The sequence below is a fragment of the Hyperolius riggenbachi genome, chromosome 4 (assembly GCF_040937935.1).
Source record: "Hyperolius riggenbachi isolate aHypRig1 chromosome 4, aHypRig1.pri, whole genome shotgun sequence".
Taxonomy (NCBI): Eukaryota; Metazoa; Chordata; class Amphibia; order Anura; family Hyperoliidae; genus Hyperolius; species Hyperolius riggenbachi.
In genome coordinates, this window is record NC_090649.1 from 145,512,089 (window position 1) to 145,584,177 (window position 72,089).

Here is a 72,089-nt window from a genome sequence, read left to right on the forward strand (position 1 = left end):
CCCCGCATTCTCAGATCAACTGGTTCTAATAATCTAGTCATACCCAGAGTACACCTGGAAACTTTTGGTCCCAGAGCCTTCTGTCATGCTGCCCCTACGTTTTGGAACTCCTTACCTCAACAGATCAGGACAGCTCCATCCCTGGACGTGTTTAAATCCAGACTGAAAACCCACCTGTTCAGTTTGGCATTTGCAGAAATATAACTTTTGTTGTGTGAATACTTCATCCTACTAATTACTGAATCTGAGAGAGCCTAAGCGCTTTGAGTCCTATGGGAGAAAAGCGCTATAGAAATGTTATTGTATTGTATTGTATTAATACTGGGGGCACATCTGCCTATCTATACTGTGGAGGGGGATATCTAATACAGGGGAAGGGGAGGGAAGGAGAACTGTAGTGAGAGGTAAATGGAGGCTTCCATATTTATTTCCTTTTAAGCAATACCAGTTGCCTGGAAGCCCTGCTGATCTTTTTGGCTGAATCACACCAGAAACAAGTATGCAGCTAATCTTGTCATATCTGTCAAAATTGTCAGAAAAACCTGATCTGCTGCATGCTTGTTCTGGGTGGTCTACGGCTGAAAGTATTAGAGGCAGAGGATCAGCAGGATAGCCAGGTAACTGGTATTGCTTAAATGGAAATACATATGGCAGCCTCCATATACCTCTCACTACAGTTCTCCTTTAATACTGCGGCACATCCTTCTATCTATGCTGGGGAGGGTCCTACCTAATGCTGGAGGTGCATCTGATTATCTAACCTAAGAAGGGGAGATGCCTAAAACTAGGGGCACATCTGGTTGCCTATACTGGGATGGGGTGCCAACCTAATACTGGGGGCTCATATTGATATCTGTACTGAGGAGGAGGCTGCCTGGGGGATCATATGGCTATCCATACTGGGGAGAGGGCTGCCTAATGGGGCCATCTAAACTATTGAGGTGGTCTACCTTATTCCAGAGACACACCTGATGCTGTCTATACTGAGGAGAGAGCCTTCCTAATACTGGAGGCACATCTGCCTACCTATATGGGGGGATTTACCTAATACTGGAGGCACATCTGGCTACCTATATGGGGGGATTTACCTAATACTGGAGGCACATCTGGCTACCTATATGGGGGGATTTATCTAATACTGGAGGCACATCTGGCTACCTATATGGGGGGATTTACCTAATACTGGAGGCACATCTGGCTACCTATATGGGGGATTTACCTAATACTGGAGGCACATCTGGCTACCTATATTGGGGGATTTACCTAATACTGGAGGCACATCTGGCTACCTATATGGGGGGATTTACCTAATACTGGAGGCACATCTGGCTACCTATATGGGGGGATTTACCTAATACTGGAGGCACATCTGGCTACCTATATGGGGGGATTTATCTAATACTGGAGGCACATCTGGCTACCTATATGGGGGGATTTACCTAATACTGGAGGCACATCTGGCTACCTATATGGGGGGATTTACCTAATACTGGAGGCACATCTGGCTACCTATATAGCGCGATTTACCTCATACTGGAGGCACATCTGGCTACCTATATGGGGGGGGGGATTTACCTAATACTGAAGGCACATCTGGCTACCTATATAGGGCGATTTACCTCATACTGGAGGCACATCTGGCTATCTATATGGGGCATTTACCTCATACTGGAGGCACATCTGGCTACCTATATGGGGAAGGGGGGGATTTATCTAATACTGGAGGCACATTTGGCCCTCTAAACTCCTCTTCAGGATGAAGTAGGAACCTTTCAGATACCTCTCCGATGGTATTGTAAGATGGAGAAAAATCTGCCTCTAGGTCACAGCAATGAGCATACCATTACTTTACACCAAATACCCAGTGACAGATATTAATCAGCTTTCAATTGTAAAGACAACTGATGGAGAAAATGTTTAGTTCAGCTGAAAACCACTGAAAAGAGCTCTGTTCCATCTCAGATCATTGGAAAGCCCCAAGACAATGGTTGAAGTCTTTGCCATGATAATTGCATGGGTTACAGGTTACAGGATAGTTTCACCATGGTTTAGCATGTCTTTTATCACATATCTGCAGCCACTCTGGTTTAATATACTATGGCCTTGATTCACTAACCGACACTAAGCCTGTTAGTGTGCCTTATCACTTAGTGGGCACAAACTACAGCGCTAACCTTATCTGAGGTTAGTGTGCCTTATCTGAGGTTAGTGTGCCTTATCTGAGGTTAGTGTGCCTTATCTGAGTTAGTGTGTGTAACGATTGGTGTCAGCACGCAGAGAGAATCTGATTATTGGTGATCTGCAGTATCACCAAGAATGCAGATATATACCTGATTATTGATGATCTGCAGAATCCCCGATAATACAGATATATTGTTAACCTCTGGGCACCTATAGGTATGTGAGTGTTTGGTGTAACAGTGGTACTTTGAGTAATGCACCTGCTGAGCAGGTGATCATGGGCAGTAAAGGAATACTGCTCTTGAGGGCACAGGAACCTTCCAGTAGCCTGAGACTCTCCAAGGGGTGGAGTCAGGCTGGAGATAGGAAGGACCAGAGAGTGAGTGACACCTGAAGTGGATGTCACTATCTGGTCTGGAGACTATCTCTTAAGAGGAGAGATAGCTCTCGAGGTCGGGCACGCTTGGTTGGCAACACACGAACAGATAAAGTACAAAGACAGAAGGCTGATTCGGTATCCAAGGCAAGCAGGGTCTGGCAACGGAATATCAGATATTCGAGGCACCGAATCAGAGATCAAAGGGATAGTCAGGAAAGCAGTAAATCATAACAGATATCAACAATGCCTAGTCTGGGTGTGAGGTCCTTGGTCTCTACACCCTGGAACTAGTCTGAAGTATAACAGATAGATAACGCAAGTTCCCTAGTCTGGGTGTGAGGTCCGTGGTCTCTACACCCTGGAACTAGTCTGAAGTATAACAGATGGATAACACAAGTTCCCTAGTCTGGGTGTGAGGTCCGTGGTCTCTACACCCTGGAACTAGTCTGAAGTATAACAGATAGATAACACAAGTTCCCTAGTCTGGGTGTGAGGTCCGTGGTCTCTACACCCTGGAACTAGTCTAAGCATAAACAGAATAACAGTACAAGTAATCTGGCTCAGTGTGAATTCCCAGGTCCTCCTGGTTCAAACACACTGTTGGATCTGACTAAGGTCTGAGTGCTTCCACGTAGTGTTTGCAACGGCAGACAATTTGCAACTGGCCAGCAGTAACTATATATGGAGTAGTGCTCTCCAGCACCACCCCTAATTGATCAACCAATAGTATCCTGCTCTGGAGTCAGCTGATCGTCGTGATCAGCTGACTCTCTCTGCCCAATATAAGAATTCTGCCTCTCAGCGTGCGCGCACGTATTCCTAAGCCTGTGTGCACTAACAGACTCAGACACACGCTGCCGCGTGCAAACCACCGCGCTGGACGCGGATCCAGCCGCCTTACTGTTGTTGCATGCGGCGGCTTTTCCGCGTTCTGCCCTGCTACCAGACACACGCTTCCGCGTGCAAACCACCGCATTGGACGCGGAATCAGCCGCCTCCTCAATAGCACACGCGGCGGCTTTTCCGCGTTCTCTCACAGTGTGCCTTATCTGAGTTAGTGTGCCTTATCTGAGTTAGTGTGCCTTATCTTAGGTTAGTGTGCCTTATCTGAGGTTAGTGTGCCTTATCTGAGGTTAGTGTGCCTTATCTGAACTTAGTGCCCCTTAAGTAGCTTTGTGCACACTAAAAGATGCACAAAGCTACATTGCGCACTGCGTCGATCTTTGCTCGTGTGCGACGATAACGTCGCACCCGCTATACTGTATATGATGTGACCATAAGGTTGCATAGGATGCAACGATAACGGTGCACTAATGCGCTGTTTAGGTCGAATCATGTACAGTATAGAGGGTACGATGTAGCTTTGTGCATCTTTTAGTGTGCACAAAGCTACTTAAGGGGCACTAAGTTCAGATAAGGCACACTAACTCAGATAAGGCACACTAACTCAGATAAGGCACACTAACTCAGATAAGGCACACTAACCTCAGATAAGGCACACTAACTCAGATAAGGCACACTAACTTAGATAAGGCACACTAACCTCAGATAAGGCATGCTAACTCAGATAAGGCACACTAACCTCAGATAAGGCACACTTAGCGCCGGTTAGTGAATCAAGCCCTATGTCTCTGGTTACTCTTGCTTTCTATAACAGGCCTGCGCACATACAGTCATTGCCGAAATTGTTGGCATTCCAGCCATTTTTCCAGTAAATCAAGTATTTCTCACAGAAAAGTATTGCAGTAACAGGCTGTGCTATAACAGGTGTGTGTAATTTAAAAATCACACCTTAAAGCAGATAAAAAGGAGAAAAGTTGACTTAGTCTTTGCATTGCGTGTCTGTGTGTGCCACACTAAGCATGGACAACAGAAAGAGGAGAAGAGAACTGTTTGAGGACTCGAAAACCAAAAATTGGAGAAAAATACCAACAATCTCAAGGTTATAAATTCATCTCCAGAGATCTAGACTTGCCTTTGTCCACAGTGCGCAACATTATCAAGACATTATACATCTGCAATGGAGGGGATTCGAAGACACCGGAGCTGTGGCGAGGGACAGATAGGCTGCCAGGGGCTGGAGGAATCCCCTGGTAAGTAAATCTTTTTTTTTTTTTCCCCCTTTGACCTGTCCTTTAAAATTGCTGTTGAGAAAAGGTGCCCTTCCAATCAGAAAGACCTAAAGCAGTTTGCAAAGGGCGAGTGGTCCAAATCTCCGGGTGAGAAGTGTAAGAAGCTTATTGATGGTTATAGGGAGTGACTGATTTCAGTTATTTTTTCCAAAGGCCACTTCATAACCTTTTATTGAATGGTGGGGGAGGGGGGCCTTCAGAGGTAATCAAAGTGTCACGCTCGGTGGTATATTCTCCACAGTCAGCATGTAATGCATATCCTGACATGAAGGAGACACACACGCAAGCACAAGTAACCAGGATATACCCAGTTATAGTGCGAACACACTAGTGGAGGAGAGGACTGACTCCAGTAGGAGATGTGGCGCACAGAGCAGGCATAGATCCGAGCAACCACAAACAATACTTAACAATAGTGGCTCAGTGCAAGGTAGCGCTGAGTGCATTAACCAGAAGTCCGAAATATCAGGACAGGTAGACAGAATGAACGCTTGCTAAACTAGTCACTGACTCAGTAACAGCAAGCGCCCATAAACAGGACAGACTGAAACGAGGTAGCCAATTGTGAACATAGCGATGGCCTACGTCGCAGAAACAGGACTGAACTACCTAAGCACTACCTAGCATAAAGGGAGAGCATGCCCCGAGCGCGGGGGGGGGGGGGGGGGGACGGAAATGCCCCCCACCCCTCCCCGCTAAGCTCTCCCTTCTGCTGGACCCTATAAAATTAAATCTAAGTCCCCCGAAGGTACCTTGCAGGCTGGCAGGAGGAGGGCCAGCCTGCAAGGTACCATTTGTAAGTCACGTCAAGAGACGCGACTTACAAAAGTAAACAGGAAGTGCATCAGAGAGAGGGCGGAAGTACCAGATGGTACTAGCGCCTATGCTCTCCGGCTGCCCGCTTCCTGCCCTCCTCCTGCCAGCCTGCAAGGTACCTTCAGGGGACTTAGATTTAATTTTATAGGGTCCAGCAGAAGGGAGAGCTTATCGGGGAGGGGTGGGGGGCATTTCCGACCCCCCCGCGCTCGGGGCATTCTCTCCCTTTATGCTGGGACCCTATAGGGGGCTATGTTCGGCCGGACACGGCTGTGTTCGGCCGAACAAAGAAGGCCTGTTTGGGTTCGGGCAGCGTGGCCGAGCACCATCCCAAACACCATCAGGTGTTCGGGGGGTGCCGAACCGAACCCGAACAGGCCAAAATCCGGGCGAACCCGAACAGTGGCGAACACTGTTCGCCCATCACTACTAAGCACGGGTGATCACAATAAGCGCAACCTACCGAAACGTGCTGGAACTGACTGACTGAACACAGGATATAAACAGTTTGAGTACATATATATCAGTGACACTGATGTATTAACGTAACACGAATACAAGGAAAATAACAAACACGCTAGTATGCGTATATATTGGCGATGAACCAATAGATGATGCAAGTACTAGCAAAATAACAAACGTGTGCTGTAAGTCCTAACTATTGTGTACGAGTCCCTGGAGTCCTGCCAGTTCAAGCATACAAGGAAAACTAACTAAGATAAACATAGACTGACAGATGGAACGCTTGCTAATCGGTCACAATACCAAAGCGACAGCTAGCGTCCATACAAGACAAGACAGACAGGTGAGGTAACCAGTAGAAACCGCTGCTATGGTTTACACTCCAGGAACACAGGCCAGAAAGATCCACCGCCTCTAACGCTAGGGCGAATGCGATCCACAAGAAACTTGACTAGAAGGACTCACTGACTCCTACGCAGGAATCAGTGCAGTCCACACAGGATAACACGAGAACCAGGAACAAGAACTGGGGCCCAGAGCAACAGACTGAACTGAAACTATGATAGCCCATGGAGCACTGCAGGAAGTAGCTCTTTATACTGAGGTCATCCAATGGGAGCAGACATGCAGATTCCCACACAGGGGAATGATAATCAGTCACAAGCTGGTAGCAGGAAAAGGCAGACAAAACTATGCAACCTGTATGAAAGGGATTGCAGCTCCACTGCAACAGACAATGTTTGATTTCACAAGAGCATCCCAAACTGCCATGAACTGCAGAAAAACTGCAGATGGAATCAACACTTTGTGTGAGTGCCAGCAAAACTATGCGAGCAAATGCATGTAAAGAAATCAAAAACTGCTTGGCTACAGTACAACTGCAGTCAGCAGTACATGCTGCAGAAGTGATCATAACACAAAGCCTCTGACTAGCCGACTGTGCCAACAACAACCAAGGGGTTTGTTTCAGGGGCATAATTAGAAATCACTGTTTCCTCTTCCTGCACTTTGCCCTCTCCTGCCTCTAAAATGGCCATGGAGGGCCCTAGAGCCAGCCCCCCCCCCCCCTCAGGCTTCTCCCCCTAAGGACCTCCTGTGGCTGCATCCCTTACGCCCCTGTTTTTTTAAATATAAAGTCACACCCCTACTGATAGAGCTGGCACAGCTAGTGTCACCTTAGCAATCTGTGAGTAGTCCTTACTGAACCATTAGTTTATAGGTAGTTATAAGGTGAAAAGAGGGTCTTTGCCTCCAGGGATGGTTTTGATTTTCCATGGCTGAGCTAGCCAGGCAGTCAGAGGCTTTGTTAACATCTGAAGATGATTTACATTTAAAATGTATGCTTGTCTGTGACAGGGACACTCGAATACGGATGAGCGTCTGAATTCTGCTGACTTCCGTTCTCTGAGTTTCTAATTGGAAACTGGCTTTCCGCTGCAAAAACGGTGTGCAGAAAACAGAATTTCGAATTAGTGATGACAGAAAAATACCAACATTCTTTTTGCATTCATTTTCCAAAAAATAATGTTAAATTCGACTTTCAAGCGAAAATGCCATCAAAAATCAGTTTGTAAGTTTGCAAAAATTACTGGTGAAAATTCATGAGCAACACTGATTGGGATATCGTGGATTTTTTAGATCAATCACAAGAATCTAAAGTATTAGCCCAATCAGAAAATGCAGATCTATACTGTAGTTGCCAATAAAAATTGCAGATTACACTTAATAGCGTACATCCACAAAAAAAAAAAAAAAATGTTCCACAAAAAAGAAAAAAAATGTATTTTTTACAATTACCTAATTTACAATTAACTAACTTTATTCATAAAAATGGGTGTGGGTCTGGTGCACAGTGGTCTCAGGAACATGTGCACGCACCTGTTATCTAACGGGCTAAAAAGAATACTAGTTAATAAATTGAGATTGACATTTGACATTTTTTTATTTTGTTTTACATATTTTTATTATCATTTAACCTTATTATTATTATTTACCCATTTTTCAAAAGAAAAAAAAAGATTTTTATCCAGGAAGCCTGTTGCTGCAATCATGGTGAGCTCTTCTCAAAGATTCCCTGTAACTTATTCAATATACTCAGTAAAATGCTATAGATAAAGTGCTGGCACCATAAAAATGTGGGGGAAAAAATGACAACGAAAGCAATAATGATAACAATTGTACAGATAACACTGGTAGATGTTACTGCGGAGCTTTTTGAATGTATTACTTAAAAAAAGAAACTCTGCTATTTACTCAGTAGCCCAAACTGTTGCTTTCAGAGTCTTTTGGTGCTAAGGTTTTTCAACACATAAACACTCTCACACACTTTCATGCCTTTCTCAAACAAGTGTTTTCTTTTCTTACATGACAATGACTATTATAACACTTTCCACTAATGAAGACAGTTTGCTTTTAGATGTCTTTGTTTCATCTTCTTTTCAAGAAGAAGATGTAGAATGGCAAAAGTATTGATGTGATAAATGATGCATTAGCTGCTTGTTAGAACCAAGTTTAACTCAAGTGTTAAAATGACACCTGAAGTCATTCAAACTCATCATCACACTTAAGGTTGCACATGTGTGCTAATAGCAATGACATGCTTGTTGAAAACTTGGCACCACATTAAATAAGCTCCACCTAAACCAACAATCATTTCACACCAAACTTCAGAGGTGAAGCTAGTCTTTGAATTCTACTTTTTAGCTGGTGTGGAATGTAGTTTGTGTCACAGTGGTTTACAAATATAATTATTTTGCTGCAATCCACATACTACTTTTTTTCATTTGCTATGTATTCTTTTTTTATTTTAAAGAATACATAGCCTCCCCTGCCTTAGATACTCACCTAAGGCAGGGGAGGCTCAGGAGTGCATAGAGCCTTCCCATTCCACTGTTGGTGGTTACAATCCAGCACTGACACTCCTGTTGTAGGTATTCAACATACTGGTCGAATACGCCTTCGGGAGGCTTTGGAAGCACTTGTGTCCTAAGTGCTTCCAAAGAACATTCTAATGCACAGTCACACCCACCGATGCGCATTACGGAGCCATCCATCTTTGGAAGTACAAGTGCTTGCAAAGCCTTCTGAGAAGTGAGGACTCCCAGAGGTGGCAAGTTTGTACGGGGGGGCAGCGCTGGAATAAGGACATCAGCAGAGTATTGGGAAGGCTCTATGAGATCCAGAGCCTTCCCTCATGTAGGTGACTATCTGTCATTTAAAAAAAAGTCACTTCAGTATTGCTTTAGTATTAGATCAGATCTTTGCCTCTCCCAACCACAGCCAGAAGTTTGGCACCGATTGCTGCAGTCCAAAGCTATGGAGGCTCACTCTCACGTTGCTCTTGCTTGTATTCCCCGGCCCTGGCATTGTCCATTTGTATTTTTTGTGCCCCTAGGCGAGTATGCTGTGGCTCCCTTTTCATGTGAAGTGGCGCCCCTCCCATTCCATGTGCAACACCCGCTTTTATGTGTATCATCCATGTACCATAGCCTTTCTCTTTCATGAACAGCTCCCTTGAGCATCAGTTTCCCTTTTTCATGTGTTGCTCACCATTTTCTTCCACCTCTCTCATATGTAGCAGCCTCTCTTTCATGTACAGACGCCCCCCCTTGGACTGCAGCTGCCCTAGGCATGGGCCTTTGTGGCCTTTCCAGAAATTTGGCCCTGAGTATACCTTATTACAATGTACAAAATCGTCAGTGATAATTTTTTAAAAGGAAATTCCACTTTCGATAAGAAACACTTAGTGCTTTAAGTTCACCTCTGTAGTTTGCAAAGATTACTGGTAAACATTATTTCAGCTTGTTTGCCTTTGTTTTTATGTGCATATAAAACACAACTAAATTGCAGTGCTTTGAACACAATTGGCAGATGGGAGAGCCAAAGTTTTCTGCCAGTTAATGAATTGTATATATTCCCAAACTTCAGCGCTGCATAGTCTCTTATGTTATGAATCCATCATTCACCAACACCACTCACAGTGCAGCTTCTTATAAGACCCAAGTTATAAGGTCTATGCGTATATTCAATATCCCCAACGACCATAAGCTTCCTCGTTTTCAGATTCCAAATATCAATCCTCAGATGGTATTCTCGGCATATAAAGATATAATATAACAAACAAAATCTAAGTGCTCTCTGTTTTCATTTACAAGCAAGCACTTTATTCATATCAAACTATGACAAATACTCACATGAGGGCCCTTGTTACAGGGACCCTCAGTAGAAACAGTGTGTAAAAAATGTCAGCAGGGTGCCACTCTCCCATCTGCCATCCGTTTCGCCCGACCTAGGTTTCGCTAATGCGTCCTCAGGGGTTTCTATACAGAATGGCATACCGAATGGCTGTTTAAATAGTAGCTTGCTGCAGTCACGAACGCCGCCAGCACGTCCGGCTGTGAGTTCCGACCTGCGTGACGTCACCTCCGCTACGTCACATCCAGACCTCCGCCGAATGGAACGCACGGAAGGTAATGTATAATACTGCCTGCATCTATCTTTCATGATACGCTTGGAGCGCACGGAGGGTATGTATTAAAAATGCCCTCCTCATCTGGAATCTAGTCATTCCAAACTAGTTCCAGAAGGCTTTTTAACCACTTCCCTACCGCCTAACGCACAGAGGCGGCCGGGAAGTGGAGCCCTGAAGGACCGGCTCACCCACAGAGGCGGCGGTCCTTCTAAGGGCATGGGCGGAGCGATCGCGTCATCCGTGACGCGATCCTCCGCCGGCGCCTGTCACCGCTCGCCCGCCGCAACATCCCGCCGGCTATACGGAAGCGCCGGCGGGATGTTAACCCCGCGATCGCCGCATACAAAGTGTATAATACACTTTGTAATGTTTACAAAGTGTATTATACAGGCTGCCTCCTGCCCTGGTGGTCCCAGTGTCCGAGGGACCACCAGGGCAGGCTGCAGCCACCCTAGTCTGCACCCAAGCACACTGATTTCTCCCCCCCCTGCCCCAGATCGCCCACAGCACCCCTCAGACCCCCCCTGCCCACCCCCCAGACCCCTGTTTGCACCCAATCACCCCCCTAATCACCCATCAATCACTCCCTGTCACTATCTGTCAACGCTATTTTTTTTATCTCCCCCCCCTGCCCACTGCCCCCTCCTGATCACCCTCCCACCCCTCAGATTCTCCCCAGACCCCCCCCCAGACCCCCCCCCCTCCCCCTGTGTACTGTATGCATCTATCCCCCCTGATTACCTGTCAATCACCTGTCAATCACCTGTCAATCACCCATTAATCACCCCCTGTCACTGCCACCCATCAATCAGCCCCTAACCTGCCCCTTGCAGGCAATCTTATCACCCACCCACACCAATAGATCGCCCGCAGATCCGACATCAGATCACCTCCCAAGTGCAGTGTTTACATCTATTCTCTCCTCTAAACACCCACTAATTACCCATCAATCACCCATCAATCACCCCCTATCACCACCTGTCACTGTTACCCATCAGATCAGACCCTAATCTGCCCCTTGCGGGCACCCAATCACCCGCCCACACGCTCAGATTGCCCTCAGACCCCCCCTTATCAATTCGCCAGTGCAATATTTACATCTGTTATTCCCTGTAATAATCCACTGATCACCTGTCAATCACCTATCAATCACCCCCTGTCACTGCCACCCATCAATCACCCCACCCACACCAATAGATCGCCCGCAAATCCGACGTCAGATCACCTCCCAAGGGCAGTGTTTATATATGTTCTCTACCCTAAACACCCACTAATTACCCATCAATCACCCCCTGTCACTGCTACCTATCAGATTAGACCCCTATCTGCCCCTAGGGCACTCAATCACCCGCTCACACCCTCAGAATGCCCTCAGGCCCCAGCCCTAAACACCTCGCCAGTGCATTGCTTGCATCTATTCCCCCCTCTAATCACACCTTGAGACACCCATCAATCACCTCCTGTCACCCCCTAGCACACCTACCCATCAGATCAGGCCCTAATTTGCCCCGTGTGGGCTCCTGATCACTCGGCCAAACCCTCGGATCCCCCTCAGACCCCCTTCCAATCACCTCCCCAGTGCATTGATTGCATCTATTTTCCCCTCTAACCACCCCCTAAGACACACATCAATCACCTCCTGTCACCCCCATAGCACTCCTATCCATCAGATCAGGCCCAATACAACCTGTCATCTAAAAGGCCACCCTGCTTATGACCGGTTCCACAAAATTCGCCTCCTCATACACCACCTGTCATCAAAATTTGCAGATGCTTATACCCCTGAACAGTCATTTTGAGACATTTGGTTTCCAGACTACTCACGGTTTTGGGCCCGTAAAATGCCAGGGCGGGATAGGAACCCCAGAAACGGACCTCATTTTAGAAAAAAGACACCCCAATGTATTCTGTTAGGTGTATGACGAGTTCATAGAAGATTTTATTTTTTGTCAAAAGTTAGCGGAAATTGATTTTTGTTTTTTTTTCACAAAGTGTCATTTTTCACTAACTTGTGACAAAAAATAAAATCTTCTATGAACTCGCCATACACCTAACGGAATACCTTGGGGTGTCTTATTTCTAAAATGGGGTCACTTGTGGGGTTCCTATACTGCCCTGGCATTTTAGGGGCCCTAAACCGTGAGGAGTAGTCTAGAAAACAAATGCCTCAAAATGACCTGTGATTAGGACGTTGGGCCCCTTAGCGCACCTAGGCTGCCAAAAAGTGTCACACATGTGGTATCGCCGTACTCAGGAGAAGTAGTATAATGTGTTTTGGGGTGTATTTTTACACATACCCATGCTGGGTGGGAGAAATCTCTCTGTAAATGGACAATTGTGTGTAAAAAAAATCAAACAATTGTCATTTACAGAGGTATTTCTCCCACCCAGCATGGGTATGTGTAAAAATACACCCCAAAACACATTATACTACATCTCCCGAGTACGGTGATACCACATGATTGGCACTTTTTTGCAGCCTAACTGCGCTAAAGGGCCCAAAGTCCAATGAGTACCTTTAGGATTTCACAGGTCATTTTTGTTTCAAGACTACTCCTCACGGTTTAGGGCCCCTAAAATGCCAGGGCAGTATAGGAACCACACAAATGACCCCATTCTAGAAAGAAGACACCCAAACGTATTCCGTTAGGAGTATGGTGAGTTCATAGAAGATTTTATTTTTTGTCACAAGTTAGCGGAAAATGACACTTTGTGAAAAAAAACAATTAAAATCAATTTCCGCTAACTTGTGACAAAAAAATAAAAACTTCTATGAACTCACCATACTCCTAACGGAATACCTTGGGGTGTCTTCTTTCTAAAATGGGGTCATTAGTGGGGTTCCTATACTGCCCTGGCATTTTAGGGGCCCTAAACCGTGAGGAGTAGTCTTGAAACAAAAATGACCTGTGAAATCCTAAAGGTACTCATTGGACTTTGGGCCCTTTAGCGCAGTTAGGGTGCAAAAAAGTGCCACACATGTAGTATCGCCGTACTCGGGAGAAGTAGTACAATGTGTTTTGGGGTGTATTTTTACACATACCCATGCTGGGTGAGAGAAATACCGCTGTAAATGGACAATTGTGTGTAAAAAAATCAAAAGATTGTCATTTACAGAGGTTTCTCCCACCCAGCATGGGTATGTGTAAAAATACACCCCAAAACACATTGTACTACTTCTCCCAAGTACGGTTATACCACATGTGTGGCACTTTTTTGCACCCTAACTGCGCTAAAGGGCCCAAAGTCCAATGAGTACCTTTAGGATTTCACAGGTCATTTTGAGAAATTTCGTTTCAAGACTACTCCTCACGGTTTAGGGCCCCTAAAATGCCAGGGCAGTTTAGGAACCCCACAAATGACCCCATTTTAGAAAGAAGACACCCCAAGGTATTCCGTTAGTAGTATGGCGAGTTCATAGAAGATTTTATTTTTTGTCACAAGTTAGCGGAAATTGATTTTAATTGTGTTTTTTCACAAAGTGTCATTTTCCGCTGAACTCACCATACTCCTAACGGAATACCTTGGGGTGTCTTCTTTCTAAAATTGGGTCATTTGTGGGGTTCCTATACTGCCCTGGCATTTTAGGGGCCCTAAACCGTGAGGAGTAGTCTTGAAACGAAATTTCTCAAAATGACCTGTGAAATCCTAAAGGTACTCATTGGACTTTGGGCCCTTTAGCGCAGTTAGGGTGCAAAAAAGTGCCACACATGTGGTATCGCCGTACTCAGGAGAAGTAGTATAATGTGTTTTGGGGTGTATTTTTACACATACCCATGCTGAGTGGGAGAAAGATCTCTGTAAATAGACAATTGTGTGTAAAAAAAATTAACAAATTGTCATTTACAGAGATCTTTCTCCCACCCAGCATGGGTATGTGTAAAAATACACCCGAAAACACATTATACTACTTCTCCTGAGTACGGCAATACCACATGTGTGGCACTTTTTTGCAGCCTAACTGCGCTAAGGGGTCCAAAGTCCAATGAGCACCTTTAGGCTTTACAGAGGTGCTTACAATTTAGCACCCCCCAAAATGTCAGGACAGTAAACACAACCCACAAATGACCCCATTTTGGAAAGTAGACCCTTCAAGGTATTCAGAGAGGGGCATGGTGAGTCCGTGGCAGATTTCATTTATTTTGTCGCAAGTTAGAAGTAATGGAAACTTTTTTTTTTTTTTTTCACAAAGTGTCATTTTCTGCTTACTTGTGACAAAAAATAATATCTTCTATGAACTCACTATGCCTCTCAGTGAATACTTTGGGATGTCTTCTTTACAAAATGGGGTCATTTGGGGGGTATTTATACAATCCTGGAATTCTAGCCCCTCATGAAACATGACAGGGGGTCAGAAAAGTCATAGATGCTTGAAAATGGGAAAATTTACTTTTTGCACCATAGTTTGTAAACGCTATAACTTTTACCCAAACCAATAAATATACACTGAATGGGTTTTTTTTAATCAAAAACATGTTTGTCCACATTTTTCGCGCTGCATGTATACAGAAATTTTACTTTATTTGAAAAATGTCAGCACAGAAAGTTAAAAAAATCATTTTTTTGCCAAAATTCATGTCTTTTTTGATGAATATAATAAAAAGTAAAAATTGCAGGAGCAATCAAATAGCACCAAAAGAAAGCTTTATTAGTGACAAGAAAAGGAGCCAAAATTAATTTAGGTGGTAGGTTGTATGAGCGAGCAATAAACCGTGAAAGCTGCAGTGGTCTGAATGGAAAAAAAGTGGCCGGTCCTTAAGGGGTAGAAAGCCCTAGGTCCTCAAGTGGTTAAACCAGGATGCGCAGATGTTAAAGCGGCACCCCGCCGAAAAACATTCTCAAACTCATAATACAATAAAATCATAATACAATAAAAACATTGACGCGTGACGCGTACCCTCGTATGCGTCATCACGTAGAGGACGTGAGGTCAGAGAAAGGGCGGAAGTACCACAAGGGTACTACCGCTGAACCGCCCGCTGCCCGGCCTCAACGCGTCCTACTCGGACTCCTCCTCCTAGTCCTCACTCACACCACTGCCAGCCAGCCACTGCAGCAGCCACCACCGGTACTATTTAACTTTACGCAAACTTTTTTATGGGGAAGCGGGCAGAGGGGGGAGCGCTAGCGGAGGGGGGGGTGGAATTTTCGACCCCCCCACGATCAGGGCATGCTCCCCCCTTATGCCTGCGACCCCATAGGGGGGCCGTATTGCGGCATGTTCGGGTCCCCATTGACTTGCATTGAGTTCGGGGTTCGGGCCGAACATGCCGAACATCTGGCCCATGTTCGGCCTGAACCTGAACATCCAGGTGTTCGCCCAACACTAGCAACTACCTATCTAACTTATACTGGGGGCACCTACTTATCTAACCAGTATTGGGGGCACCTACCCACCTAGCTAACCTATACTGGTGACAACTATGCTGGCTACCTATATTGGAGGCACCTACCTAACTAACCTATACTGGGGGCACCTACCTATATAACCTATGCTGGGGGCAACTATACTGGCTACCTATATTAGAGACACCCACCTAGCTAACCTGTACTGGGGGTACCTACCTATCTAACCTATGCTGGGGGCAACTATTCTGGCTACCTATATTAGAGACACCCACCTAGCTAACCTGTACTGGGGGTACCTACCTATCTAACGTATACCGGGGCATCTGCCTATCTAACCTATACTGGGGGCAACTATACTGGCTACCTATACTGGAGGCACCTACCTGGCTAACCTATACTGGGGGAAACTATACTGGGGCACCTATGCCTGGCTACCTATACGGGGGACCTATAGCTGGCTACCTATACTGGGGTTCCTATGCCTGGCTACCTATACTGGGGGGACCTATAGCTGGCTACCTATACTGAGTGCAACTAGACCTGGCTAACCTATACTGCAGGCACCTATACCTGGGGAATTTTTACACCCTCGCCCTGGGTGCATTTTAGCCTAGAAACTGCCCTGGCAGTGAAAATGGGACAGAGGGGATCCTAAAGTCAGCAGGATGCTTTTTTGCAGCATGACAAAGAGCATGGTTGCTGCCAGGGGCATAACTAGGCCCCACCGGGCCCCCCTGCAGAATTTCAGAGCGGGCCCCCCTCCCCTGGGGCCCGCTCATGGCCATTTTGTGGGGGCTGGAGGGGTGGCAGCATGAGGGGAAAGCCTTGGCCACAGTCGCGGGGAGAGGGGAAGTGCCGTCAGCTGCTAGAGCGAGAAGTCTGCGATGGAACGCACGGAAGAAGGTATGTATCTACCCGCCGCTGCCCGCTGCCCAGACACTATAACTAGCTGGAGGGGAGCGCAGAGGGGAGAGCCCCGAGGTGAGGGAGAGGGGGGGAACTTTCCCTCTCCCCGCCGACTGTGGCCAAGGCTTTCCCCTCATGCTGCCACCCCTCCAGCCCCCACAAAATGGCCCCGAGCGGGCCCCAGTAGTAAAAAGAAATGTTTAACCGGTTCTGCACCGCAGTGTGGGAAATCTCATGCATCCGAGCAACGTTCACCTCCCATTCATTCACCTATAACTTTATTGCTACTTCTCACAATGAATTGATCTATATCTTGTTTTTTCCGCCACCAATTAGGCTTTCTTTGGGGGCGGGGGGGGTACATTTTGCTAAGAGCCACTTTACTGCAAATGCATTTTAACAGGAAGAATAAGAAAAAAACTGAAAAAATTCATTATTTCTCAGTTTTTGGCCATTATAGTTTGAAATTAATATACCCTACCGTAATTAAAATGCATATATTTTATTTGCCCATCTGTCCCGGTTATTACACCATTTAAACGATGTCCCTATCACAATTTATGGTGCCGATATTTCATTTAGAAATAAAGGTGATTTTTTTCAATTTGCGTCCATCACTATTTATAAGCTTATAATTTTAAATAATATAATAACGTATTCTCTTGACATGCATATTTAAAAAGTTCAGACCCTTGGGTAACTATTTATGTTGTTGTTTTTTTTTAATTGTATTTTTTTTTTTATAAAAAAAAGTGTATGTGGGTAATTTTTGGTGTGGGAGGGAAACTGCTAATTTTAAATGTAAAATAATATTTTTTTTTTATTAAAAATGTATGTGGGTGCAGTTTACTATTACACTGTATACTATACAGTGAAAAAAGTCCTGGATACGAACGATCTCGCATCCAGGAACTAAAATGCTGGGGAGAAGTTTCCTGGGGGCAGAAATACCGCGCTCTCTGGAGAGAAAGCGTCAGTATTTCTGCGGGGAAGTTAGATTGGTGAATGGGAATTATATTCCCATTCACTGATCGGGGGGCTAGCGGCAGGCAGCGGGAGCACGCGCGGGGGCATGCCCGATCTTGCACACGAGCCGGCGGCAGCAGCAGTGCCTATCTGGACGAGGAAGCTCGTCCAGATAGGCCAAACTGGTTAAAAATATAAATGACCTGCTGCAGCACTTGATTGCTGCTGCTCTCCACTCTCATCTTTACTGTTCACTTGCCTTACAGGGAACCAAAAATGAGAGGGGTATGTTATTGTATCACTTGTTGCATTTTTTGAAAATGCAAGTTGCTGGGCAGTCATGCATAGCTATATCTGTTTTTGAGCCACACACCTGCAACATGTATGAAGCAGTGCAGGCTGAGAGGACAGAACACCTCATCGGAAAACTCATTCTCAGCCATCTATTCAGAAAGCCTCAAAAGTAGAGGGTCAGTACACAGGCTGTGAAACTCATCTGCGTTGAAAGGAGAAGACAGTGAAGCCCCCATCATCCCTTTCCCTTCAGGTCTCTTTTTAAAAGACATAAACAGTTGTGTAATTTTTATTTTATTACTGTAATAGTAGTTGAAAAAAGTAAATAAATGAAGAACCAAAAATGAGCTTGACTTGGCTGGGCAGTAAATCAATGCTTTTAAATTCTTTTCATGCCTTCTCCAGGGAATTGTGCCGTATCTCTGTTGCTGAAGTAAAAGTTGGATTTGACAGCTGACTCTGTAAGTTTCGAAAGACCAGAGTGATGCTACTTGACATTCTGAGCTCTGACATATAAGTGCCATCACTGGTCTAAGCAGCAGTCTCATGATGACAGTGAGGTGTCAACAGCACACACTGCCTAAGTGATTGTCTACTACAAAAGCCAAATTACTCTATTACACCACTTGACTTACAATACATGTACGCAATTCTGACATGCCATCATCTTACCTAGTTCAATGCTTCCGAAGCAAAGCAGAGGAGAAGAGACATGCAGATTTACATTATAAAAGCGATTTGTCTAGCTCAGTACTTCAGTCATAAAGAAAAAAGTATATATATATATATATATATATATATATATATATATATATATATATATATATATATATATATATATAGTCCCTTACTTACAGATTGGTTCCATTCCAGTGGGTTGTTTGTATGGTGAATTTGTGTCAAGTCGAGTGATAAATAATTTACTTTCAGACAACTCAAGATTTGGACATATAGTAAAAACAGTAGTTTTGTTGTTGCTGTTTTCAATATGTTTTTAATGCACTTTGCTAACACCAACGTATACAATACTGTAGCATGTAACAACAAAAAATATGCATAAAAACAAAATAACATTAGCACTACTACTATATATTTTGTACCTGAAGTCAACTTTTGTTTGTATGTATGAAACATTGTAACTTGAGTTGTGTGTAAGAAGGGAACTGTCTGTATAGAATTTTTCACTACTTTCCAGATCATCTTTGTGGCTTTTACTCTGTAACATTCACCTTCTCATACCGTGCGTTACCATAGCAATGTGTATGTTACTGTGGTAATGCCTGTTGGTGACTATGTGGGAGGTTAGAGGGGATGGTGGGAATAGGGGCATTTTTAGATTAGGAAGACAGGAGGAATTAGGCAGAAAAAATGTGTGGAATTGGACTTTAAGTTACCATCGCAGTTGTAGCAGGTGTATAACTCAAAGTACTAAAGAGAAGAGATCAGCAGGAAGGTCCTGTATTTGGAATTTTGAACTCAAATTCAGCTTTCATGATTTGGCGATGGACTAGAGATGTCGCGAACCTCCGATTTTCGGTTCGCGAACCACGTTCGCGAACCTTCGTGGAAGGTTCGGTTCGCGGAAAAGTTTGCGAACCGCAATAGACTTCAATGGGGATGCGAACTTTGAAAAATAGAAAAAATTATGCTGGCCACAAAAGTGATGGAAAAGATGTTTCAAGGGATCTAACACCTGGAGGGGGGCATGGCGGAGTGGGATACATGCCCAAAGTCCCGGGGAAAAATCTGGATTTGACGCAAAGCAGCGTTTTAAGGGCAGAAATCACATTGAAGGCTAAATTGCAGACCTAAAGTGTTTTCAAACATCTTGCATGGGTATACATCAATCAGGGAGTGTAATTAGAGTACTGCTTCACACTGACACACCAAACTCACCGTGTAACGCACCGCAAACAGCTGTTTGCGTAGTGACGGCCGTGCTGGACTGGTGCGAACCGTGGCCAGAGTGTAGGCCGTGGTGTTTTTCAAGCCCATATGGTCGCCGGGCTGTGGTAGCTCAATGATAGAACAACAGTGACTGTCCAGCTGATCAAATTTGGTCTGACCACAATGAAGCAATGACCTTATTATCTTTTGTGTGCCACCCCCACCCGAGACACTCAAATAGCCGGCGGTCATTGCTTCATTGTGATACGCAAGCCCCTTCACCGCGGCAAGGTAATGATCACGAAGGGGGATGGGCACATGTACATGCATTTTGTTTATTTGTTGCAGCCGCCCGCAGTGCAGCCAGAAAAAATAGGCAGGCATGTACACGCACCAGAAAAATTAGTGTAGTGGCCGCTGCTAGCAGCGGCCTTAAAAATTCAGGAATCCGCCTAGAGTCTGACCCTGTTGGTGGTGGCGGAGAAGGCAAGCAGCCTGCAGGCAGAGATGCTGTGTGTGGGGACTGACTTAGTCTTCGGTCGTGCAGTAGCCCTCCGTCATCCATTCCTCATTCATTTTGATAAAGGTCAGGTACTGAACACTGTCATGACTTAGGCGATTTCTCTTCTCTGTAACTATGCCTCCAGCTGCACTGAAGGTCCTTTCTGACAGGACGCTTGCGGCAGGGCAAGAGAGAAGTTGTATGGCAAATTGGGACAGCTCTGGATACAGGTCAAGCCTGCGCAACCAGTAGTTCAAGGGTTCATCGTCGCTTTTCGCAGTGTCTACATCCACACTCAAGGCCAGGTAGTCGGCTACCTGCCGGTCCAGGCGTTGGTGGAGGGTGGATCCGGAAGGACTATGGCGAGGAGTTGGACTAAAAAATGTCCGCATGTCCGACATCACCCTGAGATTGCTGGAGCGTCCTGTCCTTGCCTGCGTGGACTTGGGAGGAGGAGGGTTACTGCCAGTGGTACCTTGATTGCGTTGTGCAGCCACATCACCCTTAAACGCATTGTAAAGCATCATTGACAGCTTGTTCTGCAAGTGCTGCATCCTTTCCGCCTTCTGTTGAGTTGGTAACAGGTCCGCCACTTTGTGCCTGTACCGAGGGTCTAGTAGAGTGGGCACCCAGTGCAGGTCATTCGCCTTGAGTTTTTTGATACGGGGTCCCTCAACAGGCTGGACAACATGAAAGAGGACATCTGCACAAAGCTGGATGCAGACGTACTCTCCATCTCCTCTTGCTCTTCCTCAGTGACGGGACGCAACTCCTCTTCCTCCCCCCAGCCACGAACAATACCACGGGAACGTGGAGCAGCAGAAGCCCCCTGTGATGGCTGCCACGGTTGTTCTTCTTCCGCCGCCTCTTCCTCCTCCACAGAAACTGCTTCCTCATCATCACCATCATCAGAGTCTGACTCCTCTCCTTCCCCACACGACTCCTCTTCTTCCTCCTCCTCCTCCTCCCCCCTCCGTGCTGCCGCAGGTGTTGTGGAAACATCGGGTTCGGATGTAAATCGCTCCCACGACTCCTGCTGCTGTAACTGTTCTCGTTCACGCTCCTCCACAGCTGTATCCACCACTCTACGCACGGCACTCTCCAGGAACTAGGCGTAGGGGATCAAGTGGCTGATGGTGCCCTCATCGCGACTCACCAGTTTGGTCACCTCCTCAAAGGGCTCCATGACCCTGCATGCATTTCGCATCAGTGTCCAGTTGTTGGGCCACAACATTCCCATCCTCCCAGATTGTGTCCTTGTACTGTAATGATACAGGTTCTGGGTGACGGCTTTCTACTGGTCTAGCAGGCGAGAGAACATCAGCAGGGTGGAATTCCAGCGAGTCGGGCTATCGCAAATCAGGCGTCTCACCGGCAAGTTGTTTCTACGCTGAATGTCCGCAAAGCATGCCATGGCCTTGTAAGAGCGCCTGAAATGCCCACACAACTTCCTGGCCTGCTTCAGGATGTCCTCTAAGCCTGGGTACTTGGACACAAATCTTTGCACGACCAGATTCAGCACATGTGCCATACAGGGTATGTGTGTCAGCTTTCCCAAATTCAACGCAGCAATGAGATTGCTGCCATTGTCACACACCACGTTGCTGATCTCAAGCTTGTGCGGAGTCAGCCATTGCTCCACCTGTTTGTTAAGAGCAGCCAGGAGAGCTGCTCCAGTTTGACTCTCTACGACATGTCCAACACTGCGTGACGCCGTCGTACCTGTCATGCAGCATAGGCCCTGGGGTGCTGGGGCTGTGTAGCTGGAGAGGAGATCGCGGCACCAGCCCAGGAGGAGGAGGAGGATGATGACAGCGAAGCGGTGGTAGCAGGTGGAGAGGAGGTGGCTGGAGGCCTGCCTGCAAGCCGTGGGGGTGTGACAAGTTGGTCTGCTGCGCAGCCACGTACTCCCTGCTTGCTGCCATCGGTCACCAGGTTGACCCAATGGGCTGTGTATGTAATGCAGTGGCCTTGCCCGTGCTTGACAGACCAGGCATCCGCGGTCAGGTGGACCCTTGACCCAACGCTGTGTGCCAGAGATGACACCACTTGCCTCTCAACTGCACGGTACAGTTTGGGTATGGCCTTTTGTGAAAAATAATTGCGGCCTGGTATCTTCCACTGCGGTGTACCAATGGCCACAAACTTATGGAAAGCCTCCGACTCCACCAGCTTGTGGTAATAGCTGGTGAGCTAATAGTTCCGCCACGCCAGCTGTCAGACACCGGGCAAGAGGGTGACTGGCAGACATTTGCTTCTTACGCTCAAATACTTCCTTCACGGACAGCTGGGTACTGCTGTGGGCAGAGGAGAAGGAACCACTGAAGGGAAGAGGCGGTGTGGAGGAGGGTGGCTGTGAAGGTGCAAGGGAGAAAGTGGATGAAGATGATGCACCTGAAGGAGGAAGAGGAGAAGGAGGGTGGCTTGTCTTTTGAGGGGTGCTGCTTCTCCTCAAGTGTTCTTGCCATAGCTGTTTGTGCCTTCTCTCCAGGTGCCTTCGTAAGGCACTTGTCCCTACGTGAGAGTTGGCCTTTCCACGGCTCAATTTTTGCTGGCAGAGACAAAAGATGGCTTTGCTCCGATCTGAGACACACACGTGAAAAAATTTCCAAACCGCTGAGCCCCCCTGGGGTGATGGCGCTACGGTGGCATCAGCAGCTGACGTTGAAGGGCATGTTGGCTGGCTGGCCATAGCTGGCGATACATGGCGCCGGACACTGCCTCAGCTGTTTCGGAGGCGGAGCTCCCTCTGCTTCTATCATGGAGTCATCTCCTCCTACTCCTCTATGACTCCCCCTCTGAACTGTCCTCCTGGTCATCTCCTCTACCGGGAACATATGTGGTATCCGTATAATCATCATCATAATCTTCCTGGCCAGCTTCGCTTTCCTCAGACACCTCCTCAACTGCATCAACTTCAGGTGGTTCATCATCCCCCTCCTCACATGTTACGTCCATACTATCGCCACCTAACTCAGACGTATGAGGTGGTGTACCTGCGCCTTCTTCTTGTTGTTGCAGTAGTGGCTAATTCCTCCTGTCTTCCTAATCTAATCAGTGATTTCACCACCACCACCAAATAACTCCTGCGAAGTGTCAAATGCAGCGGATGTGGTGCTTGTTGTAGCGCTGGTGGCTGCGGGAGATGAGGTGTTCTGTGTTAAATAGTCATGCACGTCCTGATCTTGGGAAGTGATGGCACGTGCCTTCTTCTGAGCACTGTATTTTGGGGCAGGTCCGCACGAAATCACAGCAACACCACCTCGCACAGACCTGCTGGTGCCTGGTGGCCTTCCTCTGGGTCTGCCTCTACCTCTTCCTCGACCTGGTTTGTCCATTTTGTCCATCTCAAGTGGATGCTAGGTATATGCAGTGAGGTGGGTTCACTCAACACAACAGGTAGTAAGATGCAGTGAGCTGGGTTCACTGAACAGTAAAGGTACTTAGATGCAGTGAGGTGGGTTCACTCAACACAACAGGTAGTTGGATGCAGTGAGCTGGGTTCACTGAACAGTAAAGGTACTTAGATGCAGTGAGGTGGGTTCACTGAACAGTAAAGGTACTTAGATGCAGTGAGATGGGTTCACTCAACACAACAGGTAGTTAGATGCAGTGAGCTGGGTTCACTGAACAGCAAAGGTACTTATATGCAGTGAGGTGGGTTCACTCAACACAACAGGTAGTAAGATGCAGTGAGCTGGGTTCACTGAACAGTAAAGGTACTTAGATGCAGTGAGGTGGGTTCACTCAACACAACAGGTAGTAAGATGCAGTGAGCTGGGTTCACTGAACAGTAAAGGTAGTTGGATGCAGTGAGCTGGGTTCACTGAACAGTAAAGGTACTTAGATGCAGTGAGGTGGGTTCACTCAACACAAGAGGTAGTAAGATGCAGTGAGGTGGGTTCACTCAACACAACAGGTAGTAAGATGCAGTGAGCTGGGTTCACTGAACAGTAAAGGTACTTAGATGCAGTGAGGTGGGTTCACTCAACACAACAGGTAGTAAGATGCAGTGAGGTGGGTTCACTAAACACAACAGGTAGTTGGATGCAGTGAGCTGGGTTCACTGAACAGTAAAGGTACTTAGATGCAGTGAGGTGGGTTCACTCAACACAACAGGTAGTAAGATGCGGTGATGGGGTGGGTTAAGTAAACACAACAGGTACTGCAGTATATGCAGTACTGGGTAGTACAATGTGCAGCTCCCTGTCACACACACAGGTAGTCACTGAATGTGCTGGGCTGCTGGCAGTGGCACACACTATCAATTAGCAAGGCTGTGCATGCAACAAAAGTGTCAGTTTGACACACAGAAAAAAAAAGTACAGGATGAGCTCTGAAAAGAGCTATTGAGGGGTGCTATAAAAGCAATAACAATCAGCCAGGAGCAAGATAAGCAGCCAAGAGCCTAACTAATCTGTCCCTAGAAGAACAAGTCTGCAGCAGCTGTCCCTAGTATGTCTCTAGCAGGCACACGAGTGAGTGTAATGGCCGTTGGACCCTGCCTTATATAAGGGGGGGTGGGGCTCCAGGGCTTAGTGTAGCCTGAATGGCTACAATGTGCCTGCTGACTGTGATGCAGAGGGTCAAAGTTGACCCTCATAGTGCATTATGGGGCGAATCGAACTTCCGCAAAAGTTCGCTTGGTCCAGGCGAACGCGAACCCCCAAAGTTCGCCTGGAATCGTTCGCCGGCGAACCGTTTGCTACATCTCTATGACACGCATACTAAGGCCACAATGCTAGAGAGAGTCGGACCAGTATCAATTCCTGGGGTCAGTCATGCCCACAATAAAAAAGCAGAAGTGATCTCACAATTGAGAATCTGCATAGTTTATAGGAGGCCGCATCATGAGCAGAAGTAATCTACACTGAAGTCTATCAAAATTAACTCTCACCCAAAGCACTGATTATGCTATCTGCCCAAGACCTTGTAGATAAAACACTGTAACACTTTTATGCAGCTCAATTATCAAACCACTTTTGTTGTGAAACAAGTTGAAACAACCAAAAAAAGTTGTTTGCTAGATTAGGAACCAGTATATAGTACAGGATAGCAGGGACGCTGTTGGGGGGGGGGGGAGGGGGACTAGCGGGAGAGCAGTATAAGGCCCAAGTGGAGTCTGGGCCCCCAACAGTAGCAGTGTCACTCGGGGCCCCAGGTGGTATGGCCCCTTTAAGGCCCCGGCAGCTGTGTGGTCTTCCCTTTCTCCCCTCTCTCTGATGTGACTCTGCCCCTGGAAGCCATACCCCCACCTCCACACAACATGGTCCCACATATGGCCCTGCATATGACCCCGCCCTCGTGAGTCAATGGAAGAGGTGATGACCGCACAGCAACAGGAAGAAGCTCTGCCTCTCACCCATGCAATGCAAGAGTAAAGGAGCCTGCCAGCACCATGCTGATGTCCCACCCATTTCCATGAGGTCCAGCAGGGAAGGTAAGAGCTGTAACCCCCACTGTCTTGGCTCCTGGCTACCTTTTGTTACCCCTTCCCTTTTCCTTTTGCTACCTGCCATCCACTACAATCTACCTATCATTATCTGCCAGCCTCTACAAGTGGCCTATCACTAACTGTCTGCTATTACAATTTTTCTATCAGTACCTGCTGGCCACTACAACCTGCCTATCACTACCTGCCTGCTACTACAATCTGCCTGTCGCTACCTGCTGGCCACTACAACCTGCCTATCAGTACCTGCCTGCTACTACAATCTGCCTGTCGCTACCTGCTGGCCACTACAACCTGCCTATCAGTACCTGCCTGCTACTACAATCTGCCTGTCGCTACCTGCTGGCCACTACAACCTGCCTATCAGTACCTGCCTGCTACTACAATCTGCCTGTCGCTACCTGCTGGCCACTACAATCTGCTGATCAGTACATGCTGGTTACTAAAATCTGCCTACCTGTCATCGTGATCTCACCCCAAAGGTGGGGGATGTGGAATCTTGGGTTACAGTGAGAATGGGTAACAGAAATCTGACTGAGTCTACATTATTCCAGCTGCTTCTCAGACTGGGCCGTGAGGTAATAGTTAAAGAGGAAATGAAAGAGAGGAGGAGCACTCCACGGTGTAACAACACATTGATCCAAAAAACACATAATGTACAAATGCACTTACTGGAAACCAGTGATAATAATCGTATCTCATGGGCTGTATGCTTTTCTAATTGCCCTTGGGGGAAAAGGTCCCCTTTCCACTGTGGCCAGCAGCGGTAGTTATCCAGATGTTATGTGAGAAACAAGCTTCCCCACCATACCTCCGTGTGCCAGTGACGTCATTACGTGTTTCTGCATGTCCGAGCCTTTGTCAGGTTAGTCATTGGCACACACATCAGTATTTGTGGGATCACACAAGTCTCATGTTACCATGGCAACGCAAGTGGTGCCTCGGAATAGGTGCGCCCATCCGTGTAGTAAGCTGGAACTGGATACCCTTTCTCCTGATGAAGGTCCTCGGGATACCTTCTTTGTGCATGCTAGTGCATGGCTGTGTGTAGCAGCCACCTCTGCAGCATTTTGGACAAGTGGGGTTACTAATTTTTCTAAACTGTCCATGCCCGGCACAACTATTTGGGAGTGTGATCCACGAGGGTGCCTGGAGTGGAACAAATCAGAGCTGTGAATGGGACCTACAGGGAAGGGAGGCCTGGCATAATAAGGGGACACAAGTTCCTACATACCCCACAGTTTAAACGGGTATGCATAACTTTTTTTAATTTTTCTTCACCATAAGTACACTTTAAGCACTAGGAAGAAGCTTAAAGCTAATGTTACCCCTGCTAAAAAAAAAAGTCAGATACTCACCTAAGGAGATGGAAGGCTCTGAGTCCTAATGAGCCTTCCCTCTCCTCTCCCGGTGCCCTCAGGATCCTCTGCTCAAATCAACCCACCGCGGTGGACTTCGGAAGTCTTCGGGAGCCGAGTCCTCCCGAAGACAGGCGGCTCCATACTGCGCATGTGCGAGTGCGTCATAGACACGCATGAGTGCGACATAGACACGCGCGAGTGCATCATAGAGGGCGCTCGTGCATGCGCAGTATGCAGCGGCCTGTCTTCGGGAGCCCGAGTGCTCCCGAAGACTTTCAAAACCTTCCTTCGGCGGCGGAAGTGGCAGTATTTGACCGAAATGGTCGAATACTGCTACGGGGGATCCTGACTCCTGAGTGGGACCGGGCACTGGGAGAGGAGAGAGAAGTCTCATTAGGACCGAGCCTTCCCTCTCCTTAGGTGAGTATCTGACTTTTTTTTTTTTTTAGGTGGGTTCCCATTCTCTTTAAAGAGGGAATAAAAAAAAAGAGTTCCTATAGCTTATCACCCAGTATCCATTTTACTGGTAAAGTGATCCATTTTGCTCCTTACGCACAATAACAGTATAAAAAGGGTTTAAAAAAACATGCTTATAATAAAATTAATAATTTGGAGCCACCTCTGTAGAAATTGCAGCTATGGCAGCTTCAGGGTGGTATTTTGAGCACCAGCTAAATTGCACCTACATTGGGTGTCAGAGTTCCGCTATATTATAGTGGAACTCTGGCTTTTACATTTTGTGACTGGAGCAGGGTTTTCAAACATTAAATAAGTACATCTGTATGCTCTCTCTAAAGTGCACCTGTTCTGGTTACCCCCAGTAAATCTTTTCTTTCTGCATGAGTAAATAAGCTGCACAGAGTGAGAAGCACTTTAACTGTGGAGGGATAAATCAGCATTGCACTATCAGTAAAGCTGGCATATCATTTTATATACAGTGGGGTGCAAAAGTTTGGGCAACCCTGTTAATTGTGATGATTTTTCTGTATAAATCATTGGCTGTTAGGATAAAAAAAAATGTGAGCTAAATATATCATATGGGAGACACACGCAGTGATATTTGAGATATGAAATTAAGTTTATTGGATTTACAGAAAGTGCGCAATAATTGTTTAAACAAAATTAGGCAGGTGCAAAATTTGGGCATTTTTGTCATTTTGTTGATTCCAAAAACTTTAGAACTATTTATTGGAACTCAAATGGGCTTGGTAAGCTCAGTGATCCCTGAACTACATACACAGGTGAATCCAATTATGAGAAAGAGTATTTTAGCGAGTCAATTGTAAGTTTCCCTCCTCTTTCAATTTTCTCTGAAGAGATGCAATATGGGGGTCTCAAAACAATTCTCAAATGACCTGAAGACAAAGATTGTTCACCATCTTGGTTTAGGGGAAGGATACAGAAAGCTGTCTCAGAGATTTCAGCTGTCTGTTTCCACAGTTAGGAACATATTGAGGAAATGGAAGACTACAGGCTCAGTTCAAGTTAAGGCTCGAAGTGGCAGACCAAGAAAAATCTCAGATAAACAGAAGCGATGAATGGTGAGAACAGTCAGAATCATCCTACAGACCAGCACCAAAGACCTACAACATCATCTTGCTGCAGATGGAGTCACTGTGCATCGTTCAACCATTAGGCGCACTTTACATAAGGAGAAGCCTTTTCTCTGCCCACAGCACAAACAGGGCCACTTGAGGTATGGTAGCCTCCCTGACGGTAAGCCCGACCTGAGCACGGGCTGTGATATCTATGTGCACAGCGGTAAGCCCGTGCTCAGGTCGGGCTGTGAAGAATCTGCCACGCACTGTGTTTACCTGGGTCCAGCGCGCGATCAGCGCTGACAGCGGGACCCAGGTTTCTCCCCCCTAACCTTTTTTCCAATGTTTTCGGCCGCCGGGATCCCCAAGTCCCTCTGTTCTTCTGGGGACCCGGCGGCCAATCAGTGCGCGGCGGCGGCGGAGCGGCATGACGTCACGCGGCGGGGCGGGGCTAAATTTTAAAGTGGACCTGAAGATGTTCAGGTCCGTAAGTAAAGCACAGCCCCCCCCCCCCCGTGTCTGTAAATACAGTATGTAAAAAAATAAATAAATATATATGTATGTATGTACGTGTATGTATGTCTGTACATGTATGCATGTACATGTATGTATGTATGTATGTACGTACGTACATGTATGCATGTACATGTATGTATGTATGTACGTACTTACGTACGTGCGTGTATGTACGTACATATTTGTATGTACATGTGTATATGTAGAGAGAGTTTCGCCTTATTTGTCTCTAATCACAAGTTGTAATTTGATCTCTCCCCTGACTACCTGACTGCCATGGCAGAGATGGCAGAAAAGCTTATTTGAAAGCACAGGATAGTAACAATATAGCCATTTGGTTACCAACTGCTTCTGAGCTTAGTGCTTCTGCCATACTGTTACCGATTTTTGCCCTGATTTTGAATACTTTCTGCCTGCCACTGCATCGACCTCTGCCCTGATTTTGACTACTCTCTTACTTGTACAGTTTAAAAAAATGTAAGTGTCTTCATAAATTTAATTAATTCACAAAATTTGTGTTCTATGCTCTTATTTATATGCAGAATGTCTACCAGGCTTTTATTCTGTCATGTTTTGGTAAATTATGACTTAAGAATTGGAGGCCAAAAATTCTAGAAAAAAATTTACCGCTTTTGACTCATAATTCCAGACACAAATGCACCGCCAGGGAGGTTAAAGCCCATTTGGACAAGCCAGCTTCATTTTGGAATAAGGTTCTGTGGACTGATGAAACTAAAATGGAGTTATTTGGGCAAAACAAGGGGCGTTATGCATAGAGGAAAAACAACATAGCATTCCAAGAAAAACACCTGCTACCTACAGTGAAATATGATGTGGGGCTGTGTGGCTAGTGCAGGGACAAGGTATCTTGTCAAAGTTGAGGGACTCATGGATTCCACTCAGTATCAGCAGATTCTGGAGACCAATGTCCATGAATAAGTGACAAAGCTGAAGCTGTGCCGGGGCTGGATCTTTCAACAAGACAACGACCCTAAACACTGCTCAAAATCCACTAAGGCATTCATGCGGAGGAACAAGTACAACGTTCTGGAATGGCCACATCAGTCCCCAGACTTGAATACAATTGAAAATCCGTGGTGTGAGTTACAGAGAGCTGTCCATGCTCGGAAGCCATCAAACCCGAAGGAACTAGAGATTGTAATAGATTGCGGAAAAGCCGCCGCGTGGACTGGCAGCGAGGCGGCTGATTCCACTTCCAGCTCGGCGGTTTGCATGCAGCAGCGTGCGTCTGATGTGGCTGGGCCTGTTAGTGCACACAGATTGAGGAATACACTGGTGCGCGCTGAGAGGCAGAACCTTTATGACAAACGAGGAGGGATCAGCTGACCAGGTTGGTCAGCTGATCGCAGAGCAAGTGGCTATTGGTTGATCAGCGATGGGTGGCGCCGGGGAGCGCCGCTCTATATATAGTTATTGCTGGTCAGTCTCAAGTTGTCTGCCGTTGCGAACACTTACGTGAAAGCACTCAGACCATAGTCACATCCCACAGTGTATTAGAACCAGGAGGACCTGGGAATTCACACTGAGCCAGATTACTTCTGTGTTATTATTGTGCTATACTTCAGACTAGTTCCAGGGTGTTGAGACCATGGACCTCACACTCAAGACTAGGGATACTGTGCTACCATTGTGTTATACTTCAGACTAGTTCCAGGGTGTTGAGACCACGGACCTCACACCCAAGACTAGGCATTGTTTGATATCTGTTATGACCTATTGCATTCCTGACTATCCTTCTGCTTTCTGATTCGGTACCTACGCATATCTGATTACCTGTTGCCAACCCTGCCTGCCCCTAGTTACCGAATCAGCCTTCTGTCTTTGTACCTTATCTGCCCGTGTGTTGCCGACCTAGCCTGCCCGACCTTGCGAGTTATCCCTCTCCATTGAGAGATTAGTCTCCAGTCCTGCTTGTGACGCCCACCTTCTAGGTGTCACTTAGCCACAGGGCCTTCCTGCTATTCAGCCTGGGGCTCCACCCCTTTGGAAGTCTCAGGCTGTTGGAAGGTCTTTGCACTTCCCAGAGGGAGGTATTTCTCATACTGCCAAGGACTACCTGCTCCTCGGGTGGTCCCACTCAAAGTCATTACTGTTGCACCAAACACTCACACTATATTGGTGTCCAGAGGTTAGTTATACTTGTATTATTGGTGATTCTGCAGATCATCAATAATCGGATATATATCTGTATTCTTGGTGATACTGCAGATCACCAATAATCAGATTCTCTCTGTGTGCTGACACCGATCGTTACAGAACGGCAGACCATAAAAACAAAATGGACGCACTTAACAGCCGTCTTGATGCACTCACCACCTCGGTGGAAAATTACATCCGAGTGCTGGACAGTCATCAGACCCAGATCAACGCTTTGTCTGGGTCTGTACAAGTTCAGACGGCTGTGAATACAGTGCGATCTACTCCAGGTACAGACTTACGTATGCTTGTGCCCGAAAGGTTTTCTGGTCACAGATCTGACTTTCAGAATTTTAGAAATCGAGTGTTGTCATACTTTGAGTTGAGGCCTAATTCATCAGGAACCGTGGCACAGAGAATTACTTTTATTAAGACTCTGTTGTCAGGGGATTCCCAGACCTGGGCATATAGTCTCCAGACAGGGCATGAGGCCCTAACCTCAGTTGAGGAATTTTTTAAAGCAATGGCTATAATTTATGATGATCCGGACATTGCCTCCACCGCTGAGCGGAAGCTCAAGACTTTGCGGCAAGGCAAGGATCCGGTTGAAATTTACACAGCTGAGTTCAGGAAATGGGCAGTATAAGCTAGATGGGGGTCATTTGCACTTCTGGACTGTTTTTTGTCAGGGTTATCAGACGCGGTCTCTGATCTAATGTTGGGACATCCTGAGCCGAAGTCTATTGATGAGGCCATTTCATTAGCAGTCAGGGTTGATCGTCGTCTACACTACTAGAGGGAGACTCGGAGTAGGAACAATGTGAGATATGTTTCCTACGCCTCTCCTCCACCCGCTTCACCTCCGCCGGAGCCAATGTGGATTGGTCGGTCAAAATTGTCCCGGGTGGAGCAGAATCGCAGAAAAACAGAACAGCTCTGTCTATACTGTGCAGAGGAGGGTCACAGAGTGCAGAATTGTCCCAAAAAGTCGGGAAACGCTGCCGCCTAGGTATAGTCGGAGGTAATACCGTAGGCGCGCAGTCATTACCTCTAAACGATAAGCGTTTGCTCCTCCCTTTTTCCATATCAAGGGAGGATCAAATAGTTGCTACTGAAGCCTTCCTAGACTCTGGCTCAGCAGCCAACTTTATGGATTACGAATTTGCGAAGAAATTGGGGATTCCTATTTTCTCTTTGAATCAACAGATTCTGGTCACTGCAGTAGACGACTCTCCTATGCAGAGTAAATACCCTCTGTCTCAGACCCCAGAGTTAGGGTCACCGTGGGGGTGTTACATAGAAAGAGTCTACAATTTCTGGTTTTGCGGATGACAACTTCCACGATCATTCTTGGCATGCCATGGTTACAAGAACTTCACTCCCCTCAGATCAATTGGGCTTCAGGTCAGCTAACGAGCTGGTCTACCCATTGCCATCATCTTTGTTTAGCGAAGGTAACCTTGGGTAACACCAAGATTCAGGTGGAAGGTTTGCCAAGCCAGTATTCAGAATTTGCTGACGTGTTTTGTCCTAAATCAGCGAATAAACTTCCTCTCCACCGTCCCTTTGATTGTCCCATCAATCTCAGGTCTGGTTGTATGCCCCTAGAGGTCATCTCTATAATTTGTCTGGGCCAGAGAAATTGGCTATGCAAGAATACATCAGAGAAAATTTGGCTAAAGGTTTTATTCGTCCCTCTCGCTCACCAGCAGGGGCAGGATTCTTTTTCGTGAAAAAGAAGGATGGAGGCCTCCGCCCCTGCATTGATTATCAGGGCTTGAATAAGATTACAGTAAAAAATCACTATCCTTTGCCTTTAATTGATGATTTGTTTACTTAGGTCACCAATGCAAAAATGTTCTCGAAACTGGATTTGAGGGGTGCATACAACCTTGTTCGTATCAGGGACGGTGATGAATGGAAGACGGCCTTTAACACACCCGATGGGCATTACGAGTACCTGGTGATGCCCTTCGGGTTGTGTAACGCCCCGGCCGTCTTCCAGGAGCTGATTAACGAGGTGTTCAGGGAGGTGTTGGGCAGGTTCGTCTTGGTGTATCTAGATGATATACTGATTTTTTCATCCAACCTCTCAGAGCATAGGAAACATGTTAAGTTTGTGCTACGGATATTGAGACAGAATCTGCTGTATGCTAAATTGGAAAAATGCATTTTCGAAGTGACCTCTGTCGCCTTTTTGGGGTACATTATCTTGACCTCTGGCCTCTCTATGGACCCTGGAAAAGTTTCTGCTGTCTTGGAGTGGCCTCAGCCTGTAGGACTGAAGGCACTCCAAAGATTTCTGGGGTTCGCCAACTACTACAGGAGGTTCATAAAGGGGTACTCTACGGTGATCTCGCCTCTCACCAGTCTCACCAAGAAAGGGGCAGATACTCACCATTGCTCCGCAGAAGCCCATGCTGCTTTTTCCACTCTGAAGAAACTGTTCTGTTCTGCACCCATATTGAGACATGTTGATGTCACCTTTCCCTTTATCGTGGAGGTTGATGCCTCAGAGGTAGGGGTGGGGGCTGTATTGTCTCAGCGTTCTGGTTTGCAGGGAAAACTCCACCCATGTGCCTATTTTTCCCGTAGGTCTTCACCCGCAGAGAAAAACTACGATATCGGCAACCGGGAACTTCTAGCCATCAAGTTGGCCTTTGAGGAATGGCGACATTGGGTAGAGGGGGGAGAACACACCATTACAGTTTACACGGACCACAAAAGTTTAGAGTACATAGAGGGCGCTAAGAGACTTAGCCCCCGACAGGCCCGGTGGTCGTTGTTCTTTTCGAGATTCAGATTTGTAATTACGTATACCCTTGGTAGTAAGAACATCAAGGCTGATGCCTTATCCAGGTGTTTTAAACCCGAGACAGCACAGCCCTTAGCCCCTGAGACCATTCTACCTCAGAAGGTGGTCTTGACAGCCACTAAGACCTGGAAAGACTGGACTGTCACTCTGAGTCCATTCCAACAGGATGTTCCAGAGGGGAAGCCTGAGGGGGTCCTGTTTGTGCCATTGCTTTTTCACCTACAGCTGTTGCAGCTGTTTCATTCCCACAAGAATGCTGGGCATCCTGGGGCCACCAGAACTCAGGACCTGCTTGCTAGATGTGCTTGGTGGCCGTCATTGGCAACAGACTGTAAGGAGTTTGTAAGAGAGTGTGCAGTGTGTGCTAGGAGCAAACCCTCCCGTCAGGCACCTGTTGGAACATTGCAGTCGTTACCAGTTCCGAGTGAACCTTGGACCCATTTGTCCATGGATTTTGTGGGAGAACGCCCCAGGTCTGAGGGCATTAATTTGGGTGGTAGTTGATAGATTCAGTAAGATTCATATCTAAGTTTTGGAGGGCATTCTTCCATCAGTTAGACATGGATGATCTTTCCTTTTCATCAGGCTACCACCCACAGACCAATGGCCAGACCGAAAGAGTCAACCAGTCCTTGGAACAGTTTCTTAGATGTTATGTTGCAGATGCACAAACCGACTGGGTAAAGTTTTTGCCGTTTGCAGAATTTGCACACAACAATCTGAAAAGTTCCTCTTCGGGATTTTCCCCATTTCAGGTGGTGTCGGGAAGGTCACCCAAGTTTGCCCCATTGCCAGTGGCATCTACTCCGTTTCCGGCCCTGGAAGATTGGCAGAGGGCCTTGAAACAAATTTGGGGAATGGTTAAAAGAAATTTGGGGAATGCTTTTCAGAACCAGAAGAAACAGGCTAACAAGAGACGTTCCATAGAATGGGAATTATCTCCAGGGGATTTGGTCTGGGACCGGGTGTCCACACGACATTTGGCTCTGAAACAACTGTCACCCAAACTGGGCCCTAGATTCATAGGTCCTTTTCCAGTGACCAGAAAAATTAATAATGTCACTTATGCTGTTGATCTCCCTACCAGCATGGGAGGTGTAAGATCATTCCATGTGTCTTTGCTCAAGCCGGCAGTGCACGTGGATTCCGCTCCCCCCCCCCCCCGTGTTGATTGATGACCAACCTGAGTATGAGATAGAAAAGATTCTGGACTCCCGGCTTGTGCAGAACTCCGTGCAGTATCTGGTTCACTGGAAGGGATATGGCATAGAGGAGAGAACTTGGGTGCCAGATTGTCGCATGCACGCAGAAGAATTAAAGCAGGAATTCCATGACTCGCATCCTGGAAAGCCTGGGGGGAACTGTCTGGAGTCCACTCCCCGGGGGGGGGGGGGGGACTGTAATAGATTGCGGAAAAGCCGCCGCGCGGACTGGCAGCGAGGCGGCTGATTCCGCGTCCAGCTTGGCGGTTTGCACGCAGCAGCGTGCGTCTGATGTGGCTGGGCCTGTTAGTGCACACAGATTGAGGAATACGCGTGCGCGCGCTGAGAGGCAGAACCTTTATGACAAACGAGGAGGGATCAGCTGACCAGGCTGGTCAGCTGATCGCAGAGCAAGTGGCTATTGGTTGATCAGCGATGGGTGGCGCCGGGGAGCACCACTCTATATATGCTGGTCAGTCTCAAGTTGTCTGCCGTTGCAAACACTTACGTGAAAGCACTCAGACCATAGTCAGATCCCACAGTGTGTTAGAACCAGGAGGACCTGGGAATTCACACTGAGCCAGATTACTTCTTTGTTATTATTGTGCTATACTTCAGACTAGTTCCAGGGTGTTGAGATCACATACCTCACACCCAAGACTAGGGAAACTGTGTTACCATTGTATTATACTTCAGACTAGTTCCAGGGTGTTGAGACCACGGACCTCACACCCAAGACTAGGGATACTGTGTTACCATTGTGTTATACTCCAGACTAGTTCCAGGGTGTTGAGACCACGGACCTCACACCCAAGACTAGGCATTGTTTGATATCTGTTATGACCTATTGCATTCCTGACTATCCTTCTGCTTTCTGATTCGGTACCTACGCATATCTGATTACCTGTTGCCATCCCTGCCTGCCCCTGGTTACCGAATTAGCCTTCTGTCTTTGTACCTTATCTGCCCGTGTGTTGCCGACCTAGCCTGCCCAACCTTGCAAGCTATCCCTCTCCATTGAGAGATTAGTCTCCAGTCCTGCTTGTGACGCCCACCTTCTAGGTGTCACTTAGCCACAGGGCCTTCCTGCTATTCAGCCTGGGGCTCCACCCCTTTGGAAGTCTCAGGCTGTTGGAAGGTTTTTGCACTTCCCAGAGGGAGGTATTTCTCATACTGCCAAGGACCACCTGCTCCTCGGGTGGTCCCACTCAAAGTCATTACTGTTGCACCAAACACTCACACTATATTGGTGTCCAGAGGTTAGTTATACTTGTATTATTGGTGATTCTGCAGATCATCAATAATCAGGTATATATCTGTATTCTTGGTGATACTGCAGATCACCAATAATCAGATTCTCTCTGTGTACTGACACCGATCGTTACAGAGATGTTTTGTAAAGAAGAATGGTCCAAAATACCTTCAACCAGAATCCAGACTCTCATTGGAACCTACAGGAAGCGTTTAGAGGCTGCTTCTTCTGTAAAAGGAGGATCATTCCTTTTTTGTGGTGTCCAAATGTATGCTCCTGCCTAATTTTGTTTAAACAATTATTGTGCACTTTCTGTTAATCCAATAAACTTCATTTCACTTCTCAGATATCACTGTGGGTGTCTCTCAGGGGTCCCCAACCACCGGGCGTGGCCCACTACCGGTCCGTGGCCAGTTTCCAGCTGGGCCGCGGCGTGTCTGGCCCATGGTAGCAGCGATGCGTATCGCCTCTACAGGAAGCCGCTGCCCTGCTTCCTTCACTCCTTACAGCAGCCGTGCAATGCGCTGGCTGCTGTAATATATGCTGCAAAGAGGAGGAGAACGGCTGGGGGAATCTGTGAGAGGAAGCGGCTGCCAGCTCATAAGGTAACAGGAGCGGCGGCCGCGGGGGGAGGGGGGCTACACTATACTGGGCACTATGCTAGCCATACTGGGGCACTATACTAGCTATACTGGCGCACTATACTAGCTATACTGGGCACTATACTAGCCATATTGGGCACTATACTAGCTATACGGGGCACTATACTAGCCATACTGGGGCACTATACTAGCTATACTGGGCACTATACTAGCTATACTGGGCACTATACTAGCTATACGGGGCACTATACTAGCTATACTGGGGCACAATGATAGCTGTACTGGGCACTATACTAGCTATACTGGGCACTATACTAGCTATACTGGGCACTATACTAGCCATACTGGGCACTTTATTAGCTATACAGGGCACTATACTAGCCATACTGGGCACTATACTAGCCATACTGGGCATTTTACTAGCTAAACTGGGCACTATACTAGCTATACTGGGCACTATACTAGCCATACTGGGAACTATACTAGCCATACTGGGCACTATACTAGCTATACTGGGCACTATACTAGCTATACTGGGGCACTATACTAGCTATACTGTGGTAACTATACTAACCATACTGGGGCAACTAAACTCCCCATACTGGGGCAACTATGCTAGCTATGCCCCCCCCCCTCCCCCATAACCGGCTGCACACAACATTGTCCATACACATACTTCACAGCTGTAGCTGGTATTTAATGGAGTGCGCATTGTAATTTGCTATGTAAGCAACGCACGTAACAAAGGAAGGCACGCTGCGCTGCAAGACTGATCGTAGCATGCAGCCTTGAATTTAGCTCGGTGTGCTGTCATGGAGCTCACGCTGCTGTAGCAACTGCATGAATCAGCCCCATAGATCTGAACTAACGGGATTTTTATTAACAAAAGTGATATAACTAAGAAGCATGCTAGCACCAACTTGATTTACCTGTTGATTGTGCAGATCTTCTAAGATTTACCTATTGAAACCTGTAAAAAAAAAACAAAAAAAAAACATACTGTTGTGGGACCGGTACATTTTTGTAGACCTCTAGAGCTACTTTAGCTCCCTTTGTTGCTTTAACTTGTCTTGTTGCCATACCAATCCCCATAGAATCCATAGTAATATGTAGATTATAAAAATATTACCAACAGGTTTTGCAAAATCCTTTTATGTTGAATCACAGGCTGGCTGCAACCGTCTCCCTGTGTGAATGTCCGATGTACATTTATGACACTGAATAACAATTGTGCCCCACTCAAGCTCCTCCCTCTATCCTATTATTGTTATTATTGATGTATAATGTGTCGTGTCACCATAATATAGACAGTGGTTATACACAAAATATAGACATTGGTACATACTGGAAAACAGAGTTTGTAGACATTATAGTGGCAAATGCAACATGAAGAACAAAATGTACTGCAAATTCCAAGACACTCGCTATACTACTCTAATAATGCATGTTAACTTTAATAAGGCATGTTAACTTTGATAAGGCATGTTATCTTTGATAAGGAGTGTTAATGCGGATAAGGCATGTTATCTCTGATAAGGCATGTTAACTCGGATAAGACATGCTACTTGTCTTAATGAATCAAGCCCCTTTGTCTTAAAATGCCTTCTAAACTACCCGCAAGCAAGAAAATACTCTGAATAATTTTAATTGTATTTTTTCACCAACTTTTCTGTACTTTTTCAGTTGCAAAACACTGAAAAGTTATTTTAAATAGAGAATGAAAATTATCTCCTAGGAGATAACTCAGGAAATAATGTAATTTGCACATGTGCCAGTGTGGTTTTAGGTTAAATTAAGTAAGGAGCACAACTTGGTCAGAGATTAAAGTGGAATAGCCTAAATTAGAGTGTATGCTTGTTGGAAAAAGTTTGAGGAAATGCTTAAAGAGAAACTGTCTTAAAAATCTTAAAATTTAAAACACACACAAATAAGAAGTACATTTCTTCCAGACTAATATGAGCCATTCATTACTTTTCTCTTATGTTGCTGTCACTTGCAGTAGGTAGTAGAAATCTGACATTACCGACAGGTTTTGGGTTAGTCCATCTCTTCATGAAAGATTCTCAGTATGGCCTTTATTGTTTATAAAGACATTCCCTGAAAAAGATTTATACACTGATGCTGGCCAGCCTCCCTGATCACCGTACACTTCCTTGTCAGTTGTATGGAACAAATGCCATTCTAAGTGCTTTTAAAAATAAAGAAAACTCTGAGAACCCTCCCATGAGAACATGGTCCACAGATATTATCAGCCCACCAGCAGTTTCAGCACACACTTTTATTATGCCAGCTTCCACAATATGATCCGACAATTGTTTTGGGGGCTTCACAGGGTCCCCCTTTCTCAAGGCATGTGGTTGAAAAGATGGGCTAGTCCAAAATCTGTCAGTAATGTCAGATTTCTAATACTTACTGTAAGTGACAGCAACATAGGAGAAAAGTAATTTAGGGCTAATTTTACTCTGGAAGAAACGTACTTATTATTTGTATATGCTTACATGTATTTAAAATTTTTAAGATTTTTGCGACAGAGGTCCTTTAAAGAATTCCAAGATTGGAGAGTGACACGTGTTTTGGAAGAGGATTCCAGAGGAGGGATGAGACTTTGTTAAAATTTTTGTATACATAGAAGTGAGGAGATGATTCTAGAGAATGAGAATGAGAGTAAGAAGTTATGTTTAGAGCGGGGATTGCGATTGGGGTGGGATATGGAGATTGAGTACATATAGATGAGTCCTATTGGATGAAACGCATAGGGCGGAGCCAGTGGCTGTGATGTCACTCCCAGGAATCCTTTGGTTAGCGTGCACAGCCGGGAAGTGTGGTATCGGTATCAACAGGAGCCTAGACAGCGGGACGCCACGGCCCCCTGCAGCCACACCAGTGCCCAGTTGGATATCGAGTAATTATACTTTTACGCAATTTTATACCTTATGGAAATATTGGATAAATCCTATGAAGTTCTGAACTGACTACCCTGGTTTGAGATGAATTGGACGATAAACGCTAGATCCACCTGATGCATGAGCTGGCAACTATCTGGTGAGCCCCAGCATTGTCATTTGAGGATTGGTCATCTCACAGTGGAGTGGATTGTATGTTTTTTTCACACAAACACTGGGTGGATATTAGTAGACTCTGCATTGTGATCTAATATCTACAGTATTACACTATGTTAAGTTTTAGTCTATAGGGCCTGTCCATCTGTATATGCCTGGGTTGGTGAGCACAATTAACTCCTTCATCTACATAGTTAGGAGATGTGTGGGGGAGAGAAACTGTGGACGGCTTTGTAGGCTAGAGTTGAGTTTAAAAGGGATCTTCTGGTTAATTGGCATCCAACAAAGAGCTTGACAAAGAGGAGCAGCAGAGGAGAAGTGCAAAGACAGATGTATGAGTTGATGAGCCAGGTTCCATAGAGACTTAGAGGGGTGCCAGTCTGTTAGTTGGGAGAGATGTCCCGAACGGTTCACATGCGAACTTATTCGCGCGAACAACGCGGGTTTGCGTTTGCATCGGATCGTGAACTTTGTGCCTGTAATGATCGCTGCTGCAGCAGGTATTGCTGGAAGCAGTAGTGCTGCAGCTCAGGCAGTTCTGATCTATTTCCATGCAAGCTGCATAGCTTTGTCTGCCTTTCCCTGCTGTCAGCTTGTGACTGATTATCATTCACCTGTGTGGGAATCTGCATGTCTGCTCCCATTGGATGACCTCAGTATAAAGATCTGCTTCCTGCAGGGTTTCCTTGGGTTTTCATAGCTTCAGTGTAAGCCAGTCTTGCTGTCGCTTCAGCCCCGATCGTGTTTCTTGTTCTAAAGATACTTTGCTGGTTTTGCATCATATATTGGTTCATTGCCCATATATATGCATACCAGCACGTTTATTATTTTCCTTGTATTTGTGTTACGTTGATACATCAGTGTCGCTGATGTATACGTACACAAACTGTTTATATCCTGTGTGCAGTTAGTCAGCTTTCCAGCACGTTTTGGTAGGTTGCGCGTACCGTGACCACCCGTGCTGAGGTAGTTACCCTGCTCCTGGTTACCGTTTGTGGATTGCGTTCATCTCTGCGAGGAGATAACGAATCCTTCTGAATCCTGTCCTGTTACCGTTTGTGGATTGCGTTCATCTCTGTGAAGAGATAACGAATCCTTCTGAATCCTGTTCTGTTACTGTTTGTGGATTGCGTTCATCTCTGCGAAGAGATAACGAATCCTTCTGAATCCTGTCCTGTTACCGTTTGTGGATTGCGTTCATCTCTGCGAAGAGATAGCGAATCCTTCTGAGTCCTGTCCCCTGTATTACTCCAGTCCTAGTCAGCGTTCCTGCTTATGTCATATATCGGTTCATTGCCGATATATACATATGTTAGTCAGAAGTTACAAATAGTTTCATTGATAGCTGTAATTGTAATACGCTAGGAAAACATACTTATTGTATATTTATCTGTGTTACGTTCATCTATCTTAATCCTGCTATTTCCTGACTATCCTGTCCTGTCTTTGTGAGGCACGCCATCGCCGCATCGCATTGGCTGCCTCATTCCAGTCTGTCTGGTTTTGGACGCTTGCTGTCGCTAAGTAGCCGCTAGCTAGCAAGCGTTCATTCTGTCTACCTGTCCTGATCTCCTCAGTTCTGGTTTATGCGCTCAGCGCTACTTTGCGCTGAGACGTTATAACGAAAGCATTGTTTGTGGCTGTCAGATCTGCACCGGCTCTGTGCGCCACAATCTCCTATTGGAGTCAGTCCTCCCCTCCACTATACTAGGGATAGCCTGTTTCCTTGTGCTAGTGTGTGTACCTCCTCCACGCCAGCTCATGCGTTGCATGCTGACTGTGGAGAATACACCACCAAGCCTTACATTATGAAAACCCCATTACCAATCCCCATTGTGGGGGGGATTCCCAGAAAGTATGACACAGTTAATTATGGTTCCTGTTCCTTTAAGAAATATGAAGAACTTAACCCTGAAACAGAAAATGAGTTTTTCTCTGAATGTGCCAGGTTCCTGGCCAATCCCGATCTCCAAGCGACTCCTGTTTCAACCTGGGCACTCCAACTAAGTTATATTTTGTTTAAAGGGGAATTATTCCAGTGGGCATTTGATGTTCTCAATCATTCCGATTTGAAAGAGAGACCGCTGGAATTTCTAGCGTTTGTGATCCATAACTGGTTGCGCATAGATCCATTGCCTTTTCCTCTTAATGAACTCCTGGCAGCAGGCCAATCAGCTACTCCTTCAATTGCTTGCAAAAATGTTCAGCAAGCAGAAAGTGTTACTGATAATTTTCCTGCAGCCTTGAATAAATCACCAAAAACAGCAGGGTCTAAGGCCAAACGCAAACGTTCTAAGAAACGTGTCCGATCTGCAGAGTCGTTATCCTTAGCGACTGAGACCTATAATGAGATTCTGCCATTAACAGATAATGAAATGCAATTGTCTTTCAGGGGAGTTAAATGGACTTATGAAACTACTAATGAACTTTCCTCCCTGGCTAGGGAAAATAAAGATTTTTGTTTAAAAGAATTATCTGAGTATGATTATGAGGAGATATTACAGAGTATTGAACAAATCAACTTATTTGTGAAGCAAGGAAAGTTTGCATACACTACAGTTCAGCACTTGCTACAGGTATTGGAGATTCTTAGGAATAAGGAATCTGCCAATCACCTGCTAATTAACCCAATATATGTCCCTGCTACAATCATATCTGCAAACCATGATCTGCCTGTTAAGTATGCTTGGAATCCTCCATTTGAGAAAGGAGAGATGGAAGCTCTGGTCAATGAATGGAAGAATGATTCAAGTTCATTTTGTCAATTTTACAGTGCAAAAAGTGAATTAGTATTGAATGCATGCATTAAGTCTGCCTATAACCTAATAAAAACTGGTGTGTGTGAGTATGACTTTGTGGCTCCATTGATTGATGTGTGGGAACTGATTTTGGATGATTTTTATGTGACTCCGAATTCGCAAATTTGGCGTTCTGTCCCGCCTGCTTCAGCACCTTTGGCTGATTCAGCAGGTGATTCGGAGCTCTTTTTGTGTGAAATTGAAGTTCCTGCAATTCCACCCTGTACCATGGATAACTCAGTGTTACTTACCAGTAAAACAGAAGCCACTGATACATTCTTAACCTTGCCCTGTGCAAATTTCTCAGCAGAGAATCCAGAGGTCCTGCTGACTACCGAGTCCAGCCTAGCCAGTACTCATGACTCTTTGTTCAGTGAAACAGACACCAGAAAAATCTTGCCTGCCTCTGCAAATACTTCTGCAGAAATTACCTGTGTTAATAAAGTTCAACTCCTGTCTGATCCAGCAGATGCCAATAGATGCACTACATCAGTTTCCGAGTCCCAGCAATCCTGTCTAGAAACCTCAGAACCCCAGCATCTGAATTTTCCAATTTTACAAATGAATGCTGATTCAGATGCGCAAACATTGTGTCTTGATCTTCCTGTTTCTACACCTCGCTCTAGTTTCGTGAATAGCTCAGAGCATCTGCTATGTGAACCTGAAATCGCAGAATTATTACCTTGTTCAGAAAATATTCCAGTAAATTTGCCCTGTACCATGAATTGTGCAGTAGATCTCTCCAATGAAACTCAGGTCACAGAATCATTATGCTGTCCAGCAGGTGCTTCCATGGTTTTGCCCTGCAATATGGACTGTTCAGTGATCCTGTCCAGTGAAGCTGTGGTCGCAGAGTCTTATGCTTCACCCAGTACTTTGGATACTTCAAACCCTCTAGCAGAGGAGTCTGAGGCACTGCTTGCCCCAGTTGGTGTTGCAGTAATATTCACTTGTCTAGCAGCTGTTTTGGAATTACAGTCTGCTCTAATAAAACTTGATGAATTTCTGCCCAGCAAAGCAGAAGCCATTGAAATATTGTCCTCGTCAGCAAGTGTGTTAGATACCTTGCCCTGTACACAGTCTGATTTAACCAATGTTGTTGAGTCCCTCTCCAGTGTTGTAACAGCCGAGGAACTCCAGCCCTGTCCTCTGAATGTTTCAGAAGTCTTGCCCTGTAACATGGATAATTCTGATTCTCTGGTCAAAATAATAGAAATCTCAGAATTTCAGTCCGGTCTGATGAGTGTTCCTGAAACCCAGCCCTGTATCCTGAAAGATTCTGGTTCTCTGGCCGCTGTGGCAGAGGTTCCAGAGTCCCCTTCCTGTCCAGGGAATTCCTCAGTTTTGCCTAGTCCAGTGGGGGCTGCTGCAATACTGACTTGTTCTGCAGCGCCTCATGAGCTCCAATCCAGTGTATTAGATGAGTCTCTGTCCAGTCCAGAGGTAGTTGTGGAGTCCCTATCTGGTTCAGTGAATACATCAGAAGATTTGTCCTGTCTTGTTAGTGCCCCTGAATCTGATTTGTTACTGACTTTGCTGGAATCAGCGACATCTAAGTCTGATCCTGCATTCTCGTGTAAAAGTCCAGTAGTTGCGAAGTCTAGTCATGATTTTTTTTTGGCCAGTCCTGGTTTTTGTCCTGTCTTGGCTGACCCTGAGGCTCACAGTTCCTTGACATGCCCAGAGGTTTCTCTTGTGCCAGTGTGCCCAGATGTTCTTTGTGTGCCAGAATGCCCAAGTGTGTCTAAGGTGTTAGCGTGCTCTGATGCTTCCTTAGTGGGAACATGTTCTGATGTTGCCAGTCTGCCTGCATGCCCAGAGATGGTTCTGGTCCCTGAAAGCCCTGATATTGATGTTTGTCCTTGTGGCCCTGACTCGGGAATTGCCCTAGGTTCCATAGGGGTTCTTGATAGTTCTCCATGTGAGCCTAAGGGGCATTCTGACCTATGGGGATCTCTTTGGAGCTTCAAGGTGTTCTGGGAGGTCTCTGAGAAAACTTGTCCTGGTGCCTTGGACTGGTTCAACAGTGGGTTTTGTGTTGGTAAAGACAGTACCGGTGGGCATTGCAAAGGCTTTGGAGTTTCTGAACGGTTCCTGGAAGGCGGTGGGTATCGCTCAGGGAGTTTCGGAGGGCTTTCTTCTGGAAATCATGGTTCTGATGGGTGTCACACTGGGGCTTGTAGTACTGATGGGCATGGTTCTATAGGTTCTGGTTCTGATGGGTCCAGTCTTGTGGGGACTGATTCTGGAATTCGGTCTTGCCGGGCTGTCCCGGTCATCATGAATTATCAGTCAGACTGTTTTGTTGGGAATTTCAGTTTTAAAAAGTGTCTGGAATCCGCTTTTAAGGGCGGGGGTACTGTAATAATCGCTGCTGCAGCAGGTATTGCTGGAAGCAGTAGTGCTGCAGCTCAGGCAGTTCTGATCTATTTCCATGCAAGCTGCATAGCTTTGTCTGCCTTTCCCTGCTGTCAGCTTGTGACTGATTATCATTCACCTGTGTGGGAATCTGCATGTCTGCTCCCATTGGATGACCTCAGTATAAAGATCTGTTTCCTGCAGGGTTTCCTTGGGTTTTCATAGCTTCAGTGTAAGCCAGTCTTGCTGTCGCTTCAGCCCCGATCGTGTTTCTTGTTCTAAAGATACTTTGCTGGTTTTGCATCATATATTGGTTCATTGCCCATATATATGCATACCAGCACGTTTATTATTTTCCTTGTATTTGTGTTACGTTGATACATCAGTGTCGCTGATGTATACGTACACGAACTGTTTATATCCTGTGTGCAGTTAGTCAGCTTTCCAGCACGTTTTGGTAGGTTGCGCGTACCGTGACCACCCGTGCTGAGGTAGTTACCCTGCTCCTGGTTACCGTTTGTGGATTGCGTTCATCTCTGCGAGGAGATAACGAATCCTTCTGAATCCTGTCCTGTTACCGTTTGTGGATTGCGTTCATCTCTGTGAAGAGATAACGAATCCTTCTGAATCCTGTTCTGTTACTGTTTGTGGATTGCGTTCATCTCTGCGAAGAGATAACGAATCCTTCTGAATCCTGTCCTGTTACCGTTTGTGGATTGCGTTCATCTCTGCGAAGAGATAGCGAATCCTTCTGAGTCCTGTCCCCTGTATTACTCCAGTCCTAGTCAGCGTTCCTGCTTATGTCATATATCGGTTCATTGCCGATATATACATATGTTAGTCAGAAGTTACAAATAGTTTCATTGATAGCTGTAATTGTAATACGCTAGGAAAACATACTTATTGTATATTTATCTGTGTTACGTTCATCTATCTTAATCCTGCTATTTCCTGACTATCCTGTCCTGTCTTTGTGAGGCACGCCATCGCCGCATCGCATTGGCTGCCTCATTCCAGTCTGTCTGGTTTTGGACGCTTGCTGTCGCTAAGTAGCCGCTAGCTAGCAAGCGTTCATTCTGTCTACCTGTCCTGATCTCCTCAGTTCTGGTTTATGCGCTCAGCGCTACTTTGCGCTGAGACGTTATAACGAAAGCATTGTTTGTGGCTGTCAGATCTGCACCGGCTCTGTGCGCCACAATCTCCTATTGGAGTCAGTCCTCCCCTCCACTATACTAGGGATAGCCTGTTTCCTTGCGCTAGTGTGTGTACCTCCTCCACGCCAGCTCATGCGTTGCATGCTGACTGTGGAGAATACACCACCAAGCCTTACAGTGCCGTTTTTACCCGCCGGCGCCCCCTATACTACATCATTGGACTAAACTTTGACCCTCTACATCACAGTCAGCAGACACATGGCAGCCAATCAGGCTGCACTCCCTCCTGGACCCCCCCCCCCCACCTTTATATAAGGCAGCAGTGTCGGCCATGTTCTCAATCTGTGTTGCTGCAGTATTAGTGAGAGAAGGGAGAGACATTGGAGAGATAAGGAAAGCGATAGTTAGGAGGTCTGTTAGCTTGCTTCTTGCTGATATTTGTTGCTGGAAAAGGACCACCAAAACAGCTCTTTTGAGAGTTAATGTTCTTGTGATGTGTTTTTTTTTTTTTTTTTGTGTGGCCCACTGACACTGCATAATATACAGCCCTGTCTGTCGCAGGTGGCCCTTGCTAATTGCTATACTGTGCCAGGCCCAGCACATTCAGTGCCCAGTGTGACTGCTGCACGCTGTTTTATATTCCAGTCCATGCATACCTGTTAACTGCACCTGTGTGACACCTGCACATTGTATTGTAATACCAGTCACTGTATACTTTTCACTGCACCTGTGTGTGACAGCACGCAGTTTTATATACCAGTCACTGCATACCTGTTCACTGCACCTCTGTGTGACGGCACACTGTTTTATATACCAGTCCGTGCATACCTGTTAACTGCACCTGTGTGACAGCTGTACATTGTATTGTAATACCAGCCACTGTATACCTGTTCACTGCACCTCTGTGTGACGCCACGCTGTTTTATATACCAGTCCGTGCATACCTGTTAACTGCACCTGTGTGTGACCGCACTCTGTTTTATATACCAGTCCGTGCATACCTGTTAACTGCACCTGTGTGTCAGCTGCACATTGTATTGTAATACCAGTCACCGTATACCTTTCACTACACCAGTGTGTGACAGCATGCAGTTTTATATACCAGTCACTGCATACCTGTTCACTGCACCTCTATGTGACGGCACTCTGTTTTATATACCATTCCGTGCATACCTGTTAACTGCACCTGTGTGACACCTGCACATTGTATTGTAATACCAGCCACTGTATACCTTTCACTGCACCTGTGTGTGACAGCACACAGTTTTATATACCAGTTACTGCATAAATGTTCACTGCACCTGTGTGTGACCACACTCTGTTTTATATACCAGTCCATGCATACCTGTTAACTGCACCTGTGTGACAGCTGCACATTGTATTGTAATACCAATCCCAGCTAAACATGGACTAACACTTAATGGGCATAAAAAGGAGAAGAGCTGCAGTCATAGTTCTGGCATATAAAATGAGCACCTGAGAGGAGAGGAGACTAATCAAACTGTGGGGCTACCGATAATAGAGGTACAACAAGTCAAAACGGAGCTGAACTAGTCAGCACCAGGTTTGATTCTTGGCCCCAGGGCACTATTTACATGACATTTGTATATTGTCTCTGAGTTTGCATGGGTTGCCTCTAAGTACTCAAGTTTACTTCCACCTTCCAAAACATACTGATAAGTTAGCCGCATCCCCTCATTCCTCCCTATTAAGAACTGTCCTCAGACCATGGTAGAGACATGAAAGTGCTGCAGATGGTGTTAATGCTATATAAATACATATATAAATAATAATAATAATAATAATAATAATAATAATTATTATTATTATTATTATTATTATTATTATTATTATTATTATTATTATTATTATTACTAATTAGCGCCAACATCTTCTGTATCAGTGTACATAGTACAAAACAAATAGTCAGGAGTATATATACGTACACAATTGGACATAGAACAAAGATGCTGGGTCTCTACCTGCATTTAAGGCCAATTTTTACTGCAAGTACCACAGTGCAGAGCACAACGTTTTAACCGCAGAGGTCTTTCTCAAGTGCTTACAGAAAAAAGGTGCCAAACCCTATTTAAAGGACATATAATTTACATAAAACACACCCCAACGGGGCGGGCACAAAACTTAAAGAGACAGTTGATACAACAGGTAATGCAGTATTACTCATAGAAAACACTTCAAGCTATATGCTTCATTCATCCCATTGGGAGTCAAACTTCCTAGATCACTGATCCATCTGCATTCCCTCTGCAGTAGTAACATCTGCGGATGACACCTTCAATATCGAAAACCTTTTCTAGTACACACCATCTCAAATCACCGACTTTATGCTTGCGTTGGTGAAAATGTCTGCCTATGGGAGAATCAAATTTGTCTTTATGTAACAATGTTCTATTGTTACTTCTGTGCTCATGTGCACTACATACACAATTGGGACATCTAGCAATACACATACAGACATTGTTGATAAGTGGTTTGAGACATCACCAATACTGGTGCATGTTCATATGATAAATAACAACAGACTAAGAAACACTAGAAGGAAGTCCCTGCCCTTGCCAGCTTTCGCAACCCAGGTTCGTGGCCTGGAGACATGAGGGAAGGAGACACGGGGGTTAGTGTGTGATGCAGTAAACAATAGTAGTAGAAGAGGTAATAGAACTATAAAAAACAAAAAGAAGAAGAAGAAGAAGGTAGAATAGTACTTCACTTGGCTGTAGGTTACTGTTTTTCTCCGCAAGTAAGCCAAATGTGAGTTCAGATCAGATCAAAACCCCTACTTAGCAGCACTGTCTCCTCTTACTGCCACATTATATTTTGACAGAAGGTTATGTTTTGCTAGCATAATCTATGTAAGTTTACTTTTGGGTTCAAACATTTTGAAATTGGAAGATATGACAATTAACTACACCTAACACTACCTTTAACAGTTTTGTAAGACAAACCCTTATCTTTACATTAAATGTAACACTGTTCCTAACTCTAACCCTGCCTTTACTCTAACTTTTCTTCCTCATCAGGCTGGTTGCATCAGCACCAAAAATAACATGATAGCTCACACCAGGCACAAAAGACAATAATGCCTAAACAGTTACTGCATATTCTTTGAGGCCTGTGTGAAGGGGATTAGGTGAATTGGTCGCTGGGTTTGGCAACCGTGTACTAGTCCAAAATGTTAAATTGCAGTTACATGACATCAAAGTAGTGAATCGGGCTCTCGATACTAGCTAATTGGCTATTACCAGCTGATTGGCTAGTAGTTAATTTAGCACTTTTACTTATAACTAGTCAATTGGCTAGTACTACAGCTAATTCCTTTAGGTGCTGGGGGCTACTGTTAGAGATTAGGATGGGGGAGGGGGTGTTATTGTTGATTATAGGGGAGGTGTTTAGTGTTAGGCATTAGGAAGGGGTTTAGCATTAGGCATTAGGAGGGGGTTAGTGTTAGGAATTAAGAAGGGGGGTTAGTGTTAGGCATTGGGGCATACAGTTAGTATTAGGCATTAGGAGGGAGGTTAGTTTTAGGCATTGGGAAGGAGGGTTAGTGTTAGGCATTAGGAGGAAGGTTAGTTTTAGGCATTAGGAGGGAGGTTAGTTTTAGGCATTGGGAGGGGGACTAGCATTAAGCATTCAGAGGGAGGGTTAGTGTTAGGCATTAGAAGGGGTTAGGATTTAGGCATTAGGAGGGGGTTAGTGTTAGGCATTCAGAGAGAGATTTGTGCTGAGCATTAGGAGAGAGGGTTAGTGTTAGGCATTAGGAGGGGGTTAGTTTTAGGTATTAGGAGGGGGGTTAGTGTTAGGCATTAGAAGTGTGTTAGTGTTAGGCATTAGGAGGGGGTTAGTGTTAGACATTAGTAGATGGTTAGTTTTAGGTATTAGGAGGCGGGTTAGTGTTAGGCATTAGAAGTGGGTTAGTGTTAGACAATGACATTAGGAGGGGTTATTGTTAGGCATAATGAGGGAGGGTTAGTTTTAGACATTAGGCGGGGGTTAGGGTTAGGCTTTAGGAGGGGGGTTATTGTTAGGCACAGGGAGGATTAGGCCCGGTTCACATTAGCGGTCGCCGTGCCGGAGCCGGACCGCATGCGGAACGGACGGAACGGACGCACGGCATAGCAATGAAAGTCTATGCGTCCGTTCACATGCGTCCGTTTCGTCCGGACCGGAGCCGGACCAGATCCGGACTCCGGCATAAGATCCAACATGCGCTATTTTTTGGTCCGGCTCCTCCGCCAGACGTATCCGGAGCGGAGCCGGACTGTTGCATCCGGCCAATACAAACCAATAAGAACCGGAGAGCGCACAACACACTGGCTATAAAAACCGGACGTTCTACCCCACTTCCTATGCTTTTTCTAGTGGCCATTTTGGATGGGGACCACATGGGCCCAGCGTTCACAGAGTGGAGCAGCAGGGATTTCATGCTGGAGCTCTTTGGCAGCAACATGTCTGATGATATGTCTGATAACGAGGAGGTGAGGCCTTCTCCCCACATAGTAGTAGGTGAACAACAGGAAGGAGAGAATTCCCAGGTAATACGAGTAAAAAATGACTGGATCCATGGTCCCAACTGCAGTCTCTGTATCCACGGATGGTCTCCACACGTCCACCTGTCTCCAACAATGACCCCAGAGTTTCTGCTGACCTCCCAGACGCCAGGTATTTACAGGTTGTTATCTCTTTAAGAAACCGGATCCAGGCCGCAACCGTGTTCATACCGCACGGAAAACGGATGCAAACGGACCGGATCCGGACCTGATCCTGTCAGGGGCCTGAACGGAGAAACAGGGTTTGACCACAGTTTGCAGTATACAGACACTGGAACCAGGAATTAAGGTGCAAAAAATAATGATTTATTGCGAATGCAATAATGCAAGCATACATGCAAGCGTAATGCAAATATCACACAAACATATGCACAGCACACAATATATACACAAATAACCCGGGAAGCAGTGACAAAATATATATAACACCTAACTATCTAACTATCTATTTACAAATGATGTGCACAAGATATATATGTACAAGCAATGATATACAACAACGCGGTATCAAAAGGAGCAGGCAAAGACAGGTCAAAACGGAATAAAGTCAGCAACAGGTTATCAGATACATACAAGGTACAGAGGAGTAAGCATAAGCAGAGTCAGGACAAGCAGAGGTTCAGTAGCAGATAATCAGATCACAGGGCAGGGTACAAGAAACCAGGTATCAGGAACAGAGGTGACCAGAGACTCAGACCTGTAACAAGGAAGTTCTGGCAATGACTTGCAGGAAGAGGCAGACTTATATAGTCCAAGTGATCAGCAACCACAGGATGCAGCTGGTGGTGAACAGGTTTAATGAGAGCTCCCATGAAGCCATCCAGAGGCCAAACAGGGAACTGCAAGTCTTTGTGAAAGCAGTAACAGGCCACCTGCTGGTGGATGGTGGAGGTTCAGGATGAGGCAAAGTCCTTAGAGCCCTCTGCTGGTGGAGCAATGAATGTCCAGGGCAGTCCAAGTTACTACCACCAACAGGCAGCAGGAAATGGCAGGAGACAGTTCGTGACATAGCCCCCCCCCTTAAGGAGCGGCCTCAGGACGCTCCACCATGACCTTACAAACCCACCACCAGGGTCCCAGGATACGGCAGGCAAAACAAATTTAAATAGGGTTCGTAGTGGATACCACGGCTGGGTGATCAGGGAAGTAAACAAAAAATTAAAATTTGCAACTGTGTTTTTGGAAAACAGGAACGCATCATGAAGATCACCAGGCAGGGAAACAGGTTGGATGAAAAACTGTATAGCATCAGGCAAGACCCAGAAAAAAGCAAAAAGTACTGAAAACAGCAAATGCCAGACCTGGGTGGGCAGGGAGGGAAACAATGCCAACCAAAATATGACCAGAATTCTTTGAACAGCAAGCAATGTTGGAAACTGGACCTCAGGAAGCTGGAACACCCACCAGAAACCATCAAGCAGTGAAACAGGAAACTGGCAGGCATCAGGCTTGATAACAGGTTGGCAGGTTTCAGGCAGAGCAGGAAACTGGCACGCATCATCAGGCTTGGTAGAAGACAGGACAGGATCAGGCTTAACAGGAGATTGGCAGACATCAGGCAGGACAGGAGACTGGACAGGATCATCAGGCTTGGCAGGAAACTGGGGAGGATCATCAGGCTGAGCAGGAGGCTGGACAGGATCACCAGGCTGAGCAGGAGGCTGGACGGGAAACTGGCAGGTACCAACAGGCTTGGCAGGATCAGGCTGAACAGGAGACTGGCGGGTACTAACAGGCTTGGCAGGAGACTGGCATGCATCACCAGGCTGAGCAGGAGACTGGACAGGATCATCAGGCTTGGCAGGAGACTGGACAACAGGTTGGCAGGTCTCAGGCAGAGCAGGGAACTGGCAGACATCAGGCGATGCAGCAGGCTTGGTACCAACAGGGCAGACACTAGTTTTGGCACCATCAGGAGCGTTGGCAGCAGGAGTCTCTAGCGGCTGGGCAGCAGCAGAAGTCTGTGGAGGCTGGGCAGCAGCAGAAGTCTGTGGAGGCTGGGCAGCAGCAGAAGTCTGTGGAGGCTGGGCAGCAGCAGAAGTCTGTGGAGGCTGGGCAGCAGCAGAAGTCTGTGGAGGCTGGGCAGCAGCAGAAGTCTGTGGAGGCTGGGCAGCAGCAGAAGTCTGTGGAGGCTGGGCAGCAGCAGAAGTCTGTGGAGGCTGGGCAGCAGCAGAAATCTGTGGAGGCTGGGCAGCAGCAGAAATCTGTGGAGGCTGGGCAGCAGCAGAAATCTGTGGAGGCTGGGCAGCAGCAGAAATCTGTGGAGGCTGGGCAGCAGTAGAAATCTGTGGAGGCTGGGCAGCAGCAGAAATCTGTGGAGGCTGGGCAGCAGCAGAAGTCTGTGGAGGCTGGGCAGCAGCAGAAGTCTGTGGAGGCTGGGCAGCAGCAGAAGTCTGTGGAGGCTGGGCAGCGGCAGAAGTCTGTGACGGCTGGGCAGCAGATTGCATAACATCAAGTGAAACAGAAGGCAGGAAAACTTCAGACAGGTTAACAGGTTGGGAAGCTTCAGACAGGGCAACAGGCTCAGTAGTTTCAGGCAGGGCAACAGACTGTATAACTTCATGGATCTGGACCTTTGGCTTAGCATTTGGCTGGGCCGTTGGCTGAGCGCATGGCTGAACCGTTGGCTGAGCACTTGACTGGACCTTTGGCTGAGACCCTGATACAGTTTGTGTGAGCTGGCACTGAGACTGTGTGGGCAAGATACTAGGTTCTGTAGGCTGTATGCAGTTTTCTGTATCTTGAGGCAAAGTCTCTACCAGCAGAGGGCGAGATTCTGCAGACTGAGGGCTACATTCTGCAGGCTGGGTGCAAACTTTTGCAAATTGGATCAAAGTCTCTGCAGGCTGGAATTGAGGTTCTGCAGACTGAGGCAAAGTCCCTGCAGGCTGGAGGCAATATTCTGCAGACTGGGAACAAGGTTCTGCAGACTGGATGCAAAGCTCTGCAGACTGCGAGCAGGATTCTGCAGGTTGATTTGAAGTCTCTGCAGACTGGAAATGAGGTTTTGCAGACTGAGCACAAGGCTCTGGAGACGGAGGCAAAGTCTCTGCAGGCTGGAGACAAGGCTTTGTAGACAAATAAACGGCAGGACTGGATTCTGGAGCATACAAAGCCTGCAAGAGTTGTGAGAGGAAGGCAAGAGTCTGTATAACAAGTGTCACAGGAACATTAACTGGAGGCTGCACCAAACAGGAGTTAGATGGAGGCTGCACAGGAGGCGAGATGACTGGAGGCTGCACAGGAGGCGAGATGACTGGAGGCTGCACAGGAGGCGAGATGACTGGAGGCTGCACAGGAGGCGAGATGACTGGAGGCTGCACGGAAAGCGAGATGACTGGAGGCTGCACGGAAGGCGAGATGACTGGAGGCTGCACGGAAGGCGAGATGACTGGAGTAATGGAAGCTGTAGGAAAGTATTTGCGTCTGGTTTTGGTGGCCACTCTGGAAACTGGAACAGCAGGTTCTCTTGATATAACTGGATACTGCCAGGACCAAGGTGTGGATCTGATAGCGGTTTGTAATGTTGCTGTTTTTACAGGTTTTTTAACTATTGCAGGTTCTGAGTTCTGGGCACAAGAAGAGATACATGGAGAATGAGCAGAAGGAGGAGAGTGGAAACAGGAAGAAAGGATTTCACGCCAGGCAGTAATCAACATAGAAGCAAATTCACGCTTACAGAGCTTATGCAGCATCAATGACTCAGTTGCACGAACACAGGCAGACACATACAATTCCCCCTTCTCAAAGTAAGATTCATAAAACCCTTGTTTGTCTCTCTTTAAATAACCATATAAGTGATCAATCTGATCAGAGTTAAAAATGAAATCAAATTGTTTTGTAATGGGCGATTGGCATTTAAGCTGTTTAGTAGCTGTGGGCTGAGGATTCTGAATGTGACAGACATTCGGAGGGTTAACTGAAGAATTTATTACTTGCAGGACTTCTAAATAGGCAGCAATTAAGGCAGAAGCGGATTCATACTTGCAAAGCCTATGCGCAATCAATGTCTCAGTTGCTCGTATACAGGCAGACACAAAACCTTCACTTTTGTCACAGTAATACTTAATAAATCCTTCTCTATCCTTTCTCAGAAAATCAAACAAATCATCAATCAGTTCAGAGTCAAAAATAAAATTAAATTCTTCTTTGCTGGGAGACTGACTTTGCAGCTCTTTAACTGCAGTGGGCTGGGAGTGAGTGGCATTCAGAGGGTTAACAGGAGGTGTGCATAATGACAAGATTTCTGAATATGCATTGATCAAAGCATGGGCTGACTCAGGCTTACATTTTCTGTCAGACAATAGACTCTCAACCGCACATTTACATCCAGAAACAAATGCAAAGCTTTGCTTAAGGTAAAAGTCAAAAAATGCTTTTCTGTCTGTCTTCAAATAACTATAGTACATGTTAACTTGTTCAGAAGTAAAATCAACCTGGACAGGACTTATAACAGGTAAGGCAGGAGCTGTGGAACCTGCAGAGATAATTCTCTGCCATGCATTTAGCAAAAGGGAGGCTTTCCCATACTTGCATATTCCCTGAGTAATCAGGGACTGGAGGGAATCTATGCAAGCCTGCACGGTCTGTTTACCTTTGTTTGAGTAATGATCAAGAAAATATTCCCTGTCGTCTTCAAACAAGTTAATCAGAGCTTCTATGGCATAATTGTCAAACGGTGGATCATAATCACTGACTACACCTTGGTCAGAATCAGGTTGCATGCAAATATTTGTAATTTTGGGGTATGCAAGATCATTCCAGATCCTGGCTAAATTTTCAATATCTTCTGTACGAATTATTCCTAATTTGACATAACTATATGTCTGGCTAATCAACTGCTGCAATTCAGCTTTAGAAAAATCAGCAAAATCTGCACGACACTCAGCTTCATCCTCATCAGCAAGCAATGCATAATAATCAATTTGTTGCAGATCCATTTTTGGACATAACAGCCAGGTATCAGTGTGCAGTATAGCTGCAGTGGTCAGTGTATATATGGCCAGAACTTACTGTCAGGGGCCTGAACGGAGAAACAGGGTTTGACCACAGTTTGCAGTATACAGACACTGGAACCAGGAATTAAGGTGCAAAAAATAATGATTTATTGCGAATGCAATAATGCAAGCATACATGCAAGCGTAATGCAAATATCACACAAACATATGCACAGCACACAATATATACACAAATAACCCGGGAAGCAGTGACAAAATATATATAACACCTAACTATCTAACTATCTATTTACAAATGATGTGCACAAGATATATATGTACAAGCAATGATATACAACAACGCGGTATCAAAAGGAGCAGGCAAAGACAGGTCAAAACGGAATAAAGTCAGCAACAGGTTATCAGATACATACAAGGTACAGAGGAGTAAGCATAAGCAGAGTCAGGACAAGCAGAGGTTCAGTAGCAGATAATCAGATCACAGGGCAGGGTACAAGAAACCAGGTATCAGGAACAGAGGTGACCAGAGACTCAGACCTGTAACAAGGAAGTTCTGGCAATGACTTGCAGGAAGAGGCAGACTTATATAGTCCAAGTGATCAGCAACCACAGGATGCAGCTGGTGGTGAACAGTTTTAATGAGAGCTCCCATGAAGCCATCCAGAGGCCAAACAGGGAACTGCAAGTCTTTGTGAAAGCAGTAACAGGCCACCTGCTGGTGGATGGTGGAGGTTCAGGATGAGGCAAAGTCCTTAGAGCCCTCTGCTGGTGGAGCAATGAATGTCCAGGGCAGTCCAAGTTACTACCACCAACAGGCAGCAGGAAATGGCAGGAGACAGTTCGTGACAGATCCGGATAGGAGCCGTACGGATTAGGTCCGGTCCGGATCCGGTGCGGTCCGGACATCCGTTCCGGTTTTTACAAAACCGCAAGTGTGAATGGGGCCTAAATATTAGGCAATAAGAGAGAGAGTTGGTGTGAGAATAGGGGACCAGGAATGTCAATTGTAAAATACTGGTACTATATTACCAATAATTTAATTAACAGCATGAAAATGGCTCTCAAGTCACCATGCGGTGCCACAGTACATACTTTGTGTGAAGCTAAAGAGATTGAAGCCTTTTTGCATCTTGCCCATATTTTAAAGAACCGGTCATTTCTATTTTTAAACCCTTTTCTTGAAGAATTTGCTATTTGGAAAAGATCATAAGGATAAAGGTCCCGTATTTTCAATAATTCAGCCATAGGCTACTAGACTGATGTGCCGGTACACCACTTTTTCTTTAAATATCTGTAAAATATGTTTCAAATAATACAAATACCAGCAGACCTACAGATGTTATCCTGGGAGATAGCGGGTGAGAGCAGCAAGCAAATCACCAGCAGAATAGAGTTATAGATTTCCAAAAGGTTTCTCATCTCTGTACATTGAAACAAATCCCTGGCTGTGAAGTATATTAACAGCGTACTTTGACAGCACCCCTACACCTCACATATCCATCAATTTTTCAATATGAGATGCCTGGACTGAGGTGGGCGTGTTTTGTTTTCTTTAATAATCACCATGCTTCAAACGGAACAAATGAGGTTTGGGAATCTGCAGCGAGTCACGCTTCCTCTATGTTCTTGGGGAGAAGGTCTTACATTATCCCCGCTATCATAGCTGTGCCAAATCACACACATCCATGGTTTCTGTGTTTACAAAACATATCTTGTAATCTTGTAATTTTGCCAATGTCCTCTACGGAAAGTGCATCTAAACAAGGATTCATCTCTGAAAGGCTTGCTCAGTTTTGTTACTACAGTGTGATAAGACAGCAGTGACTGTATGCCATATGCATTTATAGCTCTTCATAGCATGTGTTACTTTGATGTGCTAGGTTAGAAGCCTAACTCTTTTCTTGTGTAGCCTTCCTCCTGGGTCTTTATACTGCTTAGCAGCTGAGTCCAGACTTTGAAACACAGCCTAATTTGGAGGCAGATGCTGCAGCTGCTGCTGTCATTTCAGTTGAATTTTTCACTTTGATGTCGCCTTGAAATCCTGCAAGCTGCATTAGACAAGCAACCTGTCCTATTGGCCAGCATAAGGCTCATTGCTTCAGACATTTAAAGAAAAGTCATATTCTCTGGTGAGTGATAATGGCCCTGGCTGTAATCATACACTAGGCTTCTTTAGCATCAGCAGAGTCAATAAAAATTAAATCTTTGCTTTTTTATCGTTGCTTATATTGACAAACTAATTAGAATATCAGGCAAGGCTAATAAATAATGCAAAGTATACTTTCAATTAGTGCAATCCCTTATTCTGATATCATATTTCAGGCACTGCTGCTCTAATGGCTTGTCTTGGTAGCTGGATTCCCACAGTATGCTAATAAATGTTTTAACTTCAAATGCTTACATATGCTGTTCACTCTAAAAACAAACACACAATAATAATAATAATACATTCTAATGTATAAAAAAACATTCTAAATGTAATCAAGGTATAACTATGAGCAAAAAGACCCATAATAAGAGCATAATAGAACCACTGAGCCCTCTAACTACCATTTTTAAATATGACTCTGGCCACAGGTGGAAATGCAATAGACTGTTAGGAAATGTAATTGGTTTCATTAGATACTGCATACAGTTCATGTGATAGCTGCTGATTGAGCAGGTCAGCTTAAAATAGTATAGCCTTGCCTCCTCTGATTGTGTCTGAGCATGTGTACCTTGCTAGTGGGCTGGGAGCATGTGTACCTTGCTAGTGGGCTGGGAGCATGTGTACCTTGCTAGTGGGCTGGGAGCATGTGTACCTTGCTAGTGGGCTGGGAGCATGTGTACCTTTCTAGTGGGCTGGGAGCATGTGTACCTTGGTAGTGGGCTGGGAGCATGTGTACCTTGTTAGTGGGCTGGGAGCATGTGTACCTTGCTAGTGGGATGGGAGCATGTGTACCTTGCTAGTGGGATGGGAGCATGTGCACCTTGCTAGTGGGCTGGGAGCATGTGTACCTTGTTAGTGGGCTGGAAGCATGTGTACCTTACTAGTGGGGTGGGAGCATGTATACCTTGCTAGTGGGCTGGGAGCATGTGTACCTTACTAGTGGGCTGGGAGCATGTATACCTTGCTAGTGGGCTGGGAGCATGTGTACCTTACTAGTGGGCTGGGATCATGTATACCTTGCTAGTGGGCTGGGAGCATGCTTACCTGGGAGCATGTGTACCTTGCTAGTGGACTGGGAGCATGTGTCCCTTGCTAGTGGGCTTGGAACATGTGTACCTTACTAGTGGGCTGGGAACACGTGTACCTTGCTAGTGGGCTTGTAACATGTGTACCTTGCTAGTGGGCTGGGAGCATGTGTACCTTGGTAGTGGGCTGGAAGCATGTGTACCTTGCTAGTGGGCTGGGAGCATGTGTACCTTGCTAGTGGGCTGGGAGCATGTGTACCTTGCTAGTTGGCTGGGAGCACGTGTACCTTGCTAGTGGGCTTGGAACATGTGTACCTTGCTTGTGGGCTGGGAACATGTGAAACTTGCTAGTGGGCTGGGAGCACGTGTACCTTGCTAGTGGGCTTGGATCATGTGTACCTTGCTAGTGGGCTGGGAGCATGTGAACCTTGCTAGTGGGCTGGGAGCACGTGTACCTTGCTAGTGGGCTTGGAACATGTGTACCTTGTTTGTGGGCTGGGAACATGTGAACCTTGCTAGTGGGCTGGGAGCATGTGTACCTTGCTAGTGGGCATGGGACATGTGTACCTTGCTAGTGGGCTTGGAGCACGTGTACCTTGCTAGTGGGATGGGAGCATGTGTACCTTGCTAGTGGGATGGGAGCATGTGTACCTTGCTAGTGGGATGGGAGCATGTGTACCATGTTAGTGGGCTGGAAGCACGTGTACCTTGCTAGTGGGCTGGGAGCATGTGTACCTTGTTAGTGGGCTGGAAGCACGTGTACCTTACTAGTGGGCTCTGAGCATGTATACCTTGCTAGTGGGCTGGGAACATGTGTACCTTACTAGTGGGCTGGGAGCATGTATACCTTGCTAGTGGGCTGGGAGCATGCTTACCTGGGAGCATGTGTACCTTACTAGTTGGCTGGGAACACGTGTACCTTGCTAGTGGGCTTGTAACATGTGTACCTTGCTAGTGGGCTGGGAGCATGTGTACCTTGCTAGTGGGCTGGGAGCACGTGTACCTTGCTAGTGGGCTTGGAACATGTGTACCTTGCTTGTGGGCTGGGAACATGTGAAACTTGCTAGTGGGCTGGGAGAACGTGTACCTTGCTAGTGGGCTTGGATCATGTGTACCTTGCTAGTGGGCTGGGAGCATGTGTACCTTGCTAGTGGGCTGGGAGCACGTGTACCTTGCTAGTGGGCTTGGAACATGTGTACCTTTGTTTGTGGGCTGCGAACATGTGAACCTTGCTAGTGGGCTGGGAGCATGTGTACCTTGCTAGTGGGCATGGAACATGTGTACCTTGCTAGTGGGCTGGGAGCATGTGTACCTTGCTAGTGGGCTTGGAACATGTGTACCCTGCTAGTAGGCTGGGAGCATGTGTACCTTGCTAGTGGGCTGGGAACATGTGTACATTGCTAGTGGGCTGGGAGCATGTGTACCTTGCTAGTGGGCTGGGAGCATGTGTACCTTGTTAGTGGGCTGGGAGCATGTGTACCTTGCTAGTGGGATGGGAGCATGTGTACCTTGCTAGTGGGCTGGGAGCATGTGTACCTTGTTATTGGGCTGGAAGCACGTGTACCTTACTAGTGGGCTGGGAGCATGTATACCTTGCTAGTGGGCTGGGAGCATGTGTACCTTACTAGTGGGCTGGGAGCATGTATACCTTGCTAGTGGGCTGGGAGCATGCTTACCTGGGAGCATGTGTACCTTGCTAGTGGACTGGGAGCATGTGTCCCTTGCTAGTGGGCTTGGAACATGTGTACCTTACTAGTGGGCTGGGAACACGTGTACCGTGCTAGTGGGCTTGTAACATGTGTACCTTGCTAGTGGGCTGGGAGCATGTGTACCTTGCTAGTTGGCTGGGAGCACGTGTACCTTGCTAGTGGGCTTGGATCATGTGTACCTTGCTAGTGGGCTGGGAGCATGTGTACCTTGCTAGTGGGCTGGGAGCACGTGTACCTTGCTAGTGGGCTTGGAACATGTGTACCTTGTTTGTGGGCTGGGAACATGTGAACCTTGCTAGTGGGCTGGGAGCATGTGTACCTTGCTAGTGGGCATGGAACATGTGTACCTTGCTTGTGGGCTGGGAGCATGTGTACCTTGCTAGTGGGCATGGAACATGTGTACCTTGCTAGTGGGCTTGGAACATGTGTACCCTGCTAGTAGGCTGGGAGCACGTGTACCTTGCTAGTGCGCTTGGAACATGTGTACCTTGTTAGTGGGCTGGGAGCATGTGAACCTTGCTAGTGGGCTGGGAGCATGTGTACCTTGGTAGTGGGCTGGGAGCATGTGTACCTTGCTAGTGGGCTGGGAGCATGTGTACCTTGCTAGTGGGCTTGGAACATGTGTACCCTGCTAGTAGGCTGGGAGCACGTGTACCTTGCTAGTGCGCTTGGAACATGTGTACCTTGCTAGTGGGCTGGGAGCATGTGAACCTTGCTAGTGGGCTGGGAGCATTTGTACCTTGCTAGTGGGATGGGAGCATGTGTACCTTGCTAGTGGGCTGGGAGCATGTGTACCTTGTTATTGGGCTGGAAGCACGTGTACCTTACTAGTGGGCTGGGAGCATGTATACCTTGCTAGTGGGCTGGGAGCATGTGTACCTTACTAGTGGGCTGGGAGCATGTATACCTTGCTAGTGGGCTGGGAGCATGCTTACCTGGGAGCATGTGTACCTTGCTAGTGGACTGGGAGCATGTGTCCCTTGCTAGTGGGCTTGGAACATGTGTACCTTACTAGTGGGCTGGGAACACGTGTACCGTGCTAGTGGGCTTGTAACATGTGTACCTTGCTAGTGGGCTGGGAGCATGTGTACCTTGCTAGTTGGCTGGGAGCACGTGTACCTTGCTAGTGGGCTTGGATCATGTGTACCTTGCTAGTGGGCTGGGAGCATGTGTACCTTGCTAGTGGGCTGGGAGCACGTGTACCTTGCTAGTGGGCTTGGAACATGTGTACCTTGTTTGTGGGCTGGGAACATGTGAACCTTGCTAGTGGGCTGGGAGCATGTGTACCTTGCTAGTGGGCATGGAACATGTGTACCTTGCTTGTGGGCTGGGAGCATGTGTACCTTGCTAGTGGGCATGGAACATGTGTACCTTGCTAGTGGGCTTGGAACATGTGTACCCTGCTAGTAGGCTGGGAGCACGTGTACCTTGCTAGTGCGCTTGGAACATGTGTACCTTGTTAGTGGGCTGGGAGCATGTGAACCTTGCTAGTGGGCTGGGAGCATGTGTACCTTGGTAGTGGGCTGGGAGCATGTGTACCTTGCTAGTGGGCTGGGAGCATGTGTACCTTGCTAGTGGGCTTGGAACATGTGTACCCTGCTAGTAGGCTGGGAGCACGTGTACCTTGCTAGTGCGCTTGGAACATGTGTACCTTGCTAGTGGGCTGGGAGCATGTGAACCTTGCTAGTGGGCTGGGAGCATTTGTACCTTGGTAGTGGGCTGGGAGCTAGGGGGTAGGGGGGTCCAGTCCTGTACATAATTATGCAGAGCATGGCGGAATGGGCAATTATACATCTATGCATTACCTGCTCTCGGCACATTAATCTCCTCCACTTCCTGATCCGGTTTGCAAGTGCCATGCAGCCAGCAGAACTGAAGCCAGTAGCAGGTAATGTATAGTAACGCAATATTGCTCCACTACACTCTGCATAATGATGTACAGGGCTGCCCCAGCCCCAGCTTTGTAGTATCCTAAAACAGCTAATCATGAAATAATTTTTAGAGGTGCAACCTACCTAAATTAATGCAGGTAAATTATAAGAATATGCAAATACACCTTAAAGTAAACTAAAGCTGGTGAATAAGCAAGAATCAATACTTACCCGGGCTTCCTCCCACCCTACACGCACATCTGAGTCCCACCTGTCCTCCCGCGGTCTGCAATCAGCCCTGGTAACTCTTTCAGCCGCATAAGTCTGGGTCTTCTGTGCATGCATGGGAGGTCTGTGCATGTGAAGAAGACCCAGACTGGACCCGACTGAGCCAGTTACCGGGGCTGGTTGAGGCTGAACGTCAGACCGTGGGAGGACAACGTGGGACTCAAATGTGCTTTTGGGGCTGGAGGAAGCCCCAGGTAAGTACACTGGTACACTTGAAAGAAGACCTGAACTCAGAACTACCTCTCTGCTCTAAAAGATATGCAACATCATAATAAACGTTAAAGAAAAAATATTTCTTTACTACAGCTGATACAAATCCTACAATAAATATTCAGTGTTGCTACTTCATGCTTTCATGGAAGCAGACATATTGTTAACATCCTGTGCTTTCAAATGAGCTTATCTGCCTTGGCAGTCAGCTGACACAGGGAGAGCTCAAATTACAACTTGTGAATAGACACAGATGAGGGGGAATTAGACAGGGTAAACTCTCTAAATACATACAGGTTGCATTTCTCGGTTTTCCTTCTGTCCTGTACAAGAGTCCAGGTCCACTTTAAGAAGGGTGGGGAAGTAATGGATTGGGTGTGGAAAGGTTAAGGGTTGGTAGTGTTAGCCTTATATTGAAGTTTAGGGCTAGGCTTGAGTTAGGATAGCATTGATGATTAAGATTAAATCGAGATGGGTTGAGCTAGGTTAGTAGTACTAATAGATTAGGAGAAAGGTTGGGATTTTTTAATGAGTGTAGGTTAAGGTTAGATTTGGTTGAGTTTAAGATTAGGCATTTGTGAAAAAAAGGTGCTAAGGCCAAATGCAAGGGCTTTTAAAAAGAGAGATAGGAATTGGGTGCAGTTGGGATGTTGGGATTAGCAAGTGGCGGTGCAGCAGTATCTATCTATCTATCTATCTATCTATCTATCTATCTATCTATCTATCTATCTATCTATCTATCTATCTATCTATCTATCTATCTATCTATCTATCTACCTACCTACCTACCTATCTATCTATCTATCTATCTATCTATCTATCTATCTAACTTATCCATATATTAGAAATATATAGCTAGCCACAATATATAAACAATTAAGCAGCGCTGGAATGCAGCCAGCCAGCCACTGTAAAGAAGCATCTGCTATCCAGTATAGGAGTTAAGGAGCTCAAAAGCCGTTCAGTTTTCACTAGCATGACTACTGCTGTGAAGTTCACTAATTGTAATATTGAATTGTGGATTTTATCTGCTGGAGGAATAATGGAGGCATAGCTTTCTCTGAGGTTTTTGTCTGTCAGCTCACTGATACAGTACCACACAATTGATACAGATGGATCGTCTAATTCAAACACTACATAAATTTGCCCATGAGTTCAAACAGTGTTTCTGCATTGCATGTTGTTTTCCAGTTAACCAGAAACCCTGTTAGCCGATCCAGCTATTATGTGAGACGAGCAATTTTGTGTTTTGGACTTCTTCCCAGCTGTACACCAAATGAATACTTTTGGGGTGCAGCTTAAAAGAGATCTTTCATTTCTTTGTACAAGTGAAAATCAATTTTTAATATCAAATAAGATAAACTTTTCTTGCAGCCTGAAATACAAAAAAATAATAATAATATATAAACATTTCATCATAAAAACTAGGTCACAGATTCAAATATAGAAATAGACTAAAGAAATAAGCAGTAAGCATGGTACACAATGTATCATTTTTCAATACATGACGCATATAGCATACAATAGAAATGTATTTCATGCACAATGTGCTGATTGTAGCTTTGTGCTCAGAAAGACAAATGCTTATGTTATCATAATGCTTGGTTCTGAGGACTCACAATACAGCAAGGATAACAATATGTATTCATGTAAAATGGTGCTTGGAAAAAAGGGCATGCGGGATTGCCGCTAATAAAATATCAGTAAAATTACAAATATTCTACTAGTTAATTCTAATAGTAAAATATCAGTAATCTTTGCCAATATTTTACTATGTTTTATACTAACCCTACTCTCACACAAAACCCTCCCTCTACCAACGCCTAACCCTAAGGCCTCCCTCTACCGATGTTTAACCCTACGACCTTCCTCTAGCGATGCCTAACCCGAAGACATCCCTCTACCCATTCCTAACCCTAAGACCTTTCTTTACCAATGCCTAACCCTTAAAACCCCCAGGTAGTGCCTAACATTTAATTTTCCCCCAGTGCCTAACACTTAACTCCCCTCAGTAGTAGAGGGTTTGGCTGCCTTGAATGATTGACGGCCAGGTGAGGTGTGGTTTTTGACACACGACCCTCCCATACACTTCCGCCAGCAGTGCCTGTTGGGCAATGTAGTCCGTATGCGGTGCTGACGCATGCCCCCTGGTGATTCCTCTTTGGTCTTCTCACCACCAATAACGAGTGCGGAAACCGGAAGGGGTGGAGTTTATCCCCTGGATATTCCGGAAGACCGCACTTCGCGTTTGTTACTGGAGCGCAGCGTGACCAAGCGTCTAGTGAGACGCAAAATGGCCGTCGCAAGCGCCAACTGGTGCCCGGTACCCCCCCACCTCCGCCACACCACCACCGGATGAGTTGAATTATGGACATATTTTCAACAACCTACCAAATTTTGTATGCACTGCAATAAATTAATATGGACGGAAGGTGCCCGGTATTTTTCTTCTTTTTTCTACCTCATGAACTTAACTCCCCTCAACCTACCTCCATTAACCTGAACCTACTCCCATTTGAACAATCTGAGGCGCCGCCGCAAAGGCGTAATTTGCACCAAAGAATTAAATTAGGGCATGATAAAAATTGTGGCTGAGGCATGCCGATATGCAAATTGCAGCATTACATGGTGGGCACTCTTGTAAATTTGGGCACCATGAGACACCACAGCAAAGCCACAATTTGTGGCAAAGCAGGTAAATTTAGGCGCCCGTTATGTAATTCCACAATTTGCATATCGGCATGACTCGGCGCCCACGATTTTATCAGACACCACCGCATAGCTCCATTTTTTTCCGTAAGGGCCTCTGCGCATTTTTCTCCTGTTTTGTAACAATATGCCTCATGTCTCTTCACATATGGGGCCATATGCAATTACCTTTTTCTCCTTAGTTTTCTCCTAGGTGATATTTTCAAACTTGTCAATAAAATGCCTTTTAAACCCCCAGCAAGTAAACAAATACTCAAAATAATTTTGATAGTACTTTTTACCTACTGTTTGGTACTTTTTACTTGCAAATTTCTGAAAACTTATTCTAAATTGAAGATGAAAAATTATCTCCTAGGAGAAACGTCAGGTGAAAAAGTGAATTGCATATGGGCCATAGGGTGTGGTTTTCTTTAGGGGGGGGGTGGCATAATGGTAGTGAAGGGAGCCTGTGGTCACTTCAGATACTCAAACCTGTGCAGAGAAACAAAATTATAAATTGGCGTAGTTAGAAGTCTGAGGTGAACACATGCTCATATCATTGGCTTTCACTACACATCATTTTTTGTAAAGGTTTTCTGCAAGTTAAAAGAAATATTAAGCCAGGTAAAAGTTGAGCTTTACTTACCTGGGTTCTTCTTCTAGCCCTCTGTAGTATCTGAGGTCCCTTGGTGCCACAGAGGACATTTTTTACAATGTGCTCAAGCATAGCTATATTAAACAAATACAACCAAAATAATGGGCTGTTTTTGTGGTACCAATACTGTAGCAGAAGATGTGGTCCTACAGCTGAGGGGTTTAGGTAATTCAGGGGTACAGGGGAACCCTGAATTACCCTTGTACGGGGTGGGCACTATAGCATTAGTACTACAGTGGTGCCCAGCTGTTCGCAGGAGGGATCCCAAATTTGGCTACTTGGTAAAACAGATTCTCCACTCGTCTGAAGTTAGAAACTTCCCTTCAATAAAAAAGGTGTGTGATTATAATTTGCCTAGTCCATGTTTGTGATTTGAAGTAAAGACACTTTGCATGTTTAAATTAAAATTGGGTTTAATAGTAATGCATACTTTAATGCAAAGTATAAATAAACTAGCTTCAACTAGAGAGTGAGACATCTGTGTGTTTTACAAGATTTGAATGCATTCTTACTAGACAACTTACTGAACTGAGGAGGTTGTTCAGTGGAAGTGAGAAAACATATTTAAAGAGAATCTGTACTGTAAAATTCTTACAATAAAAAGCATACCATTCTATTAATTATGTTCTCCTGGGCCCCTCTGTGCTGTTTCTGCCACTCCCTGCTGCAATCCTGGCTTGTAATTGCCATTTTTATGCAGTGTTTACAAACAAAAGACATAGCAAGTGATAGGCTGAGAGTAGCTCAGTGTGTGAGTCATAGAGAGTGTTCAGGGGTCCTGGAGAGGGTGTGTATAGCTTCTATCCAATCACAAGCAGCACAGCACATTCCAGCCTGACTGCCTGAGCCCGACAGACCCGACAGAGGAGAGAAGATTAGATCATATAACAGAGATAACACACCCACTGTGCAATTAGGAAAGGCTGTAGTAAGACAGAGCACATTAGAACAGCTACAGGAACTTATAGGATAGAATAAATAAGGCTCAACATTTTGTTACAGAGTCTCTTTAAGACTAATATAGTGCTTATAAAACAATACTAGTTTTATTAATATATATATATATATATATATATATATATACGTATATATATATATATATATATATATACATATATATATATATATATATATATGTGTGTGTGCGTGTGTGTGTGTGTGTGTCTTTGGGGGGTGGAATATTGCCTGAATATATTAAATATTTCTATAAATGACTGTCAGTGGTGCTGAAGTGTTTTTGCAGTGTAATACTGTCAAAATGAGTTTGCATATGTGTATCAGCGCCAAGGAAACAAAGTGGCCGCTGCTGAGAGAAGAACGATGTCCAGAGTTCACAAACAGGTAAATTATAAATGATCAGCGCAGAGTCCAAAAACAGAAGACGAGTCTTTAACAAAGAATAAGAGCAGGCAAATCTCCACCACAATAAATATTGGGGTCACGGCACAGCTCTGCAATCATGGATACCCAAAAAAGGAAAGAGGCTTACCAGCTGGTGACAACCCACATTATAAGGTTGTATCAACGATTTGGTAGGACATCAGGAAGCAACAGTCTGTCCAGGATCCACCAATTCAGCAATGATTCATCTCACGAATGGATATCAGTAGTAAACATCATAAAAAACAAACAAACTGCAACTCTAAGCGTAAACCGTTTAATATAGAGTTTTCATAGTAAAAACAGCATAAAAAATAGCATAAAAACAAAACTTACATATGCAATGGGAACCCCGAGAAAGTTGCACGCGTGTATGGGTCAGCAGTAAAAGACAGTATAAAGGTGGCACCTTAAAGTGGATCCGAGATGAACTTTTTCTCATTGCATAATTGTGTTCCTTTCCTATTGTTTGTAGGGAATTCCTCAAGCCAAATACTTTTTTGTTTTTGTTTTAATACTCTAATTCCCTATAATCTAAACAAGCCACACCCACAGGTTTTCAGAGAGCCAAGGCACTTTCAGACAGTAGCAAGAACTCATGGGAGCTCAGTCTGCGCAGGAGGAGGGGGAGGTATTACTAGCCAGCGATTTCAGAGGCAGAGGGGAGGAGGGAGGAGGAGGAGGAGGAGGGGATTAGTTTTTTTTGCCCAAGATGCAGATAAGCTTGCCTCTGTGTAATGTTTACAAACAACCAGGGCCGGTTTAAGCAACAATGGGGCCCCAGGGCAAAATAAACCTGGGGGACCCCCCAACAGATACCCCGGAACAAAATTCGGCATTAGGGGACCTTTTTTGCAGCTGGTATAGTCAGGGTGTGAAGTTCCAATCGATCGGAGCTCCACATTCTGGCTATCCCAGCCTGCATGAGGGACAAGGGGTTAAAAAGTTTCAGGAGGGGGGACCCCACATAATTTAAAAAAAAGAAAAAATTCCCACACTCTAAACAAATTGGGAAAAGAGGAAAAAATGCCAGGGATGTTCATACAGCCATATTGCGGCTGTATAGCGATCCCTGGCCAAAGCGCTGCGGCTGCGTATGGACCCCCTGGAAACCCCATCAGGAAATTTATTGTGCTTTCGTTTGATGCATGTAAAATTACATTACCGTCAGGTTTGCTATTAAAAGTTACATTTACCGCATTTAAAAGTACACTTTTTTGCTTCGAAACTTTAAAATCGATTTTCTCAAAAACTATAAGGTCTTTTTGAAAAATTGTTTTTTTTCCTCTTATTCCTAATGATCTCCTTAACATATCCTGCACATTTAGGGTTTGTAACATTTAAGGTGGATTTGCTATTAACCATTAAAGTCGGCAGGTTTTTAAATGTGTATTTTTTTTCCTTTGAAACTTTAAAATTTTCTCAAAAACTATAAGGCCGATTTGAAAATTGTTTTTTTCCTCTTGTAGCCACTACGGGCCCGACCAGCTCTGGGGCCCTGGGGCAGCTTCCTCCTTTGCCTCTATGGTAGCGCCGGCCCTGCAAACAACATGGCTGCTGTCATTGTATCACAGGAAGAAATAATCATATTCTATTGAAGCTGAATGCAGCTAGATTTTCTGTGTAAACTATCTAAACTTTAGATAAGATATTTAGACAAGTTACTTGTTACAGTTAGTTTTTCATCTCGGATTTGCTTCAAGAGCTGTGCCGTGACCCCAATATTTATTGTGTTGGAGATTTTTTGGACTCTGCGCTGATCATTTATAATATAATACCGTGAAAATGGTTTGTCCATTTTATCTTACATTGCGTCATCTATTTGTAAAATGTAATTTGATTGCACTTATTTACAAGCCTGGTGTCTGTACCATACGTACAGAAGAACCTCACATCTTCCTGCATAAGTAACTGGCCAGAGGCCACACAGAACCAGAGCATTTGTTGTTCCTTTTAAAAGCTCATAGTCCAGTGATCAACAGCTGTCTTTAAACTTCCATATTGCAGTTTATTTTAAAAGCACGTTGAATAGCTGTGTTTTGCATGCTCACAAATACAAACAAATGAAACTCAAATAGCGTTTGCATTAACTCTTGAAGTGCATGTAGGTGAACTGAAAATATTTTTTTTAAAAATGTCTAAAGGTTTAATGAGTTTGCATTGCTTTTCCCCTGGGAGTCTTATCAGTCATTAATCTGTACTGCACTGAGCCACTGAGCTTTCAGGCTGCAAGAAGATTGTTTTCATTTCAAAAGGCAGGAGATAAGACTTAATTTATAACAGAAAGCTTCTGTGTGCAAGCTAAATTGATTGTAAGAAGCCCACTGCTTTTTTTCTGACTGCAGAGATTTCTGATGGACCTGTAAATTATGGGTTTGGGGTACCATGTGATTGACTTTAGGCAGGGGGTAAGGCCAAGAGGGCTTGGAAAAAGGAATAAAGGCTGCTACAAAGTTGTGCTGCTCTGTTTTGCATTACATAATTATTGTAAGGATTATTTGTAGGTTGATGGAGCTGTGGCTAGATGCTGAAAGGTGTGTCTTTTTAATTGTCAGAAATAGGTGGCACAATAGATTTGAAAGCACTAAAGATCATGTATAAAAACTACAAAATTAATTTAGACTGTAACCATTTTTGAGCAGCTTTAGAATTATTTTATTTTAGGAGAAAATGTTTGCCATTTTTTGCCACTACATAAATACAGTAATTACGATATATGAAAAAAATCTGACAACACAGGTAGAGGAAAGACCGCAAATATGTAATCTATCTTTTTGGTAGGAGTGACTTTGCCAGAAAAAAATATATATTTTAAATAGAAATACAGAAAATTTCCAGCTGTGATTGCATATGTAATGAACCAAAAAGTGTACCAGGTAAACTCAGTGTTGTTTTATTAATTAAAAGATCAACTATTAATTCCTTATCTGTATCATCCATATTTATCACCAGCTCTTAATTTATAAACAGCATTTTTACTGTCACGAAGCGATGATGTTGATTGCACCTCTTAGAGTTCTTGGTACATGGCCTTTGGGTCTTATGATTTCTCACCTGGGCATTTCAGTGGTCCTGGTTGGGCACAAAGAAACCTTATTGTGACAAAAAAAAATTGCCATAAAGAATAATGATTCAAGTGGTCATTATAATAACTATAAGTAGCTTGCCTCATCACACAGAAATACACAAACTGTGAGCTTATACTAAGAATATCGGAATATCCTACTTATTTAGACTAGCTCTTCATAGCCTAGTTTCAAAGGCGGACTAAGATTAAATGGGGCCATTTAACCCTTCTTCATTGTTCTTTTAGTAATCTGAGCTGGGAGAGTGGTCAAAGAAAGTGGCTTTAGGGCCCCTGACACTCACAAGACCCCAGGCAACTGCCCAGTTTTTTTGTGGATGGTCCTGCTCTGCCTGATTTACTTAGTGAGAGGAGTAAATTGCAGTCATTCAGCATAGTGTGGACTGATAAGCATTATTGCTAAGCAAGCTGTGATCTTGATGTACCAATCATGGGCTTCTGTGGTTCTCTGCACACAAGGGGGTTGATTCACTAAACCATGCTGTGACAAATAGCACACCTTATCTAAGATATTACACCTTATCAAAGATATCACACCTTATCAGAGTAGCATAGCGAGCGCTACGTACTTATGCCTGCTAATTGGCAATGGCACTCGTCCTGCCCTGCAGGTTCGTAGCGCTCGCTACACTACTCTGATAAGGCGTGTTAACTTTGATAAGGTGTGATATCTTTGATAAAGTGTGATATCTTTGATAAGGTGTGATAGCTTTGATAAGGTGTGCTATTTGCCATAGCACGGTTTAGTGAATCAACCCCAAGGAGTGCTGTCAGCTCCATAGAACTTAATGAGGATTAGTACACATGCATGCAGGTATCCCAGTTTATCACAGAGAGCACCACGCTACAACTTTTGGAGGAGGATCACACTATTAATTATAAAAATGTGCCATATAG